This window comes from Neomonachus schauinslandi, chromosome 8, assembly GCF_002201575.2.
Source record: "Neomonachus schauinslandi chromosome 8, ASM220157v2, whole genome shotgun sequence".
Taxonomy (NCBI): domain Eukaryota; kingdom Metazoa; phylum Chordata; class Mammalia; order Carnivora; family Phocidae; genus Neomonachus; species Neomonachus schauinslandi.
This window is the reverse complement of record NC_058410.1, coordinates 31142886-31214974: the sequence shown is the minus strand read 5'-3', so window position 1 is coordinate 31214974 and position 72089 is coordinate 31142886.

The window sequence follows — 72089 nt, the reverse complement described above, 5'->3', positions numbered from 1 at the left end:
GCCCTGTACTACCTGTAGGGTAGTATGGCGTTCTGCTTAGCACTGGACTACTTTACAATAGGTATCTAGATTCTTCTTCTATAAAATGAGAGGAAGATGGGACTCAGCCTACAAAAGTAAGAGGCTGTAAGAACAACATCTCAAAAGTATTCTCAGCTCTCACAGGAAGGCAATACATGAATACAATTTATTTATTTTTTTTTATTTTTAAATTTAGTCCCCACTGATGACTAAAAATATTTAATGTGGTTGACTGTAAAATACATAAGGGCAATGAAACAGAAAATCATTAATACCAGAATAAGAAGACCCGATCAATTGGGGAGAGAAGAGCAGGAGGTTTTTGTTTGCTTCCTGTTCGTTTATTTTTCAAAGAACTGAAAATCAAACACTGAATTATTACCCCAAGGAATTTTTACGTTCCTGACAAATTTGGCTTCATGGTAGGAGAGGACTATTCAGTGGAATCACCATGGGATGTGCAAAGCTCTTACTTGGAGGCTGCTGAGCCTGGCAAGTAATGATGATCAGCAGCAGTTACCCTCTGACAGCTATTCTGTGGCTTAAGGAAGACGGCTTGTGGTCAGAGTCCAATCCCTGCTGGACAGGTATCCACATCATAAGAAACCACCACTAAATTTGGCACTAAGGCAAACTATTACTGGCAGCGGAGAGAGAAGGCCTGAATCAGCATTCAGCCCGAGAGCCCTGACCATCTAACCTGGTCACTCCAGGCCAGGCCTGAGAGAGGCCGCTCTGCAGGGTAACACGGGAACATGGAAAGGATCATGGCCTGATAGCATTTTCTTTCTTTTTTTCTTTTTTTTTGGCCTGATAGCATTTGACAGTCTATGGACACAATGATCCTTCTGACTTCCAGGCTTTTCCATCTGGCACATTTTTATGCCCTTAATTTCATAAAGAAAAGGAAATCCCCCCTCCCCTTATACTGAGTATGATCTTTCATCAGCCACTGAAAAACTATAAGCCGATAGTCCAGGCACTATTTTTACTATGTAGCAGTGTATCTAAGCGCTCGAAGCTGTTTTAGACACAGTCACTGTGCTGAGAAAGCTCACATTTTTACAGAATGGTAAAGCGATGTTAAGGAAAGGCGAAGAAACCCATGCCCAAACGTCATTCAGCAGTGAAAGCCGGCCTTTCAGCGAGCTGGCCGGGTTCTGGGGAGTTTACTACTACCCACCTCAAGGCAACAGAGGACCCATGGTGGTTCTATCCAGACGGTGGAGTTCTCCAGGCCTTATTTTCCCGAAATTTGAAGTCCTAGTAGGCCCCGGTATCTACTGCAAAGAAGCATAAATGGCTTTTTTTCCAGTAGGTGCTCACTTTGTTTCCTACACTTTTCCATATCTGGTTATTTTTATCCAACACACAGTAAAATGCATCCTTGAATGGAGAGAGCATACTAATGGATCAAAGGTGTTCCAAGGGCATTGCCACCAATATGTCAACAGTAGAATTTCCCTGGCCCATGGGGCCCAACAGTCATTAAACAGGGTAGCAGTCTGGGGCGCCAATGAACTCCCCAGTGTTATAGTTAACATTGACCCCAGTAGGGTGGGTGCACCTCCTGCTGGTCAGTAAATGAGGTAAATTTAATGGCAGCCTTTGAGGTGAAGCCATGTTTTATTCCTTGGCCGAGGCTGAAACCCGTGGCTGGCGGTAAGGAGCAGAGGGTGATATTTAGGAGTGTGGGGAGACAGGCAAAATGCTCGTAGAGAGCTTGGAAAGTGCTTATAAACATGGCTGAGAAGAGACAAGACATTGGAAACAAAAGCAGATTTTCCAAACCAAATCTCTGAGATGCAATTATTATTATTATTATTATTTTTTTTTTCTGGAGACAAGCTCTGGTTGAACTGTGTGGTACAACCGCTAGCAGCCTTTTGCCAGAAGGAGTCAAGTAAACATGGCAAAGAAATGTTTTTCTCCTTTAGGGAATATTGACTTTTCTCTTTCCTGTGGCTGTTTTTTTTCTCCCCCCTTACCCTACCTGGAAACAGTTATAGCTGCTATAATCATATCAAACTAAATACACGGAGATGAATTAGCCTTGAAAGTACTCAGCATTAACACATAGTAGAATCAATGTAGTCAACCTAATTTAGAATAATTAAACTTTTGTGAGAGTTCCCATTTTCCTTTACCCTGTGTTTGCTTAATTTCTTTGGACAGTCATAACTTTTGGCACTTCAATTTAAAATGTTGTACTTGCTTTTTACACTAAATCAAAGACAATTTTTTTACTAAGTTTCAAAGTGAAAGGAACAGAATATAATTGTAAGCAAAAAGAGTGGGGCTGACGTGATCAGGGGAATATGATGTAATTGCTAGCTTAAATGGAGATTATCATGATTGAGGGTAGAATTTGATTTCTAAAGACTCACAATTCTTATATTTAGCTGTCATTCAATAGCAAAAAAATCATTTTCTTTATTTTTTCACAATAACTGACTTTTGACTTTCAGAGTTTTTCCTCTGTAAATGATTTTCAAATGGAGGGAAGGCCCAGTAAACTTTCAGTGCTTTCTTATTATCTCAATATATATTTGGGAAACATCAGGATATAGGTTAATCTAATATTTCTGGTAATTTAAATTGGTCATGTGCTAAGGAAACACTTCTACTAAAGACCTGAATACTTCCTATATGATCAGTCTTATTTCCTCACGAAAATGAAAGTAGAAGTCCTATTTTGTAAATCCTTTAACTTGAAGTGGGCTGAGCACTTATATAGTGTTTATATCAATAAACCATCTGATTAATGCAGCTTTTTTTTTTTTTTTAATCAGCACGCTCAGCTAAGCCTCTAAAAAGCAGTGGGTTAAAAACTGTAACGTCACAACAATGAGTGTTGGCTTGCTTTTTTCCCTGGTGAACAGCAGTCTGGGCCCTGCAGGCCAGTTCCCAGAGTAAGCTTGCTTATCTTCAAGGGCCACATGGTGAAGGCGCATGTAACAGCTGTAGACACCACCAGGGGGTGCCAAAGGACAGCACCTGTTTGCATAATAGGCTGAAGGGCACTGCAAAAAGAGTGGAAGAAAATCACCCCCAAGTGAGAAAACTTGTAGTTGGAGCCCCCTTGGGCCGCGGTGGAGTAACTTCTTATGATAATGGGTTTGTGCACATTGTCTTCAATCACTAGAAATGGACAGGGCCATTGCAATCATCAGGTAAACCTCCTTACTTTATAACTGAATCTACTGAGATCTATAGAGAGCTAAAGGACTTGTCCAAAACTCTGACTGTGGGCTGTGGCAGAACAGGGGCTAGAGTGGAGGTCTCCAGATTTTTCCTTCACAGCTTCTCCTGCTCCACCATGCCATCTCCTCGTAGTGAAAATACCACAAAGGAAGTTCACACATTGCATTTGACCTGGCCCCATTGTCCTGTTCAACACTGGTGAATGGAAAAACATATCTGCCCTTGAACTTCCAGGTTCTAATGAATAGATATTGAGAATTTTCTCTCTGTACCCCTTCCTCAGAGATTCCTGTGGAAGAGAACAGGATTCACTTGGAGGACTTTGTGTACTATTTAGGGAAACCACATTCCTATTGGAGTGTGTTCTAAGTCTTCCCTCGCTTTTTATCTCTACTTTTCCAGTGAGCACCAGCTGCAGGATCTTTCTTATTTCTATAGTCAGGACCCTGTTGGCCTCTTGTCAAAACTAACAAAATCTCTCAAGCCAAAAAATACATTAGGAGCTTATATTTTAAAATATATTAAAATGTCTCTGTGTTATGATGCATGCTAAAATCCCATTTTCAACTGATCCAGGTCCTAAGTCTTCAGGTAAAAACCTGTGTTCTTGCTTTGTAAGAGACCCTCTGATTTCTTCATAAACAACTGAGGTTAGGCCTATATTGTGGATGTAGGAGAAGCCCACTGCACAACATAAATTAGAACTAGAATGATAACTGAAACCTTTTAGAGCACCTATCGATTTTAATATGTCCGGTCCATAGAGGCGACTTCAGTGAGTCTACTTCCTCCTAATTTGACAGCTGCTTTGCTATGGCCAGAGCTTGGACTAATGAAGTTACAGCTGTCAGGGTTAATCAACAGATCCAAATACGAACAAGGCATTGGGTAGCTGGTTTCAGTTAATTTGTGCAAATGTACAGATTGGGTGGGCAATATTTACACTGGTGACTCAAAACAAACTTTCAGGAATTGAGCCAAGTATGATCTCACTAGTTCTCAGCTCTACCCTGGGGAGATAAGACACAAATTACAGAAACAGGAGATGGAATACAAAAGAGTTCATAGCTCCAAACTACCCATGAAAAGCCCATTTATATCCAGCATACTTTCCTCTTCAGCGAGTATCTGATCCAATTTCCAATATTCGAGTCTGGTCATCCCTGAAAAAGTTCTCAAACCGTCCTGATGATTCAGCTTGGGATTTGTGCATCTTTTACCCTTGCCATGGGACTTTATGTAAGAGCTACCCATCCCCCGATCTGTGCGCTTGTGAGAGCATCCAAAGTGAGCGCCACAATTGCTGCACACCCATTTTGTTATGAAAACATCATTCTATTAATATAAATACAGACTGCATCTGCCAGGGCTAACCAGAACAGGTGCAAAGTCTTTAGATGCTTGCTTGTACTGAGAAATGAAAAGAGCGGACAAGCAGTTTTCTGTGGTGGTGCTGCTGGTGTATTTGTAACACTCATCTCTGCTGCATTCCTTGATGTTCATGGAAGGTAGCCCGGGGAAACTCAATCCCACTGGCTTGTAGGGGAGAGAGGGAGGAAGGAGGAAGAGAAAGGCAGCGACGACATGGTCTCTAGGATTCTGTTTATGCAAATACTCTCCTGTTGATCTGGGGCTCGCCTGGGTTACGTAGAGAGTGCATTCTGTCGGATCTCCTGCGGCGAGTTACGGGATGCTGCCAACCTAAGTATTCCGCTGGTTCTGAATTTCGAAAACAGCTTACAGGCTCCTGATGTGTCTGTTCTTCCTCTTTCTTTTTTTTATCTTATCCATGTGACTGCCACTGTGTTGCCCATGGTTTCAAATTCACTTTGTAGTTTTCCAGGCAAGAGAAAGTCATTGCCTGAAAGGCACATCTGGGTTCCTGTCCCTATCAAGAGAGTTATCTCAAGATTTCAGTTTGCTTCACGGAGTGAAGGCAGGAAGCATGTGTGCCGTTTGTGGCTCGGTGTTAATAAATAAACAAGAAATACCCTGTGTGATCACTGTGGATCTTAAGTGTGGGATTTTACACTTTGGGGGAGCTCATGCTCAGGAGTGAGTTCCTAAGGATAGGAGTGTGTCACACACACACGCATACATATACGAGCGTATATCTGTGGTAGTTTGGGATGGACTGTGGTCATCCCAATGTGGCAGTCTCTCCCATAGTGGTAGGTAGAATTCTAAAATGGCTCCCAGGATTCCTGTCTGCGGTGGCACACATCCCGTAGGATCTGTCCCTGAGTGTGGGTAAGACCTGTGGATGTGATGGTATATGGTCCCTGAGATTACCTTGTGTTATGTATGGCAGAGGGGGAGGCATTTTGAAGATGTAATCAAGGTCCCTCATCAGCTGACCTTGAGTTAATTAAAAGAGAGATTATTCTGAGTGGTCTGAGTGAATTAGGCACACCCCTTGAAAGAAAACCTAAAGCCTTCCCTGAGGTCAGAGAGATTCTCTGCTGGCTTTGAAATCAGCTGCCATGCTGTGAGAGGGCCCATGGGAAGGCTGCTTGGCAAGAACTACAGGGCCCTCCTGGGGCTGAGACAGACCTCCAGCTGACAGCTGGAAAGAAAGCAGGGACCCAGTCCTACAGCAGCAAGGGACTGAATTGAATCACAACCATGGGAGTTTAGAAGAGAACCCTGAGCCCTCGATGGGCCCACAGCCCTGTTTGACAACTTGACTTCAGTCTGTTGAGACCTTGAGCAGGGAGCCCAGTTAGGCTGTGAAATGATAAAGGAGTGCCTTTTTGTGCTACTAAATTTGTGGTCATTTGTTACTAAGTTTGTGGTCATTTGTTACACAGCCATAGAAAACTAATACACCTATGTTCTGTACAAATTGTATCTAGATTTTGAACATCAACAGAACTGGCCTTGCCAAGAAAGAGAAGAGTGTACCCACACTGTGGATGCCACAAATTACCTGTTATAAGGAACTTCAAATTATAAATGGTGGCAGTGGTTGTTACATTCTTCTCCTCAAACATCTCATTTTCTTCTCTGCCTTAGGGTTAGTAGCTACTCTTTCATTTCTCAAAAGGGATTGGAGTTTGTTTGAATCCTGATTTAAGGCTTCAAAGCACAGCATCATAATCAAGACGCATTGTATTTTTGTTATGGGATTTATTAATTATTCATGAGGTTCCTAGCTTTTTCTCTGTGCTAACTTCTTTGTCACCAGCCTAACGTTTTGGCTTTATAAAGAACAACCCAGATGGAAAGGGAGAGGAAGAGATGCCAGGGTTGGGGCTTTGTTTGGGGGAATTTGTCAGGCAGGGACTATCCTGACCATGGAAGTAGAGATCCCATATCCCTGGTGCGAGTGCTATTGTCCCACATGTAGGTGGTGTTAATAAATCTTTCAGAAATAAACTACATTAAACATAGACGTAGGTGCTAGCACAACTGGGATTTTAAAGAGTCATTCTTTGCTCTACAAATTCCCTCAATGGTATTAAAAATTGAAAATAGAGCTACCGTACGACCCAGCAATTGCACTACTGGGTATTTACCCCAAAGGTACAAATGTAGTGATCCGAAGGGGTACGTGCACCCCAATGTTTATAGCAGCAATGTCCACAATAGCCAAACTATGGAAAGAGCCAAGATGTCCATCGACAGATGAATGGATAAAGACGATGTGGTATATATATACAAAGGAATATTATGCAGCCATCAAAAAAACCAAAATCTTGCAATTTGCAAGGACGTGGATGGAACTAGAGGGTATTATGCTAAGCAAAATAAGTCAATCAGAGAAAGACACGTATCATATGATCTCACTGATATGAGGAATTCTTAATCTCAGGAAACAAACTGAGGGTCGCTGGAGTGGTGGGGGGTGGGAGGGATGGGGTGGCTGGGTGACAGACATTGGGGAGGGTATGTGCTATGGTGAGCGCTGTGAATTGTGTAAGACTGTTGAATCACAGACCTGTGCTTCTGAAACAAATAATACATTATATGTTAAAAAAATAAAAAGAAGATAGTAGGAAGGGAAAAATGAAGGGGGGGAGATCAGAGGGGGAGACGAACCATGAGAGACTATGACTCTGAGAAACAAACTGAGGGTTCTAGAGGGGAAGGGGGTGGGGGGATGGATTAGCCTGGTGGTGGGTATTAAAGAGGGCATGTTCTGCATGGAGCACTGAGTGTTATATGCAAACAATGAATCATGGAATACTACATCAAAAACTAATGATGTAATATATGGTGATTAACACAACATAATAAAATAAAATAAAAAAAAAGAAAGAAATGACTGAGGGGTTTTTTTGGGAAATGACTTTTGTAAGCTGGACTCTATTCTTTGAACTGTGTAACACTCAAAGTCTGGACCACAGGGGAGCAAAGACTTGTAAACATAAATTGGACACAAAATCTTGAGTGTTTATGATGGTTCCAGCACTGAGTCTTTATGGCCACTGTGATGTATGAGATGCGGGTCCTGCTATAGGGCTCCTGATATCATGGGAGGTCACACCAGGAGATCCGTCTTCACCTGTTCATAAAGTCAGAAGGAGAAGGGTCAACTCAGATGCACCCACAGGCTTCTGTAGAGACTCCTTGAGCCATGGCATGGACAGGATGCTCACGCATGCTCAACTTGTATTGCTGAGCAGAAGTGAAATGATGTTTTCAGCCTTGATTTCATCTCACAACTTGTAAGTTCAGTTTAATTGCTACTATTCTGAATCATATAGAGGAATGTAAAGCTTTAAAGAAAAAGGATAAGACATGGTTTATATTTGAAGTGATTTTGTTTTTTTAATGAAGCACCAACATACAAAGCCTGGGTAACGATACATGAAAAGGGAAAGCTGTTTGTTCTTTTTAGAATAAGCATTAGCAAACTACAGCCTATGGGCCAAACCTAGCCAGTCCCTTGTTTTTGAAAATAAAGTCTTATTGCAACACAGCCATGTTCATTTGGTAACATTGTGCTTATGGTTGTCTTCATGCTACAATGGGAGAGGTGAGTAGTTGAAACAGAGACTGTCTAGAAAAGATTAAAATATTTCTACCTCTTCCTTCATGGAAATGTTTGCTCACCCCTATTTTAGAAAACCTTCCCTTAAATATTGTTATCATGGAAAGCCATGGAAAGTATCTCTGCAGCAGTAAAGTTTGGTCATTTGGAAAGATTTAGGGGAAGAACACATTTATATGGATCAATTTGGAAATTGTCCAGCTCTGAAAACAATAATTAGTGGTAACTGTGCTTTTATCCAAACTAAGTGTTTTGCAAGTGTTACCCTATTTCATCCCATAATAACTCTATCAGGTACTATTATTCCTATTTTACAGATTAAAACAAAACAAAACAAAACCCCAAGCTATGTTGGGACAAGGAACTGGCAAAAGATGACGGCTCCCTGTTGCATCTGGGATTCAAACTCATGTATCCATGTCTATCTGAATCCAGAGCCTGGGATCTTAATATCACACTATGATAATGTGTCAAAATGGTAAATACTGGTACCCTCTACACAAGGCAACCCTCCCCCCACAAAGAAGAAAAACTTTCTATTTTGGGGTCAAATGCATATTTTGGGATTGAAAACATGTAGTATAAAAAATGGTGTAGCATAAAAAGAATAGATTTATTTCACTCATTAAAGATGAACTTACCAATATAATAATCTTGTACTATGTTTTGCCTGAAACTTTTTATTTTTATTTCTTGTCTTTGAGGAACAAGAGCCATCATTGATCCAACAAACATTTCCTGAGTATTGACTTTGGCAAGGTGCCCCACAGCCACGGAAGACCACCCTTTCCTCTGGATGGAGGGAAGTTAATCACTTAAACTTTCCTTTTCACCCTCAGGACAGGGGGAAGGTGACAGTTGCCAAACTGACCCATTTCTTTTTTTTTTTTTTAAAGATTTTATTTATTTATTTGAGAGAGAGAATGAGAGAAAGCACATGAGAGGGGGGAGGGTCAGAGGGAGAAGCAGACCCCCCGCCGAGCAGGGAGCCCGATGCGGGACTCGATCCCGGGACTCCAGGATCATGACCTGAGCTGAAGGCAGTCGCCTAACCAACTGAGCCACCCAGGCGCCCCCAAACTGACCCATTTCTTAAGTAAGAGCTCCCAGATACAAAGAGGTAGATTTCCAAGGCTACTTTAATAAGATTCACGTGGCAAGGAACCTCCAGCCTAACCTAAGATGTCAATGAGAAGCCCTCGGTAAATGCTAGTAATTGAGATTGAATATGATTGGTTTGCCTGTGAATAAAACAAGGCTTTCATTTACTAAGGTTTGGAAAAAGTCTCCGAAGGCCATGAAGACTGTGGATTAGGGAACATCAATTATAAATCTTTTTTTTTTTTTCATTAAAAGTTTGCAATCGCTCCCTGAAAATATGTTCAGAGCAGTCGTTCTCCACCGCGGGTGATTGTGCCTCTCAGGGAATATTGAAACCGTCTGCGGCCATTGTCACAGTGCTAGGGGATGGTGCTATGGGCATCTAGTGAGTAGAGGCCAGGGATGTTGCTCAACATCCTACAATGTGCATACGACAGCCCACACTGAACAATTATCTGACCCCAAATGGTAACAGTGCAGAGGTTGAGAAACTCTGGCTTAGAGGTTTTATTAGTGTCAGAGGGTAGTGGAACACTTACGCAGTGTAGACGGTTACAGAGGTGGGAGGAGATACCAAGTCTAACTTGCTCAAGAAGAAATTGTGTTACAGCAGAGTCTCGCTAACCTATCCTTCTAAAACTGCTACTGACTTATTTGCAGGCATAGGATGATTTTTCAGGGCAATGATTACTTTTTAATACCCTGGAATGTATCATTCACATTGCTAGCAGCTTCCCAGGGCTGCCGTAACGAAGTATTACAGACGGAGGGGCTTGCGCCGCAGAAACGTACTGTCTCACAGTTCTGGAAGCTGGAAGTCCAAGCCCCTGGTGTCAGCAGGGTTGATTCTTGCTAAGGGCTGTGAGGGAGAGCTGCTCCATGCCTCTCTCCTAGCTTCTGGTGGTCTGCTGGCAATCTTTGGCTTCTGCTGTTCACCCCAATTTTGTCTTCCTTCTCCCAGTGTGTGTCCAATTTCCCCTTTTTATAAGGCACCAGTCATGTTGGGTTAGAGCCCATCCTAAGCACCTCATTTTAATTTGATTACTTCTATAACATCTCTACCTCCAAATAAAGTCACATTCCAAGGCACAGGGGGTTAGGATTCTGACATATCTTTTTAGGAAGTGGAGGGGAGGGGGTACATAATTCCACCCATCCAGCACCACACGCCAATACTATTTTAGAAATAACCAGTTCAGTAGTTATGTATTTACACAATTTACTAGGTGCCCACTTCTCTCTCTCTTTTTTTTTTTTAACGATTTTATTTATTTATTTGACAGAGAGAGACATAGCGAGAGAGGGAACACAAGCAGGGGGAGTGGGAGAGGGAGAAGCAGGCTTCCCGCCGAGCAGGGAGCCCGATGTAGGGCTGGATCCCAGGACTCTGGGATCATGACCTGAGCCAAAGGCAGACGCTTAATGATTGAGCCACCCAGGTGCCCCCCACCCCCACTTCTCTTTTGAGACTCTACAAAGGCAGGTATTTTGGAGATACTCAGTGGGAAAGATCTAAATGAACTTTCCATTGATAAAATTAATATGAAAAGGATTTGGCTTTCAGTTCATTCACGGTAGCTTTCTCTGCCACAATAAGTCATCTTAAAAACGTCTTGCGAACCCTCAGCAATGTGGAGCACATAAGCAAAAGGGAAGATAAGTTTGCTTGCAGAAAGCTACATTTGTCCTGACGCGGAATATGAGCAACTTAATTTGTGCTGAAAGGGAGACTGAACTGGGCAGACTTGGTTCCATGACCGCCTGTGCGCTTTTCTAAACGGTCTCCCTGCAGCTTGTGGTCACCTTTGGTGGTCAGGGGGTCGTTTAAACAAAAGGCCCCAATGTGCTCGCTGCAATCCTGCCACCCTAAAGTGACCAGCCAAAATTACCTGTGACCTTTCCCAGGAGTCTGAGCAGAAAACCCTTCTCGAAAGAGGGAGCGATAAAGAAATTTGGACTTCATTCTTTCACGGTTTTGCTCATAGGAATGTTTATTGGCGAGACACTAAGAATAAACCCAGTTATTGAAGAGGGAGCTGGGAAGTTGACAAGCATGGCTAAACCCAGCAGAGAAATTTGATGAGGAAATTAGATGCTGTGTAGATGGTGTGTAGTGATTAGTCTTCTGAAAGCCAGGATTATTATATAAGTAAGTGGGGGAAGGGCAGCTTATTGTGTCCGACAGATTCCATTTATACAGGTATCCTTCCAGCTAATTAGACCCAGAATGCTGCACTTGTTTATAAATTTCTAGCAAACTCTTTTCCGTGGAGTACTTTAATGAGATGAAACACCAAAGCTGAAGCATTTTCCCTTCAAAACTGGGTCTCAGTGAAAGGAAATAAGGTTAAAAAAAAGGAACAGCTAAAACCTTTTCCTGTAACAGGTTTTTTAGACTTTATATCTTCACGAATATGTGGATGTGTGTGCACCTACAGCAATGAAGAAAACTGGCTGTATGAGGGAGAGCCCTACAGTCACATAAAGGAGAGGAAAAGAGATGCATAAAAACCCTCTTAAAATGAGCATTTACAAATCTTAGTCAGTGACTTGTATCCCAGCCGGCCAAAACACCTCCTCTTTGCAACCTCCAATTCCCAAATAATCATTCATTCTGAAAGGCTTTTCTCTGATTGCTTTTGTTCAATTGATCAAAGGAGAATAATACATAGTGGGCTTACCGAGCACGGCACCTGGCATATAATAAGTGCTCAAGAAAGTGGATGATTTCCCACCGCATTTTAATTCCTGTCTTCACCCTGGCTAACACTCCCATAGTCACACACTGAAGGCAAAGATGCCATGTGTTGGTGAAAAATGGTAAAAAGCAAGAATCTTGGCTGTGCACGTGGTGTGACACTCCTCAGGCGCTTTGCTTAGTGGCCTTTGCATTGTCGCCTGCCACCAGATAAATCGGCTTGTTTAAACCTCGGCAAGCACATTTTATATGTGGATTTCTTTGACAGCCATCATGATCCTTTGGTGGGAAAAACTCAACCTTAGCATCCCCCAAATTCAAGTGAATTCCAAACGTGGTCCACGTTTCTGATGGTACGGACCAGTTTTGCTGCCTGAAGTTATAAGACGAATCGGCAAAGGATTTGCTTGCCCAGCATCAAGCACAAACTGGCAAAGCTATGTCTTGGGGAATCTCTTAAAAGCATGTCAGCCTTGAGTTTTTTTAAAATCGTGCACTTCATCTGGCCTTGTAGTCATTGCTTTAAGTGAACTCTTTGCTTTTGCAGGTTGTTGGTCGTTTAAACGATACATCTACCAGGTTACTCAAAAGAGGAGGGGTATAGATTAGTAATGAACTGATTTCTGGAGCTTAATTAGCTAACAGGACAATTCATGATGAATCAATTCTTGTCATAAACAAGACTTCTTCAAGTTCCTCTGGGTTGCAATTACACACACTGGCGTGGATACCTTCATGGTAATAGATAGATGATGATGTCATCAACATTATAAGTGGATGAATTCATTTTCCTCCTCTATTTTAAGTACAACTCCATATTGTGCACATATATACATTGATGCATTGAGAAATGGAGCATAAACAAACAAAAACCCCAATAAATTATTTGCTATTGGTAATGTGTTATTTAAATGAAGTTGGCTTTTTAAAAGATAGACTATACCGATGGATACTCCACGTATTTTATAAATCCATGCCACTTGCAAGAATATTAACACTCAGATTGCACACATTGCAAAGAACTTCAAAGTTCTGTAGGTATCTTTACTCATTTATTCCTTACAACAGTTAAACGGGCAAGAAGTATTTTTAGTCCCATTTTATGGATTAGAAAACTGAAGCCCAGAGAGCATAAGTAATTTCCCCAAGATCACACAGCTGGTAAATGAGCTCAGATTCAAACCCAGGCAGTTTAGCTCCAGACTGCATGCTCTTAAACACCATATCACCTCTTAATGGGAAAAAGAGAGAGAGAGAGTTCACGGTGGAAGGAAGTTCTCAAAAAAGGAACCATCTCAAGTTAACTATGTAAGCTTTCACTTTAAACAACTAGAAAAAGAAGAGTATAATAAACTTAAGAAGAAGAAAATAATTAAAAGATCAGAAAGCAATGAAATTGGAAACAGAAAACAATAAAGAAAATCAGTAGACTAGCTTAGACACAAAAATAGACAAAAGAGAGTTGGGGTCTATTTTTGCCTTGCATTGCAATAATTGATTTGAGTTTTTGATTCATAAGTTAGAAAATTTATTTTTAGGATCTTAATATAAATTAGCCCTTGTACTGAATCATCATATCTAGTTACTGTTTTTATAAACTACTTAGTAGTTTATATTATAAGGTTGAGAGTGTTTCTTTTGTAGCCCATCAATTTCACACTTAAATATAAAGCATGTGTTTTGAATATGTATTAATGTTCTGTGCACACCCATTCTCATTTCACAGTGGTTTCACGTATTGTGGAATTAATTGTTTTAGGCATAAAAATCATCAGCTTTTTCTGAAGTGAACATCTTGCTTCACAAAAGATACGGAAGAAGTACAGTGCCATTAAATTAGTCACGAATGCTTGCTCTGTTTTTCTTGCAAACTCTGCCAAACCAAAAGTGTTTCAGGGGTTTATTTTACCTTGCAATGGAAGGACCGATTCCTTGGAGGGAAATTATATTTTGCACATTACAGTTAAAAATTATGTTTATTTATTTATTTATTTTTTGCAGCGGAGGTATTGTGACAAAACCATTTTCTCTTTGCAGTCACTATTTGCCAAGATAGCCTTGAAAAGTTTGCTCATTTTCCTTTCTGAGGACTCCGTTATTTCAAGTATGTTTTTTCTCTCTACTTTTTGCCAGCTGTGCAAATTTTATAAAACAGCTTCAATATGAATCTTTTATGACTGTTCTTCAGTCATCTGAGTTATACTAAGCACGAAAGGCATAAGAGATACCCACTTTGGATACTGGCTAAGACAGAGAGCAGCATGCAATGCACACAAAGGAAACTCAATCCTCTAACAGCTAATTAAAAAAGCATTACTTTCCACCAGGGCTGACCTCCAGCCATATAAAGGATAAAGATGGCTGTCTGTCAATCATGTTTACCTAACAAATTCTGGCACGGGATCATGATGAATGGACAGATCTAAAAAGGGACGATATTGCTCAGAACTCCTAGGTACTCTTAATACCACCTTTAAAGAGGCAGAAGACCTCATCAGTAATTTGAAACCCCTGCCTCAGTGCTAGGGATACACCAGGGCTAAATTTGCCAAGGACGTCAGATACTAGATACAAGAAGGCAAGAGAAACATATTTTCACATCTGCAAAGATTTTGATGTAAGTGTATTTAAGATATCATTACAAGTTCATGTACCCTAATGTGTTTTTTTTTTTTTAACTTTTTAAAAATTGCTTGAGGATATACCAGAGACCCAACAGTAGACTGTGTTTGTTCTTCTCTGTAATTATCCCCAAATCAACTAGCAGGAAGGAATCCTTGAAGTCATTTAGTTCATCCCCCTGTTTCCAGGTAGGCCAGCAAGAGCCTTTTCTTCTTCAGTCATAAAAATACTAGGTGAGTCAACAATTTACTTTCCTATGATACTACAGAGACTGAAGATTTTTACAGCCAAGAAACTTCTCCTAAGTCTAAACTAAATCCTACCATTTTCAAAGCAGCATTTCATTCTGCCCTTCACTAGAAAAAAAAAAATCTTTGCCATCAGCCATAAGCTATCTCTTCACAACTTTTCACTATGGGGACTACTTTGACGAGAACCCTGATAGGAAAAAGTTCACTCAAAGTTCATACAAGGGAACAGTAGCCAGTCTAGATCCTCTCTATCCAGCAAAGATATGATTATCTCTGCAGGCTCTCTCTCTCTCTCTTTCTGTCTTTCTTGTCTTCTTTTTAGTTGAGGTATAATTGAAATGTAACATTATGTTAGTTTCACCTGTACAACATAATAATTCGATATATTGTATATATTGTGAAATGGTCACTGTAATAAGTCTAGTTAACATCTATCACTGTACGTAGTTCCAATTTTTTTTTTTTTTAAAGATTTTATTTATTTATTTGACAGAGACAGAGACAGTGAGTGAGGGAACACAAGCAGGGGGAGTGGGAGAGGGAGAAGCAGGCTTCCCACTGAGCAGGGAGCCCGATGCGGGGCTCGATCCCAGGACCCTGGGATCATGACCTGAGCTGAAGGCAGACGCTTAACGACTGAGCCACCCAGGCGCCCCCGTAGTTCCAATTTTTTTCTTGTGATGAGATCTTTTAAGATCTACTCTCTTAGCAACTTCCAAATACGCAATACAGTATAATTAACTTTAGTTACCATGCTCTACATTAGATCCCCAGGACTTTTTTATTTTATAACTGGAAGTTTGTATCTTTTGACTCTCTTCACATATTTCACCCACTCCCCAACCCCCAACCAATCTCTTTTCTGTTTCTGTGAATTTGTTGTTGTTGTTTTAGATTCCACATATAAGTGAGATCATATAGTATTTGTCTTTCTCTGAGTTATTTCACTTAGCATAATGCCCTGAAGTTCTATCCATATTGTTGCAAATGGCAGTATTTTTTTCTTCTTCTAACTGAATGATATTACATTGTATAGATATACCATATTTTCTTGATCTATTCATCCATTGATGGACTCTTAGGTTATTTCAATACCTTGGCTATTGTCAATAATGTTGCAATTCCATAGGACTTCTGACCTGTATTTTTCAACAGTCTTCAATATGTCCAGCCTGTCCTTATCATTCTTTTTTTTTTTAAAGATTTTATTTATTTATTTGACAGAGAGAGAGAGAGAGAACAAGTAGGCAGAGAGGCAGGCAGAGGCAGAGGGAGAAGCAGGCTCCCCGCTGAGCAGGGAGCCCGATGTGGGGCTTGATCCCAGGACCCTGGGATCATGACCTGAGCTGAAGGCAGCAGCTTAACCGACTGAGCCACCCAGGTGTCCCTGTCCTTATCATTCTTGCTGAGCTTATCTTATTCGCTTCAATACTTATTTTGGATCACAACAAAGAAAAATTGATTTTTTGTATTTATTGTAATAATGAAAATAACAGTAATACTACTAATAAAGCACAGTGTCTGGAAAACAGAAAATATAAATTTACTATTTGGATGGTTTATACCTACATTTTTGAGCTTCAGCTTTGTCCAGGGATGGCATGGTGGCAAAGAATAATCTGACCAAGTATGTTGGTAGTACATTCTCAGGATTCTTATTTCTTGGGGTTCTATTTATGATTTTTGAACTCACTTTAATTTAGTTTGCTAACTCAGGCTGAGACTATGATGTATCATATGTCTTTTGATATTACCTTATTTTGCATTTTGCCCCAATTAAATATTATAATTTTTAAAAAATTTTTTGGCCATGTTTCTTCTCCAAAACACATATCCATTCACCACATTTTTTTTGGTATGCACATACAGCTTTTGTAATACATTTACAATTGTTTTCTAATTATTTCATGAAAATTAGTCTTATCTATTCAAAGTCAAGAGGTAGTAGAGAGTAGTGGCTCTGGTTTACTCATTCCCTAGGGCAAGTTATAGAACTTCTCGTGCCTCAGTTTACTGTTATTATGCCTGTTAAAACCAAGCATCATAATAATACTTTCTTATAGGATTATTATGAAGATTACAGGGATTGATGCAGTGCTTAGGACAATTTCTAATATATAATAAGAACTGTATATATAGTTATTATCAAGAGCCAACCATCCATCTAATGTTGTAATGATATCATCGGTAAGTCCAAGCAATTGATAAAAATACAAAATTCTCTGAAGACGGTTTCGGGGTTTTTGCTCAGTTGCATTTGTAACATATGTTTCTCTTTTTCTCCCCTACTGGCTGATATTCTAGCATAAGCAGTTTTCCCTGGTCAGGCACATTCTCAGGTATATGGTACTTCATAATTTGTGTAACTACCTTATCCCAGTTATTTTTTTTTTAAGATTTTATTTATTTATTTGAGAGAGAGAGAATGAGAGAGAGCACATGAGAGGGGGGAGGGTCAGAGGGAGAGCAGACTCCCTGCTGAGCAGGGAGCCTGATGCGGGACTCGATCCCGGGACTCCAGGATCACGACCTGAGCCGAAGGCAGTTGCTTAACCAACTGAGCCACCCAGGCGCCCCATTATCCCAGTTATTTCAATGCATTTGTATGACATACTTAGATAATTGTTTTCAAAGTCAACTTATCAACTTATACCAGCATTCTTTTGATTTGTTAGATGTGCAAATCTATGAAAAACATTATCAAGCCAATTTGGTTTATTGGTCTCATTCATCACATTCAAATTTTTCATAATCCAATGGTTTTGATCTTTATAAATAGATATTTGGGTGATAAGTTTTAATTTATTTCCAACATTTTGTGTATAATTTTGATGGCCATAACCTGTTCCATGTCATTCTCCTTTAACTGGAGAATGAATAGGGTCAAACTTTGGTCTTTTCCTCAATTGCTAATAAGACATTAAGTTGTAATTATCTACATATTTTGATGAGATTATAGCTCCTTTTTTATTTTACATGTCCAAATCTTATTATTTTATTGTGCAAGGAAATCTCAAACACACACACACACACACAAGATGACACTGACTTCATATCACTAAATTGAAGTCCCCAATTTCCTCATATCATTTCCTTGCTATTCCTAAGGAAGGGAAGAGAATTTAGATAATTTATGACATGTTAAAGATGCCTAGTTGAAATATATCTGTAACTTGTAATGTTTAACAGTGGTGAGAAAGTTTAATTTGCCCTCTCTTTTACCCGTATTATTAAAAAAAAGAATATTTGAGTAGAGAGAAAGTGAGACATATTATGTGGCTCCTTTTTATTTGCTTTCCATGAATTTTACCCTAAAACTCCTGTAAATGCCTGTCCTCATAATGGCTTTTGGCGCTGTTATTTTTGGATAACCTAATAACAACCTAATAAAGAATGCAATACAAGAAATAAGTGTCAGAGTTTTGGGCCCTGCAGACAAATTTCTGTAATCAATCATGAGATTTACAACAGATACTAAAAAGAGAAGCAATTTTACAGAGAAAGGATTTAGGATGGCATAATGTCATCATAGGAAAAAACTCTAAATGGTATTTAGTTCCAGCCTACTCCACAAAAGCAACTGATATTTCATAAGTCATCTACATTATCATATTATGCCAAAGGGTCATAAAAATTGGGGCATTAATGAATGTAATTTAAAATATTTGACCTCAAAATAAAGTCACTTCCTTGAGACTGATAAGAAGTATAGCTGTCTCCCACACAAAATTTCATGATGGAACTTATTTAATTTCAGAATTACCATGGTAGAAGAAATTTCGAAGTGTACAATTAGTGACTCATAGACTAAAAAATCCAGGGAGATACTTTCTATACCACGCTGCTCCTGCACGATATGACCATCCAACACAATTTCGGAGGGGTTGGGGAAAGAATGGACCAGTTGTCCAGCCTCAGCTTTCAGGGAGGGGAAATATAGTATGGTAGAAAGTAAGCTGGATATTAGACAACCCATGAATTGGCCATATAGACATTTATAATACCTTATATGAAAAATGTTAAATGAATATTTTAGTTGAGGCATCAAGACAATCAATGCCACAATTCAGAGAGACCTGTGAGAGCAGGAAGCTGTGCTTTCCCTTTTTAGTTTTCATGGAAAATTCCAAATATTTACAGAGGTTGATAGAATAGTATAATGAATCCTTAGTATCTATGCCTTGGCTTCAACACACGGCCAACACATACCGCTTTGTTTCATCTTTATCCTTACTCCCTCTACTAATACATTATTTTGAAACAAATTCCAGACATCATAGCACTCAATGTGATATATAATATCTTAATGTGATATAAATAAAAATCTTAATGTATATCCTTAACAGATAAAGATTACTCAGTGTTTAATATATCCACAATACCACTATCTTTCTGAAAAATTTAACTATATTTCCTTAATATCACCAAAATCCAGCCAGTGTTTACATTTCTTTGTTTCACATTTTTTTATAGATAGTATGTTTGAATTAGGGTCCAGACAAAGGTCACGAATCATATTTGATTGATATATCTCTCCAGTCTCTCTTTTTATTTCCTTCTCTTATAATTATTTGTTGAAAAACTGGGTTAGTTGTCTTGAAGTTTCCCAGCTTCTGGATTTTGCTAGTTTCATCCTTCTTTAATTAAAGTTCTGTTCTCCTTATAAACTGACAACAAAGTTTAAAGCCCTGAATAACGCATTTTTAAAGAAGATGGCAAAACTAATCTTATTAACCCTTCACTCATAAAGAGGGTGGAAAGAGTAAGGGTTAGAAATGGGAACATGTTTGAAGAGAAGAGTTAGTCTGTTATGAGTCCTTTTTACCTCAGATCAAGAGAAAAGGGCTTTAATGAAACCACTCTGAGAACTTAATATAAGCCCCTGCATTTAGTCAGTGTTTGGATGCTGCCTAAAAACCTGAAAGCTTGATGTGGAGCCAAGGAGAGCTGACTGGGTTGAGAATTGCATTCTTGAAGTTTGTCAAACTACAGGATGTGTGAGATCATCTTATGAGATGATAGTGTGAAAGAGTGGCTTGGGATTAGTTTAGATTCTAACAATAAAGCTACTCGGGAGAAGGCACTGGTACCTCTGGGAAGAAGAAGGAGCAAGAGATTGGCCAGAATACAGATGGATTTGCCTTAGGTAAAGGAACTTGAAGAAAAGATCTGAAGCCATTGATGTCCTGTAGTTTTTAGGGGATAGTTCTCCCAAGGACCCATAAAACCTCCTAGAAGTTTGAGTCAGATCCTGCCTTCTGTCTATTTCACTTTCCAGTTGAGAGGAGCAGTTTGATTGGAGAACCTGAGCTGACGCCTTGTGATTGCAGCACATTGGAAGAAAGACCGAACTTAGAAGAAATAGACATGATTATTTCTTAAATGCTTTCAATACAATCCAAAATCATGATGATAGCTGATGTTTGTTCTTTGGCTCACCCCACGCTGATTCTGGAACGTAAGCTCCAGTATGGATGGTAACTCTTACATATGTCAGCTGCAGCTATTACAACTGTGCCTGGCATGAACAATTGCTCAAGAAATATTTGTTAACTAGCTTACTACAACTTTAACCTATATGTCTGAATTAAGTCTTAAATATTGGTATCACAGACCTGTACCTCTGAAACAAATAATACATTCTATGTTTAAAAAAAAAAAAGAAGAAGATAGCAGGAGGGGAAGAATGAAGGGGGGGAAATCGGAGGGGGAGACGAACCATGAGAGACTATGGACTCTGAGAAACATACTGAGGGTTCTAGAGGGGAGGGGGTGGGGGATGGTTTAGCCTGGTGATGGGTACTAAGGAGGGCACATACTGCATGGAGCACTGGGTGTTATACGCGAACAGTGAATCATGGAACACTACATCAAAAACTAATGATGTAATGTACGGTGATTAACATAACATAATAAAAACAAAAAGCAAAAAAAAATATTGGTATCACTTAAGCAGTGTTTTGCAGAAGTTATTTAATGGCTATCAAATTGCTCTCTTTTGCATTCTTTGCAAGAAAAAAATATTGTTTCTTTTTTTAAAAAGATTTTATTTATTTATCTGAGAGACAGAGCACAGAGGGAGAGTGAGAGAGAGAAGCAGACCCCCAACTGAGCAGGGAGCCCTACGTGGGGCTTGATTCCAAGATGCTGAGATCAGGGCCTGAGCCAAAGACAGATGCTTAACCAACTGAGCCATCCAGGCACCCCAAGAACATTAAGTTTCTTAAGTGACTTTTTCTTTTATTTAATCTTATCTACTCTAAGACATAAATTTTAGAATTTCAGAGATTTAAAAGAACAATTCAACCCTCTTATTTTACAAATGAAATAACTCAGAGAGGGTAAGTATCTTATCCAAAGGCACAGAAAAATCTATCACGATATGGTTTTTACATCAAATGAGTTATTTGCTATTTCCTCCATTTATGTTAATTTTTTTCTATTAATTAGGTTGTAAGATTATTGTCTTTGCACTAATTTATGCTTCTACATAAATCTCCCCAGCATGTATCCTGGTGCTGGCATACATGTAGCTTTTAAAAAAATACAAATTACTTAATTGAGTTATTGGAGTATCAGAAATCACTCAAAATAATATCAAGAAAAATTACATTACAAAATATGTGATTTATTCAAGTACATTCTTTCAACATTTAAATATTATTACAATGATAATTATGTTAAGTGAAATAGCATTTTATAGTCAGAACTGTCTTAACATAAGTGTAGAAAGACAAGGTATTCAAGAAACATTTACCCAAAGTTTTGTTTGCTGTTTGAGCTATGGTTTTCCTATTTTAAGAAATAAGGGAAAATAAAGGAAATAAAGAACAACTAATTTGAAAACATATTTTTATTAAAAGGAGTGTAAAACAGCAAATGGTCTAAATTCTTTTCACTAAGGATGAATTTAATTTAGTGGAGAGAGGATATGGCTCAGAGTTAACTTGTAGACATAGTCTATCATGAACTAACTGTGTAATGTGGGTTTAATGCAACTTTATGTGCTTTTATTTTCTCACCCCTATTATTTCTATGCAGAGCTCAGTGGGTAAAATATAATAATAACAGCACTTTTGAAATGATAAAAGTCGATTGATATAGAAGATTCTATGTGACCATGTGCTTAGCAGCAGAAAAGAAAAAGTCATGCTTCTGCAACTATCATCTATTTAGAATCATAGATCACAGAGGGAATGGGACATTAAAGGTCCCTCTCTATACTGAAATGTCTTTTGCAGCATATTTCCTGAAGTTGAAATGTATACCACTGGTGGAACATGAGGTGACCTTAGACAGTACATGAATGAATGTTTTTAAGTTATTTAAATGCTTATTTAAAATGCTTAAAGTATTTTAGAAAAAGAATAAAATTCCAAGATAGTAAGCCTTCACTATGACAGATATTATTGCCTTTTCTTTCAACAAAATTACTTAGGAAAAAAAGTTATCATTTTAATGTAAAAAATTAAAACATGGTCCATAAATATGGTGAATTAATGATATAAGTTTTTAAATGACTAAAGCTTGGGAAATGCTTTCCCACAACCATCTATGTAGAAGAGTGGTCACTTGGCCTTTGTTTGACAAACCCAGAAAAGGAAAATTCACTGCTGGATCAGAAAGTTTATTCTATCTTTGGAAAATTTTGAACATCTCAAAATCTTGCTCTTATCTGTGCAAAATCCATTACATTGTAGTATCAAATATTTGATGTCAGTTCTGAAAATTGAGGACACCGAGAATAAGTCTTATTCCTTTTCTTCCCCATAGTCCGTGGTCCTCTACCAAACTGCCCACCTAAAATGTCCATAACTGAAGAGGGCAGCAGAATTGGGCTTTAATAATACAGATTGGTGAAACTAACATTGTTCCAGTTTCCTCACCCTTTCCAATATTTTGATTCTGGCCAATTTTATATGAACTAATAATTTACTTTTCAATTTTAAAAATTTTATAAAAATTGGGAGAAATTTGTTCATATGCTTTGAATTTTATCACACTTAGATAATAGTGAATCTGTTAGCATTTCTGGGGGAGAAAGGGCCATTCCAAATTTTGAAATGATATTTCTGTGAGATATTTTCAGCTCTTTAAAATTACAGTTTTCTATTTACTGAAGGCAGGCAAACTTGAGTATTCCGGCCTCTCATTGTCTTCTAAACTTAGTTTACATAGAGCTTTTATTTTCAAGCTAAAGCTGCTATCATTTCTTTGAGAGATGTCACTTATTTAAGGGGAAAAAAAGTTGTTTTAACTTGTACATCAGCATATTTTATTCCAAATCGCTTCCTTGGACTGAGACTTTTGAAATTTCATGAATGCAAGAGCTTCTCACTTTTGTCCATGTGTGCAAAGGAACTAGAAAAGAAGAATAATGTAAAGGAACAAAGCTAAGCCAGGACATCAGACTCCTAAGAAAAATTGCTTTCTGTCTATTTCAGTGTCCAACTAAGAGGAGCAGCTTGACTGGAGGAACAGAGTTAATGCCCTATGACTAGAGCCCATGGAATGACGTAAGTTGCAAGAAATGGAATTAAGTGACTTACTTATTAAGTAATTCACCCAAACTCACAACATCATTATAGTTCTACCAATCCTGTGCAATCCTGATGGGAGGTGAGCTGAATGTCTTCCCAAAGCAAGCTCACAGGCCATGAGGGACCTCAAAAGCCATGGCTTGTGAGTTTTTCCAGTGGAAGTGAGTTTTGCCTCTGGGAATATTATTTTAAAAAGAAAATATTACTGCCCTGATTGGGGTTTTTACTAAACTTATGACCACTAGAGCAAGGAAGTCTGTAATGTTACCCTCATAACTGGAGTGAACTTCTGCGTGCCAGCATGCCAGAAACAGAGTCTGGTTGGGATGGAAGATGAATCGAGGTTAAAAAGGGATAATGGAGAAAGGGGGGCTGAGAAACTGATTTGGCTAAAGAGACTGGATCTCCAAAATGAGTAGCAAGTGCTTAACCAGTGTACAAAAAGAGGAGTAAACTTGACCTTGATTGTGGCAAATGCTAAATATTATAGGTTGTTTAATTTAATGGATGAGGCAGATCAAGGGAATGGGTGATATATTAAAGTGAATCTGAGAATGATCAACCTATTTATAGTGAATCCTCACATACACCTGTCAGTGTATGTTTTCATGACCTCCATCGTATCCGCCTTCTCTTCCTCCTACACTGTTTGGCTCAATCCATTCCAGACTCACTGTCTTTAGTGTTCCTTGAACATGTCAAGTATGCTCCCAACTTAGGTTCTTGCACATATTATCATTTTTGTGATGCTTTTCTTGAACCATTCTACTTTAAACTCATGTTCTCCTTTTTTTCAGTGCACACTGTTTCTCTTCCTTGCTTTATTTTTCTCCACAACACTTACCACATCCTGATCTGATATGCATTTTGCTCAATATATTTATTATATTGATATTCACACTAAAATATAATCCTTCCATGAGGGCAAGTATTTTTGTTTGTTTTATTCACTGCTATAGTTCCAGAACCCAGAAAAGTACCTGGAACATAGTAAGAGCTCAAATATTTGTTGAATTTTCATTTGAATAGTCATTGTTACCTATATTTCTTTGTCTTTAGATCATTTCTCCCCCTCTTAGCTTTCTGTTACCTTAAAACTGAGGTTAATCCATAACTATAGTTTGTTCATGGAGTCTATTCTTTCTCTAAACTTTCTCTAGGCTTCCTTTTAGATTTGCTTCTGTTTCCTACAACCTGAATCCCTTCATATTTCATAACTCTAATTATTGAAACAGACTATTCAAAATTAATTCCTATTGGGCCTCCTTTTTTTTTTTTTTTTTTTTGGTACCTGGCAACTGGTCACCCTGTGAATCAACTTTCTTGGATCCCACATTAAGATCCTTCAGCTGTAGCTCAAGATTCAAACCATGGTTACCCAGGGCTATCTGCCCTCTTCCCTTGGGTGAGGCAGATACCTAATCTATAGAGGTGTTAAAATTACTGGTTTTGTAAGATGTAAATGTGATCTGAGTTGGATATCAAATGTTTTCAAAATGTGTTCAGTTTAATTACCCTTTCTCAATCTACTTCTGATTAATTCTCTGTCTTTTTAAATGTCCCTTATCTCATGTAAATGTCTAGCTACCCTTGCTAGAGATCTCAGTCCTTATAAATGATTACCATCTCTTGTCAATTTTATTTCTTTTTTTTTTAAGATTTTATTTATTTGACAGAGAGAGAGAGCACGAAACAGGGAACAGAAGCCGGGGGAGTGAGAGAGGGAGAAGCAGGCTTCCCGCGGAGCAGGGAGCCCGATGTGGGGCTCGATCCCAGGACCCTGGGATCATGACCTGAGCTGAAGGCAGACGCTTAACGACTGAGCCACCCAAAGGCCCCGTCAATTTTATTTCTGAAAAATCTTGAATATGTGTTTCTCTGAATTCCCACATATGTTTCCTTAGTTAGATTTCTCTAGACCTAACTTCTCATTTCAATAAATATTACACATTTCTACCAGAATGTCTTTTAAAAATACTGATGCAAACAGGTCATTTTTCTCTTCAGAATCCTTCCATGACCCTAGGTAATTCAGTAAGATAAGAAATAGAAATAAAATGTTAGAATATTTTTAAAAAGAAGCAAAAGGTAGATCACACGATTGTGTAAATAGAATCCAATAAAATAGATTCTGTTAGATTATCTGCAAATTATCTAATAGAATCAATAAGTAAATTTAACAAAGTTGTTAGATACAAGGTAAACATACAAAAATCAATTATTTTAATCTCCTAGCAACAAACAATGGAAAAATTACAAAATAAAACAATTCCATTAATATTAACATCAAAAATTAAATGTTTAAGAGTTCAGTTAATAAAAGATGGGAAATTAAATGTTTAAGTATTTAGTTAATAAAAGATGGATAAGATTTCTACACTAAAAATTATAAAACATATTAGTGGATGTTAAACAAATATTTATTAAATCAACACCAAATACTTGTGTCTAGAAAATATTCTCCGGTCACTTCTGGAGATGTTATATATACTTAGACCAAAGTAGAAATGCAAAAAGTGTTATCAGCTTACTTGGAAATACAAATGTACTTTGCTCATCCTTAGCAAAATAGATTCTTATACTCCTGTGGGGATTGTAAATGATTTTAAAAATATCTTGGTGACAGTCCACACATTAAATTTTCTTTTATTTTGTCTCCATGAGTATTAAATGCATAGAGAAATAAAACTAAGGGTTTTGCACATCTCTATACATTTCAATACATGTGTTTGTCGTGAAAGAAACATGCAACAGATTCAAAGAATTGTTTCTATTTCTGGTAACATGCTTGCTTCATCAATAGCTGTGACTTTAGTATTTGAATAAATGCATTTTGGTCAAATGACAAAATTATCAAATTTAAAATACAATTTTTAAAGGGTGTATGAAACAAGATTTATTTGTTTGTATTTCCTTGAATGGGGACTTGTCAAGCACTTTGTTGGGTTCAATATTGCTGAACATTTGCCCTTGATTGTGACTGTCCTCTACGAATGTAGGAGAGCAGCCAGTTTAAACACATGATTCTCAGGGTTCATTTAGGGTTTTGATGGCAGGGTGCAAAAATACATATATTTGTTGTAACACCTTAATTGGCATTTTTCTAGATGTTTTATGACTATGTGAAATTATAGCTGGATATTAAATTGTTCGTACATTTCCTACTTTGAAGAAACTAATTAGGTCTAAATGACTAATTCTCAGTTGCAGAGTCATGAACACAAAATATGATTCATGGAAGTAGGCATGACTTCACATCCAGGACATGGTAACGCTTTATTTGTGTGCATTTAAGGAAGACAGGAGCAGAAGTTCATTTGCTGCACCTGTTACAAAAAGTTGTGAAGGCAAGTAATAGTCTGGAATCGTCCGTACATCATGCCCAGTGGCACTTCAAGAATGATCGCATATGCCAGCCACATGTTGGCAACTCTGCTTCTTCAGTCTTACCATGAGTCACACATAGTGAGTACAGAGCAGGAAGAAACTGAAGGAAGGGACTCAAAACCTCCATTGGAATCAGGGTTCAAAAAGGAAGCTGTTGAGGTGGGGGTACAGAACATATTTTCTTCTCAGTTTTATAACAAATAATAGGTTTGTATTTTTTGATTTAAGAATATTTATAAAGTGCATACATTATTGTCATTGGTTATGCTTCTGATCAGGGGTCCCTGCATCCCACATTTTTTTTAAACATTGGCATTTTCTAAGAAATTCAACATCTAGGGTTTGAAACAAATCTTTGGTTCCCAGTGTTTTGTAATTTTCATTAGCTTTTCTCATTAAGAAAGGAAACCGAGCAGACAAGCATTGCTTACTGAAACTGCTATACAGGTCGTAGTGTTCCTCAGCTGAGATCCATATACTTAGTGCACACTTAAGGAACTATAGAGGTTACAGATGATATGTCATTCCAGGATGCAAGCCGCAGTGGACATAGGCTTTTGCTTTATTTTATTTCACTGCTCAACATTCATTTTCCTTTAAATAATTTCTTTTTATTTTATGTTTTTAATTGAGATGCCATTGGCGTAGAACATTGAATTAATTTTAGGTGTACAGCATGATGATTTGGTATGTGCATGTGTTGCAAAATGATCACCATACTAGGTTTAGTTAACATCCATCATCACACATAGTTATGATTTTTTTCTTATGATGAGCACTTTTAAGATCTATCATAACTTTCAAAATACAACACAGTATTGTTAAATGTAGTCACCACGCTGCACAGTACATCTCCATGACTTATTTATCATATTTCTGGAATTTTGTATCTTTCGACCGTTTGCATCTATTTCCTTTCCTTTCCTTTTCTTCTTTTAAATAGAGAAAGGGCTTTTAAAAGACCTGATGTCTTCTGGTCAAAGACAAATCCAAACCCAATGGATGCTCTGTTTTGAAATTTTAATCTTGAGTAGAAGAACCAAAAGACCACAATGGTTAGTTTTTTTTTTTTTCTTCCCCGTTGGTGAGGTCCTCACTGTCCTTGCCCGGCTATAAGACTACTGTGGTGATTCCTGCTTCCTAGCTTTGAGGTCTTCCTTCGTATGCCAAAACCTTATTCTTTTATCCTCTTTATCCTCTGATAAACTTTGAATCCTAATTTCCCTCTTGATGCCTTCCAATAAATTCTATGTCTGTAGCTTTCAGTGAAAGCTATTTAACTGACATATTACTCATAATTTCATTTTTACAATTTCATGCAGAATGCAAATAATCATAATGCAAGTGGCATTATGACTAAAAAGCAAATCACTCATAAACATTTTACATTTATTGTTGATAACAAAAGGTAATTATCGCACAATTATTGAAACAAACATATGTCAGAACACTGGCTGGAAAATGCTGATATTTAGCCGTAGAAGCTATTGGTAATGGCAACCTGTTCCTTGTTAACTCTGAGTAGAGATGGTCTCTGGGATGCTTTATAGGTCTGGGGCTCCAGGAATTTGATGACAGCATAATCATACCGTTTGTGTGAACCTGCTGGAGTTGGCGGAAATTCTACTGAGGGGAGTTTTTGTCTCAGCTGAAGTGGGAATGAAGGGTGTGTGTGGGAAAGGGGGGAGGAAGAACTCAGAGGGCATGATTGGAGGAGGTAGAAACAGAAAAAACAGCTTTATCATGTGACTTGGGGACTTCTCCCTTGTGGTGTAAGTCACATTTCTGGGTTTTCCAACATTGCCATTGTATATAGAGGTCATTTGCAATTACTTTAAAAATTATAGCCTCTATATAAGAGGACTGCCTCACTGACCGAGCCTGCTGAGATAGCATCCATCCATATACAAATGGCTGCACTGTTATGCACATTGCTGATTGGACCAAGTGATAGGCAGCTAACACTGGGGCAGCCAATCCAGTGGCCTACAGAGCTGGTCTGGTATGTCTGCCCAAACAAGGAATAATGATCATTAGCAAGGACAAGCCCTCCTTTCTCTTGGGGGTATAAATAAGGAAATTTATGAAAAGAGAAAGAGAATGGTAAAGAGAATGTATTTCTTTTTTTTTTTTTTTAAGATTTTATTTATTTATTTGACAGAGACAGAGACAGCGAGAGCAGGAACACAAGCAGGGGGAGTGGGAGAGGGAGAAGCAAGCTTCCCGCTGAGCCGGGAGCCTGATGTGGGACTCGATCCCAGGACCCTGGGATCATGACGTGAGCCGAAGGCAGTGGCTTAACCAGCTGAGCCACCCAGGCGCCCAAGAGAATGTATTTCTTAGCAGGGCCATGAAAAGTCAAAGTTCTGAATAAGATGAAGTTAGAAATGAGCAGAAACCATAAAGTAAAAAAAAGAAAATAGGTGAAGTAAACCAACACACTTCCATTTCTGGTAACATAGTGGATTAGAGAACCTGAAAAAGCTTCTGTACCCACCTGGAAATGCAGTATACAATACAACAAATATCCATTTAAAGGCCTAACTGAGCTTTCAAACATATGTTCATATGTGTGTGTATAAATATATATATATACACATGCATATGTAAAAGCAATTTCTGGAAGCTAGAACCCAAGAGGAAAATGAAAACCAGAGCAGTTAAGAGGGAGTTTATGTAGGAGTTGCCTGGGGTATTTGCCAAGCTTAGTGGCCAAAGATTTTGCTTTATGTCCTTGGAAATAGAATATTAAGCTTCGAGGTACTCTGAGATAGAAGTTCTAAGTGTTTTGCCTAAAGCCAGGACTGCAATTTTAATGAAATGGTAGATCAGAAACAAACTGCCTGCAGTACAGGGAGGTGACAAGGGAGTTTGCCTGTCTTGTCCTGGAGTCACTATGTGATGTCTCCTTGATTATTTATTATTCTGCTCTGATTTTGAGATTTGGGATTTGAATTTATCCTTCCTATAGGGTCTGGAAGCCCCAAGCTGTGAAACTATTTTTTTAAAGTAGCAATATCCACTTTCTATATTAATTTATGACAATTTTATAATTTAATAATAATGTAAACATAACACAACTCTGGAGAAAAACATGATCGTAATGTTTTCTGAAGATGAGATTATAATCTGCATTATAAACTCACTCAAAGAAACAATCCACCACAGGGGAAAATGGGCAGATTGCAATAAGCATCAAGATTAGGCCAATAAGAAATTCAGATAATAAAATGTTTAAACAAAGACTCTATGGGTTTTTAAATAAATACCAAAAGATAAGGAGAAAATATAAAAATGGAGACATGAATCAGACTCTATCCAAAAAAAACTAGGCATTTTGCAGATATATCAGGAGTTGTGAAACGGTTTTGTTGTTAAGCAATGGTCTAGAAGTAGCCACACAGAAGGGGAAGAGGAGAATGCAAACGATGCTTTTGTTACATTTTTATAGTCATAGTGCAGGAAAATGAACACCCATCACGTTGAAAGCATCAGAGCCAGAGCAAAATTTTAGTGTCATGTGAGTGTATTTTGAAGAATGCAATGCAGAATTTATTTTATTGGGAAAATGTTTCAAAAGGCACATTGAAAAGAATGAAGATGAAGATTAATAGAAGGGAAAATAGCTGGGAATGTAAGTCTACGATCCTATGCAAATAATGGCACTTGAAAGTATTTTATTGGCTAGAGAAATCCATATTTTTATGATGGCTCAGAACAGCTAGTTGAGAGAATGACTGCACTGGTTGCCCATGTTTACATCTGAAGTCTCAAGTAGTGTCTAAGGATGTTCTTCCTATGATGAGATCTTTTCTGTTTAAGCAAGGTCATAGTGTTTTGAAAAGAAATTTCCTCATGAGGAGCTGTGAAAATGTGTAAAAACAATGATACAATGCTGGGACCTCTAGTAAACACTTTTCATGCAGTACCTCATTTAGTCCTCACTTCAAGCCCCGAATATAGGTAGTACTACTACTATTCACCTACAAGTAAACAGAGGCTAAGATATTTTAAGTAATTTGACTAATATTATACCCATAAGTTAGGGATATTACATTTGTGCTGTTTGAAAATACGAAAGGGAATTAGCTGGTCAGAGAAGTAAAGGAAGAGTAATCTACTTCATGTATACCATATGTATGAAAGCACAGAGTAAAAAAAATATTGTGTGTTTATAAACTGATAGGGCCAGAGAAAAGGATCTGTCCGGGAAAGTTATGGAAGGTAAAGAAACTTAGTCAGGAATCAAAGCATGGCAAGATTCATGTGCTGAGCTGAATTTTCTACTAAAAATCAATAAAGCTCTCTATAGAGAAAAGGCCTATAACTTGATTTTCATTTTAAGGAGATGAGTCTTTGAATAACATGGTGATAGGACCGTTAGGGATTGGATAAGAAGCCAAGACACCAGCCAGGGTTGCAAAAATCTAGGAGAATTACTTCACTTAGTAGAATCTATGCTATCCAGTAATCAGTTGAGTGTATGTGTGTGTGTGTGTGTGTGTGTGTGTTTGTGTGTTGCATGCTGTTGAGAGCTGGGGAAAGGGACTAAGCAGTGACTAAGAAGAGTGGACAGTGATTCCACACAATGAGGCAGGGAATGAAAATTCAGGTTTGATCTAATTGACTTTGTGTTTTCCTTTGGGATATTAAAGTGTTGTAGATGTGAATTCTAAGGCCTCAAACTTAGTTGTGTGTGACAACAACAAAAAGTAACCCTATTTCCTACAACATATTTTATTAGTTATTGCAGAGTAATAAATTACCCCCAAACTGAGCTGATTGAGGTTTATTCCATTAGACAAAAGCCCTATTGTATTGACTGACCAGTGTTCTGAGGTCATGCCTTAGCTCTCTATGAAGTCTCAGGACATTTTATGGTCACACCCTCACCTTCATCTTTAAACCATGTTTTTCTGGTAGTATCCTGGATTTGATCTTTACCCAGAAGCCACTTCTTAGTGTTAGCCATTTGTAGAGGTTGGGAATATTCAACTTGAACAACTCCTGGCTCCTTTTTGTTAACAGTCCTTCCTTTAGCTTATTTCTCTCTTCTCCCACTGTAATATAAGGATCAAAAAGAAATAAGGCATCACCTTCAGCACACTGCCTGGAAATCTCCTTAGTTACTTGAGAGGCTAGTTGACTAGAGGAATTTGCATTCTGTTAGTGGCCCAGAATGGCCAGTTGTCATTTGCACTTGAAATGACATGCTTGCATCTGGGGTTCCAAGTGATGTACCTAATTAATTGGTATATTTTCTACTTTCCACATTACCACAGGTGGCAGTGTTGCTAAACTTTCTGCCAGTATGTAAGTATCTCCTTTCCTCCAGTTTCCAATAACATTCTCCCTACTTTTCTTTAAGCCTTCACTGGCAGTTCTCAAAGGCCATTAGGATTCTGCTAACAATACCTTCAAAGCCCTTTAGATTTTCCGTAATACTCTTCTTAGAGTTCTTCCAGCTCTGCCCACTGCCCAGTTATAAAATTTTTTCTCCCTTTTAGGTTTTTCTTATGTCAGCACCCCATGCCCAGTTACTGAAATCTGTAGTCATTACTTGATATGAAATAAATTACCCCAAACTTGGCAATTTAAAACAATAAACATTTATTATTCAGAGTTTCTGTGTGTCAAGAAAAACAGAGTGCAAGAAAGTAGCTTTGCTGGGTTACCCGGGTCTCTTATGAGTCAAGATTTCAGATAGCCAGGGCTATAAGTTGTCTGAATGATAGATGGAGATTAAAGGATTTGATTCCAAGATGGTTGACTTGCATGGCTGGCAAAGTGATGCCAGCTGTTGTCACATGGACTTCTCTGCAGGACTTGAGTATTCTCACAACATAGCACCTGACTTTCCCAGAATGAGTGGTCTAAGAGAGTAAAGTAGATGTTGTAATGTCTTTTATGACCTAGGCTTGGAAGTCATACTCTGCCATTTCCACCATATGCTTCTGGTTATACAGGTCAGCCCTATTCAGTGTCGAGAAGTACCATGCAAGGACACAAACACTCGTAGTGGGAATTGTTGGGGTCTACCTTGGAGGCTATTACAATAATTTAAACTCATTGTGTCCTCCCATTTTCCTGGTCATTGTCAACTCAAGGTTTTTCTTTCTCTTTCTCTTTGTGAAATTGCCAGTATTTAAACATTTTAGACCAACTATCCATCCAAATTCCAGGGTCGTCACATCTATAAAGTCCCCCTTGTTGGGAAAGGGTGATCTGGTTTTCATCTGTTACCATCTACTGATAAATATATATTTGTCTCTTATGCTTAATCATTGTGATTCCTCAACACTGACATCGGCCAAGGGATTCCCAGACCCACCAGACGATGGGCTTTGTTGGAGTATTGCTGAGTCTTCCTGATCTTGGGCTCAGACTTCTTTAAACTCTCTTGCTGTCTCTGAGCTATTTCCACATTCTTGCAAAAGACACAGAAATCTTTCAAGTTCAAGGATGCAAAGAACTCAGCAGGGCTCTTTCACCCTAGACACATCGGATGCAGGGGAAACAATATGAGGCTGAACACCTATCCTACTGTATTAGCCAAGGTACTGGCAGGAAATAGCTGGTACACTAAAAATACTATTTGAAGACACTAATACAGGTAGTATTTATAAATTCTTGGACAGGTTTGGGGAGAGCTACAAGAAATATGTAGGAACCCAAGGCCTAAGAACAGTGGCAGTGGAAGCTATTGTTACCCTGGATCTAAGAGGCAAAGAGAGAGAACAATTGTGGGAGCCTGGAAAAGGTCTCATGACAACATCATATCTGTGTTCCTCATATAGGAAGGCAGTCAATCCACAATGACAGGGAAGAGAGGGAGCCTGGGGAATAAGTACCCTATGTCACTCTCTTCTTTCTCTTCTGTTAATTCCGCCATTAATTTAAACCAATCAGGAGCCAAAAGGCAAGGAGATACATGGATTCTATCCATTCTGCTCAGAGACAGCCTCCTGAAACGTAGAGTCAGGTGGAGAAGGGCAGAAAGTAGATCTGGAGAAGCAAACACACAATATTCAGATTACATCCAAGAAATCAGACAAGTGCTCTATACCTGTGGTTTCAAAGTGTATTCCCTAACCAGAAGCATAGTTCTGGAAGATACTGATAAAAGTAAAAATTAAACTCCTCCTTTTCCCATCTTCAAGGAAACCAGAAGAGAGTCACTTCCTTAAATGCAGTCCACAAAAAATATCTGCTCAAGACAATGATTCTGAAATGAATCAAGGAAAGACATCCAAAGGCTTTTACCCACATCTCCCCAGACCTCAAAGAAGGCATGGGTTTCCATGAGAGTGGAAACTCTGACTGGTGCAGGCTTAATGGATTATTCTTTAATTGGAACTGGGAGAACAGGAGTGAGGGAGGATGACAGAAAACAAGGTTGGAAGAACCATTCCTGTAGCTGAGAGTGACCTCAATTCATTTACCTACAGGATAGAGATAATGAGTGTCCATGAGAATGTCCACCTTACAGTGGCATTGTGAGCGTTTGATAGGTTAGTACATGTAAAGTGCTCAACTTAAGGAACTCCAGTAGGAACTCCGTTATTAACCATAACCACGGTTCATGGTGATTAAGAATAAGGATGCTGGAACTAGGTAGCACAGGTTCAAATTCCAGGTCTGCTACTTTTTAGGGGTGTGAACTCAGGGAAGTCACCTAATCTTTGCATGGGAGTTTCTTCAGTGGTGATTACAAAAGCATCTACCTTATGGGACTATGAGGAAGGTTAGAAGATTTAGGAGAGTAGTTTATGCATTAGGTATTTTTATTTATTAAAATCGAATAATGTTTCTGATATTCACAATTGTAAAGGATGTGATGGCTGTCCTTGTCGCTAAATCCTCAGGCCCATGGATAGAAGTAGAACTATCCATTTAAAGATATATGTGACTTAAAGGTTTTTATTCATGTTACTAAAATATTCTGATAAGAATTAACTCTCTTCAACAATGTGCAGGTGCTCATTTCCTTGTATTCTCACTTTGGCCAAGTTGTAATTTTTAAAAATTCACCAATTCATATGGAAAATGTGAATCCATGTCAAAAACTCACCCTCCACTCCATTGGTTTACTAATTTCTAAAGGTCTCACATAAACAAAATCTTAAGTAATTGAAAACTCTTTTTAGATTCTTGCATTCTCAGCTCCCTAAACCTTTTGAATTCAAATAATTCCCAAGGGTGCTATTTTTAAAGTGATGTCATTTATCCAAGATATCTTGAAGATTTGGGAAACATATGTCTGTTCAGGCAGAAGCCAATATATACTTATTTCTCATAATTGCCAGGTAATGAAGAAAAGTTGAATTTTCTAGAAGTCATGACTCAAATCTGTAAGCCTTGATTTGGTTTTTGTTATTTTATTTTTAAATGTTTTATTTATTTATTTTTTGCCCACCTGCCACCCTGGAGTTCAAAGAAACAATATAGCACTCTTTTTCCTTTAAAGAAAGTGTTCGAAAAAGTACAAAAGTCTCCAGTAGTTTGGTTCTATTCAGTTTAGATAAGCAGCCAAAAAATTCAGAAGCCCAATCCAAAATTATTCTGTTTTAGTTGCCATAAAATCAGATTAAATATCGCATAAGAATAGGCTTTCTTGGAAGATTTCTGGTTCAGGACTTCCCGGCTTTGGCATGAAACAAGAACACCACAATATAGCAAGATTGGAATGTAAGCCGTACCTAGAAGTCTAAACTTGAAATACTATTTGCATCTTCTATCTGAATAACTCAAGGGGATTTATTTTTGTCTATCTCTATAGAGTGTCAGATTTAAGTTATATTTTGTTAGCTAATGATTTTTAACTTAATAGTAACAAACAGTATTTAATGGCTTAAATATACTCTTACTCGCAGTTTGTCAAAATGCCGTTTTTCAAGAAACAATCGTTTGTCTGTAAGTAGAATACATACCCCTTAACCGCCTGATTATTACATTTCTTTTTCATGCTTCTGTGTGGTATAATTTTTGCACTTTAAATAGTACACTATTAAGCCATGTGGAGGATATTTTTGACTGTATCATACCTATGGGTATTTGGTTTTTAAACATTACATGGTCTCTTAAATGGTCTGCTATTGCAAAAACAAATTTAGAATAAAATTACTCTCTTAACCATATCCCTGAAATGGTTTGAATTCTAGCTGTGGATAAATCTCAGTCCTTTTAGAGGTTACCTCTCCCCCTTAGGCCATCTGCCGTAAGTAGATGGGCTCATGCAGGCCTGCTGACAGCTCCGGCGTTCACTTACAAGGTTTGGAATTAAGGATTTTTTTCATGAAGGATATTTGCTGAGCGTTTTCCCAATGCCTCCAAGTGCTATAAAGCCTATGTAGTTTGAAGCTGGTGTTTATAAATTTTAGTCCGTAGTGGATATTTTTATTCCTTTTTTTCCCTCTATACTTCAAATCAATTATATTCTAATTACTTGATTTAGATTTTTTTTTTTCCTAAGTGAAATAAACTAGTCTGCAAAGGCTGTATATTGCATGATTCCACCATATGACATTCTGGAAAGGCAACACTATAGACGGTGGAATGATCGGTGGTTGCCAGGACTTCAGGGGGAAGAGATGAAGGTGAAGCAAAGGGAATTTTTAAGGCAGTAAAACTATTCTGAATGATACTGTCACGGTAGACACATGACATTGTGTATCTGACAAAACCCATAGAGTTTTACAGCACAAAGAGTGAACCTTAATGTATGCAAATTTTAAAAAAATTATTAAGGAGGTTGGGGATCTCAGGAAGGAATACAGATTGTAATAAGAGAATATACATGGGAGGGTATGTGCTATGGTGAGTGCTGTGAGTTGTGTAGGACTGTTGAATCACAGACCTGTACCTCTGAAACAAATAATACATTATATGTTAAAAAAAAAAAGAAGATAGTAGGAAGGGAAAAATGAAGGGGGGGAAATCAGAGGGGGAGACGAACCATGAGAGACTATGGACTCTCAGAAACAAACTGAGGGTTCTAGAGGGGAGGGGGTGGGGGGATGGGTTAGCCTGGTGATGGGTATTAAAGAGGGCACGTTCTGCATGGAGCACTGGGTGTTATACGCAAACAATGAATCATGGCACACTACATCAAAAACTAATGATGTAATGTATGGTGATTACCATAACATAATAAAATAAAATTAAAAAAAGAGAATATACATGTATTACAAATATATGAAACAACCTCACTGAAGAGGATGGGGGTAAAAAATGCTGACCTAAATAACTTTGGAAATGAGCAGAGTCTGTAAGACTGAAGATAAAAAGAACTGCACGAAAGCATTATCCTCTAGTTGATAAAGTCATTTCTCACGAGGGCACAGGTAAATAATTCTGTTACTGACATATGTACACTGGAATTGAAAAATTAAGTAAATAGATGGTAGATGGTGGGAGTCAAACTTGTCACTGTTGTACTGGAATCTACAGACAAGCAAGAGGAAGAGGCTAGAGTGGTTCATGTGGTAATAGCTTAGAATTGGAGACAATTAGTAAAAACTCATATTTAGCTTCATATGGATATGAATGGTTGCACATAGAAATATTTATAGGTATTTGTATATACATGGGTTAGTGTATATATTCATATTTATTTGCTCTGTCAGCTCAGGAGACCTAGAAGCAAAATCCCAGTAGTGAAGAGCAGACCTAGTGCCCAGATGTTGGTTTCTAATACCATTCTTCCAATAGAAAGAACTGGGACTCCTTGGTGAAATGATTGACTCTGGGGCTGGGGAAGGAAATATACAAGACAAGATCAACCTGGAACATCTTGTGGTGCCAAACAGTAAAGAACTACTCAAAACAAACAAACAAACAAACAAAAAACAAAATAAAACACAACTGTTAAAAGTATGTCCAAGAAGTATAGGAGCCAACTGAAAGAGCTCCCAATGTCCAAAATTGGGACAATTGGAGTAATAAAATAAATGAAGTAGTATTAGTTATAACACAGAGTATACAATAAACACCTGTGAACCCATAATTATAGAAATAAATAATTGAATAAATTAATAAATGTGGGAGAAGAGACAAATCTCCTGTTGGAAGAATTCCAAATAATTTATGTAGGTGCCCTGACCTCAAGGTGGGGGGGGAAATAAATCTACACTTCTTAAGTGCAGTCTATGCATATTGACTTCCTTCCGAAGAGTACAGTGTGAACGAGGGGATGGAGAGAACTTTATACAGTGGAGAACTTTACAGTGGAGAAACCTGGCTACTTCAACCAGGTGATCAAGGTCAACATCAATTGTCATAAATCAATTTAATAGTATTTACCGTTGACATGATGTGTTGAAAATAACACTTAACCTTTGCGATCTTACTCTTCCAAACCCCAGTCTTCTCATGAGAAAAAAAATCAAATGATTTACAGTAGAGGGGCATCCTACAACTACATGACCAGCACTCTTCAAAACTGTCAAAGTCATAAAAAAAAAAAAGAAAGTCTGAGAAATTGTCAGAAATAAGGAGACATGGCAATTAAATGTAATATGACATCTGGATGGGACCCAGGAACACAAAAAGGACATTAGATAAAACTAAAGAAATTTGAATAAACTATGTATTTCTTTAATAATAATGTATCAATATTGGTTCATTAATTGTGGTAAACATGCCATACTAATGTATGCAAAGGGAAACTGGGGGCAGGATTGTTGGAACTGTGTACCATATCCACAATCTAAAACTACTGGAAAATTGAAAACTACTAGAACTAAAATTACTCTACATCTGGAAACCTAAAACTACTCTAAAAAATGAAGTCTATTTAAAGAAAATTACACAAATAACACACACTTGTATTGAGAAAACACATTAAAGCAATTGAGAAGTATGGAAAGTGTAAAATGAAAACTCCTTACTGTTCTTCCAGTTTTAATTACTAGTGGTAACCAAGTTGCTAATTTGGTTAATATATATTTTTCTAAAATTTTCTGGGCATATATAAATGTGCATGTATTTGCTTTTCTCATAGAAATGGGATCATATTAAGACATATTTTGTAATTTTCTGCTCTTTTTCAACAATATAATATGGACATTATTCTATAAATATTTCAACACCTACTTTACTCTTTTAATGACAGCACAATATCCTATGTTATGAATATACCATGTATATATTATGTCTAATTTTTGGTGATAAAACTAACAATATAGTGTACATCTTAAGGAAACATCTGCCATGTTAGTCTGTTTAAGAGAATAGTTTAAAGAATTTTAAAAATCTCTCATTTCTTCGCACGATGATTTTGGGATTTTGTGTCTTGATTAGGGAGATCATAGAAATAATTTTACTGTATTATATTCCATTATTTATTACTTTTAATATTTAGGTTTGGATATTTAATCCATCTGGAAAATATTCTTTGCAATTTCTTTTTCTCCTAAATGGAGAGTTGTTTTAATAACATCATTTATTGAATAGTCCATTTTCTTCTGGAATTTGAAATGTTACCCTTTTAATATACTAACCTCTCATATAAGCATAGAATTAACTACCATCATCATTTTATTCTATTATTTGTCTATTTCTGTATCACCAGTTTTAATTAATGTGGCCTTATAGTGTGTTTTGATAGCTGGTAAGATGATTTCCTCTTTATTATGCCTTTTATAAAATTTCTTCCTTTACATGTGTAATTTAAGGATTAATTCTTTTTTTTTTTTAAGGATTTTATTTATTTGACAGGGAGAGAGAGAGCACAAGTAGGCAGACAGGCAGGCAGAGGGAGAGGGAGAAGCAGACTCCCCACTGAGCAAGGAGCCCGATGCGGGGCTCCATCCCAGAACCCTGGGTCATGACCTGAGCCAAAGGCAGACGCTTAACCGACTGAGCCACCCAGGCGCCCCAAGGATTAATTCTTTAAAAAAACATTTTCCATGCTTTCTCCTCCTCATCTTCCTCCTATTCCTGATCCCCCATCTTTTCTTCCTTCTCCTTCATTTTTGTTGTTAAATTTGGCCTGGAAGTTTTTGTTGGGTTGTTTGCTTTGTTTTTAAATTTTTGTGGCTGGCACTTTGAACAGGATCTTTTTGTAAACACTTTATTTTTGAACTGACTGTTGCTAAGAAACATTTACAAAAGCTATTTACTTAATACCAATAATTTAGCTGATTACCTTACTGAAAGCTGTCTTATTAGTTCTAGTTTTGCTATCATTACTCTTGGTTTTCTTATTTGGAAAATGATAGCCAATTCAAATAAAGAAGGTAATTAACTCCATCACAGAGTTCATCTTATGGTAAGAAACACATGACTAAGAAGGGTACTACCCCAACATCTATCTGGAAAATGTTAATTTGATCCATTAATTGATTTATTTTACTGACACATATTACATTAAAACAATAGTGTTTATTTATAATTATGATTAATTTTTTTTGAATGTGGCATGAAGCTAGTTCCTAGGCATATGGATGACTGTTTTATATGGAAACTACATTCTGATTAAATGTATTTACAAATGTTGGGCCAGAATTATGTAAATGATTTTAAGCTTGTACCATTCTGTCCTGAGACAAGAGTCTGATTGTTACACAAAAGCATGATTAAATCAAACTAATACATTAACTTGATCAGAGCATAAACACATTAACAAATAAAATCTCATTTAATCCTCATAATGACCTTTTTAGTTTGATATTATTATTCTCTATTCTTCATAATTGCTTAACAACCAAGTTAAGACAAAGTCAAAATTAAACATCTTTTGGTAGACATGTAACTTTAATTCATATAAATCTGGAATGATTTTTTGCTTTGAGTAAGTCTTTAAAGCAAGGAATCTACTTAAATACTTCAAAGCCAAATTGCCTTTGTCTTTCCTCTCCCAACCATGAGAAATGGGATTTTTCAGTGGGAGGAGGGTAGCATAAAGACCTAAGAGAAAGGGAATTGAAGGCTTGGCAAAAAGTAAACAGTTGAAAAAGGACAAAATAGGAAGATGGTTGTGTGAAATGGGGATTTGGGAGCTGCTCAGGAAGCAAGTGTTGGTAAGATATGATAGGTTGGTGTCAATAAGCAGGTATTGATGGGTGAAAGTATACGCATAGGCGATTGGGTAATGGTGGGTAGCATTTGATTCAGAGAGGTGGTGAGTTAAATTTACAGCTAAATGATGCTGAAAGCCAGACAAAACTGCAGTTTGAAAAACTATATCACTGCCCATATTGATCAAGTAACATAGAATTTCGCAGGCCTCCCCTCCAAATGATACTGCAATATTTCAAATAGAAACATTGCCTTGTATATACCAATATTAATCCTCTCCTATCTTCCAATTGTCCTAAAATATATTTTTGTGGAGTCCTCTGAATAATGTAGTAAGAGATTTCTTTATGTTGATATTTATATTAAAAAACAATGTGCCTATAATCTGAAGACAGACGCTACTGATATTAGTTGGTATGTATTCAACTGTATCTGGGAATAGGCACGCTGGATAAAACATGGTTGTTTTAACAATTTTCTATTAACTACATGACTGTTAAGGCACTTTGGTTTTAACAAGTAAGCCAAGAAGGGTGTCAAGATTTGGAAGAGAACTTTATCCAGAAACCTCACTTTTGAAAACGGAGGAGAAAAACGTATAATAGGAATAGAAAGACTTTGTAGTGAAAATCACTTGAATCATTAGAAAGTACAGTGGGAAGCAGTAAGCGGGGCCATGGCTGAAATTGGGCATCTAGTTTCTCAATCTCAAGGAACATTTACCAAGGGCTGCTGGGTGCAAAAACCTGCCTTAGATATTGTCAAAATCATGTAATTCTAAGTAGAGATTAATTGTCATCTAGTGGTTTTTTGTGTGTGTCTATATATGTGTTCATCTGTGTGTGCGTGTGTGTGCGCGTATGTGTGTCTCCATGGGAAAGCTGACCTATAGAGAGAAGTGTCACATTAGTGTTCTTTTTTTTTTTTTATTTTTTTTTAGCACTTTGTTATTGGGAACACATACAAAGATTAGCACTTAAGGGTGGGGAGGTCTGTCGTTGTCAGGCACTGCTTGGTTAAAAGTAGACCAAAGGAGGGCGCCTGGGTGGCTCAGATCGTTAAGCGTCTGCCTTCGGCTCAGGTCATGATCCCAGGGTCCTGGGATCGAGTCCCGCATCAGGCTCCCGGCTCAGTGGGGAGCCTGCCTCTCCCTCTGACCCTCTCCCCTCTCATGCTGTTTCTCTCTCGCTCGCTCTCTAAAAAATAAATAAAATCTTTAAAAAAAAAAAAAAAGTAGACCAAAGGAGTCAGACTTGGAAGGACTAATACCCAGAACCAAAACTGTTGTGGGGATTGGTCAGATGGTGAAGAGACAGAACCAATCCTGTATTCCAAGCGACCGTCCAGTCCAGCAGAGTGGAAACAATAGTAGTTCTGACATCAACAGGTTCAGACAAGTCAGCATCCAGGTGTCCCACTTGGAAGGAGAGTCAGAGGCAGTCATCCTCAGAATTAGTGTCAGCAGTTATGGGACTTTAGTTATGAAAAGAGGCTCAGGGTCAGACCTCCTTTTCAAAGGAGGCACAAGAAACAGCCAAATTCGAATCTTAGAACGAGGGCCAATGCACCAGACTAAACTAGTGACATGAGGTCGAGTCCCTAAAAAATAGCTTCTTTCTGACTAAATACTCAAGGCCAGAACTGCCCTTAGAGGTTTGATGTGGTCTAAGCATATAGAATGAAGATTCAGGTGAGTGGAGGGAGGGAAGGGTCAGATCCAGGCAGGGAAAATATTGAGTTTAAGGTATGATATATTTTCCATATCAATATATGATAAGTGGCAAATACCATTTTGAGATGTGTTTAGGAACATATTTGGCAATAAAAGTTTGGCAGGTTGGCAACAAATTTATGCTGTCTTTATCAGATGAATTGGGGAGATTTGCATCTTTTTTTGTAGTCTGGGATAGCTTAGCAAAAACGGATTTTTTAAAATGTGGCCTTTTATTGTGACAGACTATCTTTCTTAATTGTTTTGTGTTTATTGCATTTATCCCTCATTTCTTAGCAATTTGAAGAGCTTTATAGAATCTACTTTCTTATGCAGGAGGCATAAATTAGAAAGTTGGAAATTGGAAAAACAATGCTGAAGACTCACAAGAAGGGAGTGATGAAGTCAAGGCCAGAACAGTGTCTTGAGGGCTGTTCTATAAATACTTTGGGGCTTTTCAAAGAGACATTGCTTTAAGGGCAAATATCCTGTCTTTTATTTTGATTTTGACCTAAGCTCTCTTTATCTAAATTACATGATAAATATAATTTATTTATATTTATGTAAATAATAGGATGTGCTTTTCAGTAACAAAATATTTTCAATCCTAGAAAAACAAGGCTCTGGTAACCACAGCAACCTTAGCAAAAAGTGCAGTGTAGAGCCACTAAGAGAAGGTGTGAGGTTCCACAGCTTTTAAATGATTTGTGAGTCATGTCTCCTTCTTATAATGGATGGCTTTGGTCAACTATATACGTGTAAAAATAGGAAAATGACAGTAAGTTTTGCTTTTACTGAAGTTTTCGTAACAACGGTCTCTTTCTATTTCCTACACACACGCGCACACACACACACACACACACAGAAATTTTCCCATGTTCAGAATTTAAAAGAAATATGTATATAGATGTATACTAACATATAACATTTCCTTTTAAATGCAATTTACTATATGTAAAATTCTTCAGGGCCTGTTTTGTGCTATAGTCATTTTTATCCACTTAATAATGATCTCTACATAGGATCCTAGATTGAACATAAGAAAAATATAGTTAGTGTTTACTCTGGTTCAATCTAGATAGGAAAATCTAACCTTAACCTTATTTAAAGGGAGAGTTTGAATTTTTTAACCAAATCTCGTGGCACACACTGTATTAAACTTTGTTTAATTTTTGTTGATAAAAATTTAAAGCACACTTTAAACAAACTGAGGATATTCTAAATATAAATAATGAATTGATGGCAAAAGTAGAGATGGATTTAAAATTACTTCTGTGTTTCTAATTTGTATGTTACCCATATTATGAAATTTCCTGCGTGGGAAAAGGCATGAAGTTATGGTCTTGGGGGCATGGGTGCAAGCTGGATCTGCTATAGCATAGCCAACTCAGGCCCACAATGAAACAAATCTTTTGTTTTTTGCTTTGAGGCAGTTTCAACTTAGAAAGGAGTTGTATATATAGTTTACTTTGCCTTTGTATTGCTCATATTGTCAAATTTGGGTTATGATTTCTTTGAGGAAGCCAGAAAAGTGAAATATATAACTTAAGTGCATTTTCTGAACAAGATGTATAAACAGATTTTTGCATATGTATTTTTTACTTTACTTAAGAAACAAAAGGCTGAATCCACTTAACAATATAGATGTCTAAAAACAAAACAAAACAAAACAAAACAATATAGATGTCTATTCCAATTCTTTGACTTTAAATTCCACAGTTTGGGAATTGCACACTTCTTTTCTTTTTTTTTTTTTTAAAGATTTTATTTATTTATTTGAGAGAGAGAATGAGATAGAGAGAGCATGAGAGTGGGGAGGGTCAGGGGGAGAAGCAGACTCCCTGCTGAGCAGGGAGCCCGATGTGGGACTCGATCCCAGGACTCCAGGATCATGACCTGAGCCGAAGGCAGTCGCTTAACCAACTGAGCCACCCAGGTGCCCGCACGCTTATTTTCTAAGTACACATATTTTATTCATAATACTTCCAAGCAAACCATTTTTAACCAGTCAGAAAATATTTTTAAATGGCTATAGTTTTTGGCTTTGAGGAACATTTTACATTTGAGCATTTGCCTCTAATGGTGAGCCTTTGAATGTATTATTCAGATTAATATACACCATGTGCTAAAATGTGGTCCTTTACGTTTTGGAGCTAGGTATAAGCTCAATTTGAATTCCACTAAAAGTCTGTACAATATAAATATTTACTCTAGATATCTTCTGTATTTGGCATAATTGAAAAACAGCTATAAAACGATTGAAACAGAAATGCTGTTCTTTACTGTAGTGGAAATTGTTTGTTGGTTTCTCAGCATCCATTGTCCCATTTCTCCTTCCTTAGAACGTCCTGATTTTCAGCTATGTGTACACCTTTCTTCTGGGCAGTGCAATAAGTTAGAAGAAAGTTCATGTCTCATCTAAGATAATCCCATTATCCTTGCCACAGTAACAGGTTTAGGAACCCAGGGCTAAACCAACAAGGCCATAGCAATTATTTCACATGTGACATGTTAGCAGTCTGGGCACCCAAGACACGAAGGAATATTGCTGAGCTCTCCTGGGAAAAAAGTCTCTTCTATGTTGTGGTGTAAAAATTAGAGGCCTAGAGCTGCCCTATGGCCATATGGTTCCCAATTGGAGGATGCATTCCAGCTGGGGAGGGTGCACAGCTAAAGGCACAGCAGAGAAATGGAGACAGAGTCTGGATTAGTCAATTCTATCACTTGCTCTGCCTATGAAGTTCATTATGTAAATTTCCTCATGGCTTAAGTCAGTTTGCCTTTTCTCATCAAAAACACACTAAATTTATATATTTAAAGATGCAGCAATCATACAGTTTGGATTTTCAGCATAGTTATACTCCCAAGAAATTTAATTATTTTTAAGGAAGGCAATTCGTTCAGTGTTAAATTAAATATGATTTATTTTTAAACATTTTAAATTTTTATGAGGATAGATTGATAAATCATAAGACTCATTTGTCAGACCATCTATTCTGGTTTGGGATTTGAAAAGTATGGCTTCCAATTTTGGAGCTAATCTTATTGGTATGATATTCTCAAATTTTGGCAAGGTACTTGAAGCACATCTTCAGCAAATCATTATAATATTTTCCCATCTGTTAATGGGATATGGTTTCATTGTTTCAGTCCATCCTGAAATTGTTACATATATATCCTGTTCTCACCATTCTTCCACTCAGAGTTTCAGTGGCTACGATTTAATAGTGAACAATGGTACAGTATTCGGTTATTATTATTGGTCTTCAGAAGCGTAGCCAGTCTGTGCCAGCATGGTGCTAGCCATCGGTCTTAGCCACACTGCAGACACAGCCCCTGCCCTCTGAGGCTTATTGACTTGTGGTTTAGGCAGAAAACGAGATGAGCAATTAATTCAAAGTGATAAGAAAGCTATGGGGCTAAGTATGGAATCTTATGAAAATACATGGTGGGTGGCATATAATCCAGACTTGGGTATTTAGAGAAGGAGACACAGAAAAAAGTGGTATCTAACCTGAGACTGACAGGCCAAGTAGAAAATAGCCATTAACCATGTGAAGTTCCCAAGGAAGAAGGAAGGTGTGGCAGTGCGGTTCTTGGTGGAGGAATAGTACACAGGCGCAGAGAGAGGAGAGAACATGGTGCATCTTGGGCAACTAATTCAAAATGCTGGAGCATAGAGCATCTTCATGTCATCTGAGGCCTGAGTAGGAAGGGTCTTACTAATGAATTTGAAGTTTATTCTGAGAACACTGGAAACTCTGGAAGGAAGAAACTTTAAACAGGATGGTAAGAGGATATCCTTGCCTTTCAGCACGATCACTAAAGAGGGATCAAGATTAGAGTCAGGGAGACCAGCAAGAAAACGTTTGCAGTAATTTGAGCAAGAAATGATGGTGGCTTGAGTTCTTTCAGGAAAAACAATGAGCAGGATTTAGTGATTAATTGGGTGTTGTGAAAGGTTGGGGTGTTAATTTAACACATTATTTAATAGGTGTCGGATCCCACAGACTTTCTTCCATGGAATTATTTTTGACTCAAACAGAAGTTTTATTCATAAAGTCATCAAGATGTCTATAGTCCAGGAAAGGGAGCCTGCATAGAGCTGCCCTACCAATACAATAAAGCTGACTCCATCTTTAGAGTAATTGAAAACACAGCCTTGGGTTTGAGCAAAAGCAGTTTGGGCAGAGGACATGCATGAAAGTGTAAGATTCTCATTCTCAGGGGGTTCTAATGATCACAATCTCACCAGTGCTCTTGAGCACTAAGGATAGAAGTGACAGTTGGCACAAATCCATGATGGATTAGTAGCTATGCATGCGGTTTTGAACTTCAGAATAGCAGTGAGGTCATCACTGTTAGGAAATTTTAAAGTAGTAGAAAATGAGAAAACATACATTTCAACTTATAATTAAAGGCATTGAATTAAGGGTGTTTGGGGGTACTTGTAATTTGAAGAAACTGTTAAGAGAAAAGGGAAAACTAGAGACAGAAGGTACAAACTCAAAAGCAGTTTGCTAAAATGAACGAAGAATCAACAAAGGAAAAGGGAGAGGTCAACATATTCTTATACTGAATTTCAGTTGCTTTTGTGTAACAATGTATCTTTTGCGGTAGTTTGTTTTTTTTCCTCACTATGTATTCTCTAAGTATGAAAAGAGAAGGAAGAGAAAAAAATATTCTCCTTCAAGAAAACATTTCTGGTCACAACATAATGCTACTCAATCTCTTTATGAACTGCTAAAAACAAAAGCAAAACAAAACAAAACAAGTGTGTGAACTTCTGTTACATACACATGGTACAGCCCTTTTCCTTCAAGATGAAATATTCCACACTTGATGCATCATTTTCTACTATTTACAGTCTGAAGAGAAAAATAACAAAAGGTGATCCTTACAAAAATTTGACTCTCAGGCTAAAATGTATCTTATTTACTTTGGGTTGGTTTAGTTTTTAACATTTTTATTGTGAAATATAAACACACATACAGAAAAGAGATATAGAACAAAATTGTTAAGTTCTGTGACCTATTACAAAGTGTACATCCTGTAATCATGATCTAGGAATAAATAAAAAGTTGCCAAGACCCAAAAGTACTCCTTGTGTACCCCAGTATCTCTTACTTCCTCTTTCTCCAAATTTCCACTACCATAATTTTTTTCCACTTCCTTAATTTTTATGATAATCACATTCATGCCTATCTCTATAGTTACATCACATACATATGAATCACTTAATACCATAATGTAGTGTCCGATTTTTTTTTGAAATTTAGAAGAAAGGAATCATATGGTAGGCATTCTTTTAGTCCGCAGTCTTTCATTCCACATTATATTTGAAGCTTTATCCACAGTGTTGTTGGCAGTTGTGTATTCATGCAATTCATAAGAATTGAATGGATGTACCAGAACTTGTTGATCTATTCCACTTTTGATGGACTTTTGGGTTGCTACCAGTTTGGGGTTATTATTAGCAACAACACTACTATAACATTCCTAAGCATGTCTCTTGGTGCACATGTGCTCATTTCCATTGGATATCTACATAGGGGTGGAATTATTGAGTCAACAGATTATATGTAAATTGAACTTCAGTAATTAATACCAGTAAGTTTTCCAAGAGGTTACCAATTTATACTCCAATCATCAGATTATGAGAGTCCCCTTTGCTCCACCTCCTCACCAACACTTGTGATGGCCAGTTGTTTCCGTTTTAACAGTTCAGGTGGTTGTGTGGGGTTTATTCATTTTGGTTTTATTTGCATTTTCCAGATCACTAATGCAATTGAGTCCTTTATCATATGTTTATTAATCTCTTTGGATTTTCTCTTCTTTGAAGTGCCTATGCAAATCTCTTGCCCATTTTTCTATTGGGATTTCTTTTTCTTATTGATCTTTAGGCATCTTCTTTTAGATTCAGTATGTGAACCTTCTGTCAGGTACACGTATTGCATATACTATCACTCAGTATGTGACTCACTTCTTTACTCTCTTCATCGTGTCTTTTGTTTAAGTTTTTATTTACTAGTGTCTTTTGATAAATGGAGTTGTTGATTTTAATGTAGTCCATTTTGTCAATCTTTTCCTTTATGGTTAGCGCCATTTTCCGCCTTCTGAAAAGTTTTTCCTTACTCTAAGGTCATGAAGATATTCTCTTCAAGTATCTTCTGGAGTGTTTATTATTATTTGCTTTTCACATTTAGATCTAAATCTACTTGGAATTTATTTTTTGTGTATATATGAAGTAAAGGATAACTTCCATTTTAAAAACTATTGATATCCAATTATCCCAGTACATTTTACTCCCACTGCTCTATAGAGCTAACTTTTTAATAACTCAATAGTCTATATATGCATAGGTCTGTTTATGTGATTCCCATTCTAATTCATTGCTCTAATGTATCCTTGCACCAATAACTCACTGTTTTAATTACACATTATCATTGTTATATATAGTCAATATTCATTGAGATTTACCCACATATTTGTCCTTTCTATTGCTTTCTCTTTCTTCCTGCATCCCAAACTTTCATCTGAATTTATTTTCCTGCTGCCTGATGATTATCTGTCAGTACAGGTCCTCAGGAGAGGAATTCTCTCAATTTCTGTTTGTCTGAAAAATATTTACTTTTCCTTCATCCTTGAAGAATACTTTTGTTGGGTATAAAATTTTAACTTAGTGGTTATTATTTTTAGGCCCATAAATATATTACATGATTCCATCGTTTTTACTTTTCATCTGTTGAGAAGATGGCTCTCTGTCCAATTGTTGTCCTTTGATGACTGTCCTATTTCTCTTGTTTTTTTGAGGGCAGTTGGGATTCAATGGGTTTGCTATGATATACCTATGTATGGAATGTTTTAATGCTGCTTAGAGCTTTTAGGGATTCTTAAATCTGTAGTTCAATACTTTTCATCAACAACTATCTCTTCAAATATTTTTTCTGTCTACATTGTCTCTTTCTTCTATGTCTGATGTTTCAAATACTTCCATATTAGAATTCCCACTGCATCTTCTAAATCTTATATCCACTTCTCTGTATTTTTCTTCTTTTGCTCTCTGCTTTCTTCCAGATATTTTTTTCTTTTTTTTGTAGCTACTAATTCTGTCTTTGCTGGGTCAAATCTGCTGTAATACCTAAACATTGATTTCTTAATCTTGGTAAATGTGATTTAAATTGCAGAATTTCCATTTAGTCTTTTCTTTATAACTTTCAGTTCTAATTCTCAATCTTGTCTGTTATTTCTTTGATCATAGAATGCAGAGTTATTTTACCATTATATCTCCATATACTACCAATATTTGGAGACCTTCCAGATCTGTTTCTTGCTTTTATTTCTGCTGATTTCCTTGAATGTGTTATTTTCTCCTAATGTGACTTATTTTTCATTGTTTACCAGAAATTGTGCAAAATTGAATAAAGAAACATCTTGAGGCTTATGGTGGTGTTATCTTCCTCCAGAGAGGATCTACATTTGCTTTTACCAGGTGCCTGGGCAGTACTGACCAACCTGGGATTAACTCAGTCCAATTTTAAGGATTTCATGGCCTACAGCTGTATTTCAGGCACTGTGGAGGTCTTTTTGCTTCTTGTTCACCCTTAAGGTATGGACAAGCAAAAGCAAGGATAATCACCAGGACTCCACTCCTTTGACAGGTTCTGACCACAATCCTTGATCCTTGCTCCTGCTAGTTTGCTGAAAGCGTAGCTTAGCCTCACAACTGCCCCATCTAGAATCAGAAATGTTCCCAGAGGAAAAATGGCCTCAAATCTCAGGCTCACCTTCCCAGGCTCCTATATTTTCTTACATTCTGTCCCAATAATTCTTTACTATCTTGGCAGCTTTCCCTTTCCTGAAATACACAGTTTGTCCAGTTTGCTCATTTCCTTTATGTAGGAGGTTGATTGAAGCAGAGTAATTTTTTTAAAGCATGAACTTATTGCCTCACCTTTTTAAGAAAAATAAATATATTGAAAGGTAGAATTATCAGCACTTCATAACTTAACTCAAAGCTGGGGAAGTGTTGTGGATAACATTTTTGGGGAAGTATGAAATATGCAGTTTTTAAAAATTCTGATCCGATTATATTATTCGCTGTATTCTTTTCTTTGCTTTATTAAGGCTACTAACAAAATATAACTGGAAATCCTACAAGGGAAGTCATTGCTAGATGAGTGAATAAGAGCTTGGAAAGTATGCTTTCAACTGACACCAGAGGGAAAGAAAATGCTGGATTGTAGCTAACGTGCCTTTAGGATCTTAAATGTAGCCAGAATTTTAAATGCACAATTTGGTTCATAGTGAAAGGAAACATAAAAAGTATCATGATAGATTGTGTTTTTCTGACTACAAATTCTAAGGCTTTATTTGTTATGGGTTATACATAATAGAAGAGAAGCAGACAGTATATCATATTTTTAAAACTAGAGCAAAGCAGGAAAATGATAGTGGTCTAATGATGTTGTTCAATACGTGATTTAAAATTGAGATGAGCTATACTTGCATTTAAATAGCAAAATGGCTTTCACTTTTCTATCTGGCTATAGGCCAGAATAGCAAAGTGAAAACAGAATTGTAAACTATTTTAGAATTTGCTAACTAAATTCTTAATTGCTTCACATTAGCCCTGTAGTCAGCTTACTCTCTGTTCTTACCTTGTGATATACTTTAATTAGATCAAGGCACAGGTTATGATGACTACGCTCATTTTCTTTTTGCTTTTAGAATAAAAAAAACAGCAGAGAAAGAACTACGGTTTCAAGTGAAGAGTTAGAAAGCCACTGGCTGGCAATCTTTCATACTTCTTTATCTTGGAGCATTTGCAAGATCCTTTAAACATTCTATACTGAAGAGACTATGGTGGAAAAGAGCAATGCAGAGCTGGCAGCAAGGTAAGATATTGCTATAGCTTGAGAACAGCCAACCTTCCACTGCCAGGCTCTGTCCAAAATTATGTACCCAAGGTTTTGGCTTCAGTCAGTCTGGCTGACCAGACACTGTGAAGGGCTCTCCGAGGGAAAAAAATTGAGATCTACATAAAACATATTTTAATTGGACTTCCGGACTTGCAGGAAATACAGAAAAACCTGCCACCTGGAAACAAAAACACAAAAATATGTGCTGAAAAAGGCATCATTAAACAAACTTAAAAGTAACTTTGCCTTAAATATACATGCCTGTATTAGGGCTATAGCTGGGAAACTGTCTTTGGCCAAGGGCGAAATGGGAGAAATAAATCAAAGACTCTAGGATTAATCCAGGAACTTTCCAAGGGGGATAAAATTGCCCAAGGTCAGTAGTACCTTCCTGCTTCTAATAGAAACAAACATAGTTCTTCTCCAAAGGTAAGCATCTTCAATTTTTTATGGGTAAAGGTAAGCCAAATAGAGATCAGAATCAAAGATCACTAATCATATAAGAAAATTAACCACTGAGTGAATTTTAGTGGAAATTACAAGCAACTTATGATATTGTAATCATCAAATAATAACTACTAAAATAACTAAGTAGATATCTTTACATTAAAAAAATGAATTATGACTAAATTTAGCAAAACTCTCATGTGGTGGCTTGTGCACCCCATTATGTTCTTTCAACCCTACCTCTTCTTTAGGCACTGAAGAAGCCTTGGGACTTCTATGCCACCACACAGTGGAAAAGCACTTGGCACTCACTATCTGAAGGAATTCATGCCATGGTAACCTTGGAAATAATTTAAATGCAGTCAAATTTGTTAATCTTTTTTCATAGTTTTTTTTCTGTCTTATTTCATAAAAGTGTTCCATATCTAAAGTTTGTAATGATCGCTCTCTTTTTTTTTAAAAGATTTTATTTATCCATTTGAGAGAGAGAGAGAGAGAGAGAGAGAGAAAGCATGAGCTGGGGGCAGGGCAGAGAGAGAGGGAGAGGGAAAAGCAAACTCCCCACTGAGCAGGGAGCCAGAGGTGGGGCTAGACCCCAGGACCCTAAGATCATGATCTAAGCCAAAGGCAGACCGGTAGCTGACTGAACCACCCAGGCACCCCTGTAATGATCTCTTCTTATACTGTCTTTTAAAATTTAAAGTTTTGTCTTCTTTTTTTAAATATATTTTTTTAAGATTTTATTTATTCATTTGAGACAGAGATACAGAGAGAGAGAGAGAGAGACAGCATGAGCAGGGAGAGAGGCAGAGGGTGAGGAAGAAGCAGGCTCCTCGCTGAGCCGGGAGCCCGATGCGGGGCTCGATGTGGGGCTCGATCCCAGGACCCTGGGATCATGACCTGAGCCGAAGGCAGACGCTTAACCATCTGAGCCACCCAGGCGCCCCAAAGTTTTGTCTTCTACATTTCAGTCTAATCTACTGGAATTATCATTTTGTGAGGAGATATAATTGAAAGATTTAATTTTTTTTTAAGTATGGATGATGAATTGTCCTAGTTTTTAGTATGAGTCTTAATCTGAGCTCCTCATTCTATTCAATGGATAGATTTATCTATCTCTGTTCTAATACTATAGTGTGTTAATTAATTTAGCTTTATAATAGATCTTGATATCTGGTAGGAATATTTCTTCTCCCATTATTTTTGATCATTTTCTTTAATGTTTTCATTCCTCTTGGATTTTTGCTCTTCTATACAAATTTTAGAATTATTTGTCAAATTACTGAAATAACTATTTAGCATTTTTAAATTGAATTTAGAATTTTGTTGGAGATAATTTATATCCTTATGATTTTGAGTCTTCCTACCCTTGAATGTGAGATATATTTTTAAATATTTAAATCTTCTTTAGTATCTTTCAAAAAGCTTCAACATTTTCTCCACACTTGTCCTGTGCATCTTTTGTTAGATTTGTGTCTTTGTACCTTTTCCTTTTTGTTTCAACTATAAATGGTATCCTTCATACATTATTTTTTATAATAATATTTTATAACAAATAATAATGCAATTCTCTTTGTACACTGATCTTTTATTTAGTTACCTTGCTACAGTTTCTTACTATTCTAATATTTTTATCTATATATTCTTTGTTTTCTAGGTAGGCAATTATGCCATATGCAAATAATGAAAATATTTTTTTTCTTTCAGATACTTAGAATGTTGTGCTTGGCTACATGACTTGGTTTAGCTATTGGGAGGTTATTGAACATGATGGCAGCAGAAACTTAAAATATGGATGCACAATTGGACTGGTCTTCTGAACTCCTATCTTTAGCCTCAAGAAGACCATGCCTTGAATAACCATTGTTCCAAGGAAGATGAAAGACATGAGTTGCAGATCTGGAGTCAATCCACAGCTTGGAGCAGGCCTAGCCAAGCCCAGACTCTATCAGCCAAACCTCAGCAAAGTGAGAAATAGATGTTTATTGTGGCACATCACTGAAATTATGTGGTTGTTGTGGCAATAGCAGACTGATACAACATTGAACCTCTAGTCATGGGAGAGTGCTACTTTGTCAATAAATGTTTCTGACTACCTTACAATCTACTGCCCTTTATATTCTACCACTTCTTGTCCTATACCCTTAAAGACCACCCTCATACATAGTTTCCTGGTTCTTGCTTTTATATTTTTGCCAGATTTAGCAACTTTTTGATGTGCAAGTTATCTTCTCCCAAAGCAAGGAGGACCCCATTTGGGCTCTGCTGAGACTTGACACTATTGTTTGGCCTGTAGACAATACAGGATGAAAAGTAGATCTTGACGAAGATAAAGCATCATCTTGCAAGGCAACTGCCTCAGGTAAGGCCTTTACAGGAAAGGGAAGGCTGCTGTCTTCTTGCAAGGGGGAAGGAACTTCTGCCAATCAGTGGATTCAGTGAACCCTAGGTGTTCAAGATTCTCAGGCTCATCTACTCAAATGTCCCCATCATAGGTCTCTGAGTCCCACTCTTCCTGTTCCTGACTTCGACAGAGAAGAACTGTCAAGTCTGTGAATTAAGTCTGCTCTGTAGTTTTGCCACCCTTATCATTAAAGCTCAAGAAGTGTCTAAGTGCTTACTATGAATCAAACCCTGATTAACTTTCTTACATGCTTTCACTTAATCCTTTCCATATGTCTGTGGTCTGGATTACTATTATCCTCATTTTTAAAATGAGAAAAATAACGTTTACAGAGATGAAGTAACTTGTATAACAATTTGAATAATCAGGTCTGTTTGACTTCAAAGCCCACACAATGATATGTGGTATGCCAATGAAAATGAATGGAGCCCAGAAATAGTTTCTTATTTTACAAAGATAAAGATTATTAAAAACCAAAAATAATTTAAATAGGTTTTTAAAAAAACTAAAGATGTTTGGAGAAAAAAATACCACCATTATAAACTGACAAAGTTAAAATGAGACAGGAGAGACATAACAAGTTGACGGGGATAGTCATTCACATAGTGGGAAAGAAATCAAGATTACTGAACAGCTATTAAATTCCAGAAATTATTCTAGGTGCTTTCATATGCATCTGCTTATTTAATCTTACCAATATTCCATTGTTTTAGGCATTTCCCAGAGCTAGTAAGTGAGGGAGTCATAATTTGGGCTTAGCTCTGACTTTGTGCCTAGGTCCTCTCTATTAGACCCATGTTAATCAAAATGTGGACCATAGGCCAGCAGCATCAGCATCACCTGAGAGGTTGTTACAGATGCAGTGTTTCAGGTGCAACCCAGACATTCTCAATCAGAATCTGCATTTTAACAAGCTTTTTAGGTGAGTCTTATGCACATTAAAGTTTGAGAAGCACTGCATCATTGCATATAATCTTCTCAGCATGTGTGTACTGGTAGGACTTAGAAAAGTTTAACAATGGACCCTCAGGAAATTGGTCTTAAAAGAAGCTTGATAAATAGCAATAGCTGAACTCTCTCAGCGGTCTTAAAACATGATCCAAACAGGGCTTAGTTTTATGGAAGTTCTAACTAATTTTGTGTCTAGCTCTCTCCTTCATCCATGCCAGAAAGTCTCAAGTTATTTGAATAAGTTATAGTGAAGGATATTTATTAAGGAGCCTCTGTATGCTGAACACAGTTCTAGGCAAGACTAAAAAGTCAGACATGTTTCATATCCTTAAAGAGCTTTTAATATAAATGGGAAAGAGGGGCACCTAGGTGGCTCAGTCGATTGAGCAGCCAACTCTTGATTTTAGCTCAGGTCCTGATCTCAGGGTCCTGAGTTCAAGCCCCATGTTAGGCTCCATGAAAAAAATCAATCATCTATCTATCTATCTATCTATCTATCTATCTATCTATCTATCATCTCTCTATCAAAGAAAACTCAGATGAAACCAAAAGAAAAGAACATGGAAAAAATAACAACAACGAAAAGCACATAAAAAAGTTTCTAGAATAAAGTAGGCATATAACAGAGGTATGTGTTTTATGGGAGTTGCTAGAGGTGTCAGTGACCAGAGCCACAAAGTTTAGATCATAAGGCTTTCTGCAAAGGAGATTCTAGTCAATGTTTTGAGGGAAGAAGAACTGTGGTTCATAAGGCAGCAAGTACTGAGGCATCTCATTAGGTGGAAATGACAAAAATAACTGCTTGGAGATGGGGCCAAGAAAACCATGATTCATATGTAGAGGTGAAGATATTTGTCTAGTGAACAAAAAGCAAGTTGAGCTAAGGGTCCATGTTTGACTAAGTATGTCAAGCATAGGAAAAGAAAGTAAGGAATAGTAGAGAAGGGAAGGAAAGGAAGAAAGAAAGAATATTGAATGAGATGTATTAGTCCATCAGAGAAATAGAACCAATAAGATGAAGAGAGACAGAGATAGAGAGAGAGAGACGGAAAGAGAAGAGATTTATTGTAAAGAACTGCCTTATACAATTATGGGGTTGGTCAATCCAAAATTTGTAAAGCAAGCCGGAAGACTAGAAATTCTGGCAAGAGTTGATGTAGTCTCTTGGTACAAAGGCAGTCTGGAGGCAGAATTGCTTCATCTAGGACTTCAGTCTCTTTTCTTAAGGCTTTCAACTGACTGCGTGGAGCTCACTCACATTATGCAGCATCAGTGCTTTACTCAAAGTCTACTGATTTAAATGTTAATTACATATAACAAATATCTTCATAGCAACATCTAGACTGGTGTTTGACCAAACAACCAAGCACCACAACTTAACCAAGTTGACACATCAAATAACCATCATAGCATATGTAAAGGCACAAAAATTGCTTAAGGTGTCCTTCTAGGGCTGGTGGAATAGGGTGATTGTAGCCAATGTTGCTGCAAACATCTTTGGTGTAAGGTATGCCCAGTGAGTCTGAATGAAATTAAACTATTGTTATAATTAGAAAATGTGTTTTAACTGTATTTTGATTATTAGTAGATTTTCAGTGTCAGTATCACCGACGTTGACATGACATCCCCCATGTTATTCAGCAAAATTAGGGTTCTTTATTCAGTTCTGGACATCATGATTTGAACAAAGTAGAGCTCATCCAGAATAGGATGTCCAGAATAGTTTACTCTTGAAATAAGAAATTTAGGAAGATTGAATGGTTGATTGTTAAAATGACACAAGAGGAAGTTAAACATTCTGTGTTGCTCCAGAGTTCTGCTTAGGACCCATGGGTAGGAAGTACATCATGTAAGTAGAAGTTCCTGGCAAACAGAAATTCATAGAGTGAAGCCAACTATCCTGAAAGGCCTTCCTGGAAGCAGTGACCTGACTCTTGCTTACGCTCCCTCAGAGGTACCATGAGGTAGGATTTCAGGTTGCCTATTCTGCCTCTAAGATGCTGGGATTTGAAAGCTGTTATTTTGCTTAGTCATTCTGCTGCCAGTTGCTTGGCTAAATAAATATTTGGACATGGACAATGTAAAAAGGAACCAGAAGATGTTGGGTACAGTTATCTGCTCTTTTGATTTCCATGTTTGCTTTTAGTTCTGCAGCTAAAAAAGTGAGTGGAGTGGTGGGTCATTTTTATTTCCTTTATGCTTTTCTGTATTTTCCAAATTTTCTACAATGAACGTGTATTAATGTTATTTTTAACAAAGCAAAGAGAGTAGGTACAAGGCTACAGTCTACTTTATGTTGACCACAAATGAGCCTGTGTATAGAAGCCTTTCCGGCCCTTAGAATAGTGCAGGGGTCTGTGAGACTGCAGCTGGGAGACAAGAGGAGCCAGAACTTGGCATAACCTCTTATTTTTTAAAAAAAGTCTCATCGTGGTTTTGACCGGTATTTTTTAGCATACAGCTATTCCAGACCCCCTATTTTTGAGCAGATTCATAATACCAAAATGAACATGTGATTTTGCTTTCCTTTCTGAAGTTGGCAGTGCCCCAAACTCAATGTCTCAGGGAGGGTGTGTCAAGGAGGTAAAACCTCAAGGGTGGTAGAGATTCTGCTCAATGCTTCCTTTCCTGTGATATGATGGGAGGTCAAGTCAGCAGGGAGGGTGAGGCCATGCAGGCTGCAGTGGGGTACAGTTGGGATATGGAGGTTAGCTGAGTGGAAAGCTTCTAGGGAAAGGCAGAGTGCGTGTTCATTTCTGGTTGGAGAGATCACCAGCCAGCTATGGAAACCCACTGCAAGGAAGCGAGGCTACACTGAGACCAAGGCCTTTGTATCTCCCTCTACTGCAGGTGAGCTTTACAAACTCCTCCCCTAAGGATGGCCAACACAGGTCACTGTGACCTGTTGTTTTCTTTTGGAAAGACACCTTGCTGGAGTTACAGTGACATGAGAACTTGAGCACTAGTGTCTGGTAGATTTTACTGCTAACTACGTGTTCATAAATCCCAAAAAAGACTTCCAACAACAGATTGCATTAGGACCTGAGAGAGCTTTTGGCACTAGAAGACTGAAACTCTTCTTAAGAACAACAAAGTTTCACTCTTATAAAATCTCCCCAATTGGTCAACTAAAATGTGGCTGTGACTTTTCAAGCTCCCTGACTCAGCATCAAATGGAACTAATAAATTGGCCAGTAATCTCAATCTTGTTCTCTTGATCCACCAGAAAAAGCCAAGCTAACGTTTATTTCATTTATCATTTATATAGTATATGAAGAAGCATGAATTTAAACTTTGAAAAATTCATTCAAGACTTTTCTTCATTAAGATGATGAGGCATTAAAAGAATAAATCAGATTAGAAAATTCCACCACATTGCCAAGATCAGAGCTGAAGAGAGCAATTTCTGTCCTTTCTCTGGTGTAAGGATGGGCTGATTGTTTTCATGCTAAGGCTGAGATCTGTATGCCAACCAGAGGATGAAATTTAAGGGGGGGGGTGAAGTTAGAGAAAGAAGATGAAGTAATTGTAACTCTCTCTCTGTCTTATTTCTGATGTGGCTTAGGGCTAAAACCTGTGATTGCCCACCTTTGCCAAGATACTGCTTTTGCTGCTTAGTTTACTACTGATGGTTCTGATAATATGGATCTCTCCATACAGACAAAATTGTGAGTGTTAAATTTGTTAATATATGTACAACATGGCCTAACATATAATAAAAGTTCAATAAAGTTTTAGTCATATCATTGCCCCCATCCAATGAGCAGTGCCTCTCCAGTCTTTCCTCACATTTGTGTATGGTGGGGTTATGCTTATTGCCCTGGATTTTTACATTTCAATCTAGAGGAAAAGGGACAAGGAGAGGAAAGGAGGAGAAAAGAAAGGAAGGTAAGGATTAGCCCAAAATGTAGGATTTTCTTTGTAGAGTGTGATTACTGCTTGTAAAATGCATTTTTGATTGATATACAATGAAAACCATTTCAGGAGATTCAGGAATTTTAGAGCTGCTACAGAAGCACCAAAAAACATCCTTAAGGATGGCAGCAAGTACATTCTGTTTCTGTATGAATGCAAATTCCCATGAAAACCTAATAAAAGCGGTGATAGAAAAGAAAGGGAGACTCTCCAATATTTTTCCAATCTGCTGTCTGGTTTGCTTTTGACATAGGGCCTGATACTCCGTGAGTCTACAGGGATGTGCACATTGTCTATTTGAATGACTATTTCGATGTACCCAGTCCACTGATATTAAATATGTATTATTATTTCCCCCGCCTTCAACGTGGTAATCAAAAAATCAGTAATGATTTTCTGACTTATTTTAAAATATCAGTAATAATTTTTGACTTATTTAAAAGAGTAAAGAGTACAGGAAGTATGTATCTGAAATACTTTTATACATAGTTTCATTATATTAAGTTCTTTCTTTGTAAAGGGAACTATATTCAAAGAACTAATACAAATGCAGGGATTAAGTTGTTCTACGTATTTCAGAAATAGTTATTTACCTGAAATTCCACTTATGAATATTTAGAATTTTATTACAAAATGCATCAAGTATTTTTAAAAAAGGAGACTTCTCTTTTTCTTTGAATTTCTTATTTATTTTTGAATTACTCAAGTACTCAATTCTTATATTATCAAGTGAAAATAACAAAGGAAAAGGCAACCCCTTCTTTCTCCCTTGTATCTCTTTCATCCCCTCCCCCCACAACCTTGCAGCTCATTTATCCAATAGTAAAAGACTGGTGTATACTTCTCCCTATTCTTCCTGCACATGCACATCTGTACTATATGTACATAAAATCTAGTGATATTACTGAAATAGAATCACACATATTACTTTAAACTTACCTTTTTTTATCTGACTATATAAGGTGAAGTATTTTCTGACTTAGTAGTGTGGGTGAAACAATTGCCAAAATTTCAAAAATTTCAGGGCTCAAACCACATTAATTAGTAGCTTTCTACATTTCTAACTAACGTACATATTTGTAGACTAATGACTCTGCTCATTTCTGTGAGCAACAAAGAACTACAAGGTCTCTACCCTAAAGCATTTTACAAGCTCAAAGTAGAGAGAAGACTAAAATAAATAAAACAGTTAAGTAACAAACTGGATGGTAGGACAAAAGGGAGCTATCAGGAAGTCTGGGGAAGACAGAACATTTAGCGCAGAATTAGGATTGTGTTTTTAGGGGCACCTGGGTGGCTCAGTTGGTTAAGTGTCCCTTCGGCTCAGGTCATGATCCCAGGGTCCTGGAATCAAGCCCCGCATTGGGCTCCCTCCTCCATGGGGAGGCTGCTTCTCCCTCTCCCTCTGCCTGCAGCTCCCCCTGCTTGTGCTCTCTCTTTCTCGGTCAAATAAATAAATAAAATTAAAAAAAAAAAAGAATTGTGCTTTCAGCAAAAAGTCACTCAAAAAGATCTGGAAATGTTTCCAATTGATGAATTTGCTGTGGCAGACACTGCTGGTCGGTTAACACAATAGCTATTTCTAGCACCCCCATTCTCTTACTGTCGCCCTTGAAGATGGGGAGAGGTATCATCATCATCTGAAAACTGGAAATCTACTGCAGGCTCTAGGAAAGCTTTCCCTGTCTTCATCCAAGGGACAGATGTAGTTGCTTCTCTTTCTCTCCCTTACTTCTTGCCTGGATGATGGATGTGATTCCTGGAGCTGCGGGAGCCATCCTATGACCATGAAGTGACAAGGATGAGGACAAAAGTCCAGTGCACTAAGAATGATGATATGGAAAGGTAGAAAGCATGAGTTTTTCAATGAATTATAGCATCACTGAGCAGCTAAAACTGCCTGCAACCACTCACTGCTGGACTTCCTATTATGTGGGGGAGAGAAAACTATTTAAAACAAATAGTGTTGTCACTGTTGGCGAACATTTCTTTTACTTATAATCAAAAGCATTCTTAATTGCTACGCCAGTATAAATGAACAAAAAAATATATATAAGAATAGTCTTTAGAGTGTCATTAGAAGCAACTTAAATGTATATAAACAGGAGCCTGGTTAAATCATTTCTTATCCATTCATATGATGGGCTACAGTATGGCTCTGAGAAAGAATGATAAAAACCTATATATTACGATGAACAATCACCAAGGCACAGTAATTGGAAAAAGCAAGAGCAGAGTAATATATACATTTCAGTCCCTCAAAATGAAGATGGCAAATGTTGATGAAAACAAAAGATTGACATTAAAAAGATACTATTCAAAATTTAAAAGACTAAGTAAGTATAAATAAAATTTAAATGATTAAAATTTTGTTTTTTGGTAAAAGTTCATAGCATTTATACTTCTAAAATTACTAAAGCTTGAAACTGCACCAAATCTTTTCAGACAATGCATAATATACTTTACTATATTAAGAAACAAAAGGATGATAGATGGATAGATGAAAGATAGATAGATAGATAGATGATAGATACACATACATGCATACATACAAAAACATACATAAATCCTCCTATATGTATTGGCTTACATATATGTATGATACCTTGCATATAGTGACAATCTAGACGGGCCATCCCAATGGACAGTCAGAGGTGGAAGCAGGCCAGATAGTGGGACTGAGGTAAAGGGGATGGGTAAACTTTTCATATATACCCCATTTCAGTGTTTGAATTTTGTTTTATTTTGCATTTTAAATACCATGGGACTGCTATGGTATTTTTTAAGTGAATAATGTGAAAAGATAAATAAAATGCTGTGTGAAGAAATAGTTTGAGAAGAACTTTCTTGTGCAGGACAAAGGCGATCTAACATAGTTTCACGCATCACCAGCATGTTGAAAATGCAAAGTACCCGCTTGTGAGATGGGAATGACAAAGAGCTACACCCAATACCCCCCAGCTAAAAATGTCGTCTTTGGAGCAAGGGATCTGCAGAGTTCCATTCCTGGAAATGAAGGAGAGACAGAAGTCCAGTGATCATCTCAGAGGGGTGTAAGAATTCTGGGATATTTGTAACTTTCTGTGTTTGCTATTTCTGTATTCTCTGCTGTCTCCCTAGTCAAGGGCAACAAACCAGGTGACTGAGAAAAGATTTTGTCCCTCTGGGGCAATATGGAGGAAGAAGGCCTGGAGGACCTTGCTAGTTCTGCAGGACATCTTGGGTGAGGGTGTTGATGCTGGGGAATATGTAAGGAGACAATGGGTTGAAGTAGAAGAAAGGAGAGCAAGTTGGGGTCCTGTGGCTTGCTAAAAGGAGGAAAAGGCTGCCCTGGGATAGAGAAGGGGTCCTTGGGTTTAATCATCTTATGTTTGCCCCCTGTCCATGAGGCCAGCGTGATAAATCTTTAAGTTTTAGACTTGTCAGACTTCTGCTCTTTGGCCTCCTTTGTGGGTAAGAACTACCACAACCTCAGCTGCTTTCTGCAGCCAGCACTCTACTCAGTACCCCTGTTCTGGTCAAGGTCTTCCTCCCCATGAAGCATTATAGACTAACCAGAGGGCCCCCGGGGCTCTCCAGACCACACTTGGGAGAAACTCTGGCTCACATGATGCATGAGTAGGAACTAAAACACAGTATATCAAGTAGCTGTCCTCACTTATCATATCCAAATGGTGACAGCTGCAAGGAAAAACTACAGAAATCTCAGTAACACAATATACTTGCCTCAAATATTACATCATCTTTCAGTAAAGGCAGCCCCATTTTTATGATGTATGGGATGTATCTTAGTTAAGTGAGTTCTTTGCCCCTGGGTTTTGAGCTGTGGTATGCCATGGTTGAAAAATGAAAGTGTAACAGGCATTTCCCTGCACCCAAAAATGTGTAACACATTTTCTCATATTTTGTGGGGGCAATTTCTGTACAATTTTCTTTCCTGTTGGTCAAGAGAAAAGGCATTTCTGTAAAAACGATGAAATTGCTCGGTAAAGTTATCCTAGGCCTTGTTGTAGATAATAATCTGGTTTTTAGGGAATCTGAAGCTCCCAACGTTTTTGTTTTATAGCATCTGATTTTGACTAGAACATGAGTGGAATGATTTGTTAAATTGGTCTTTTTTTTCATCAGTAGCGTCAAGGAAACATTAAATATTCTAGGGAAATGTATCAGATTTCCACACCGCAACACACAAATACACAGATTAATTTCCAAGACTGTAGTTTATTTCTGATGATGTACATGTGTGTATTTGGAGGAGAAAGTATACATGAATATATATGAATGTGTGTGTTTGGAGGAGAAAGTATATGAAAAGTATGTAAGAAGAGAATTTTTCCTGTGCTGGTAGTTAAACAACATAAATATCTGAGATCTTGTTAATAGACTGCTATGGACTGAATTGTGTCTCCCCAAAATTCATATGCGAAAGTCCTAATCCCCAGTGTGACTATATTTGGAGATAAGGAGTTAGGTGGTAATTAGTGTTAAATTAGGTCATAAGGGTGTGGTCCTGATATGATAGGACAAGTGTCCTCATAAGAAAAGACACCGAGACCTCATGCTTTTCTCCCCCCTCTTTCTCCCTCTTTCCATCCGAGCACAGAACAAAGGCCATGTGAGCACACAGCTGTGTACAAACCAGGAAGAGAGCTCTTCCTGGAAACTGACCCTTCTGGACCTTAATCTGAGACTTCTAGCTTCCAGAACTGTGAGAAAGTACATTTCTGTTGTTTAAGCCACCTGGTCTGTGGTATTTTGTTATGGCAGCCTAATTAGACTAATACACAGGTCAAATAATAGTCTGCAAAATAACAGAATCCTGTATAAGATCTAACTTTAGAGGCATCTCAAAATCTTGTGCAATTTAAGCATTTTGACAACACAAAATATTACCACTTAATTTTTATTTTAAAATTTGCTTCGTAAAAGTTGAAAGCGTTTAAATGTAGCACCCTCTAGATAATCCTCACTCACGAACTAGTAAATTCACTACGTAATTTACCACATCTCTTAGCCTCTTTTTAGGAAAGGCATTCTTGGAGAACTATCATAGAGAGCTGCAAATGTCCGAGGTGAATTTCATGTGGAATACTTGGCAGCAATGTTTTGGCAGGATCTCCATGGGGTGACCAAACTAAAGAGCTAACACCTCATTCTCTCCATCTTTGAGTATTGACTGTAAGAAGATGAGCCACTGAGAGCTCCGAGAACAGATGCCATAATTTCAAACTCTTGACTGAATGCTTCATTTCTCTGAGCTTTAATGATGCTTTTCAGTCTTAGTGCAATTGGTTTAGTTCTATTAGCTCTTTTCCCCTCCACATTTCTTAAATGTAGTAAGATGTGTCTATATCTCCATCCAGCTCAATTTCTACTTCTGGCCCTACACCTGCATCACATGAGGCCGTTCCTGGAACCCATTTTCCTGGGAGATTCTGGTGTGTAGCTTTTAGGCGTGCCACAACCCCGCTCCTGCCTCATGCCTCACTTGATCTGTTGTCTATTTGATCTACAGGAAATTGAAATCTTCAAAATAAAATATAAGTTGGTAACTTGCCACATATTCTGCAAAGTGTGACAAAAGAGGGAGAAATCAGAGGAATAAAGAAGCTTGACTCATACTGTCTCAGAAAATTCTTTTACAGCTGAGCAGCCCTCAGTGGGATAGCTGTCTGACTCTGAAAGCCCACGTACGTCTTAAACATTAGCTCCATTTTCCAGGGGAGGTTTACGTCAATGCATTGCTGATTTGAAAATGCATCAATATCTCTAGACTCATGTTGGAAGCAGCAAAGATCTGGAATCCTTCTTTCTTCTTTGAGGGAAGGGGAGGACTCCTTGTGGGCTGGCTGTGACCAATCAAGTTTTGCTTGATGCCAAAAAATTAAACACAGTAAGGCCAGACCCTGTCAGCAATGAGTTGATTGCTTTAAATAAGGGAGATTTCCTGAATGTTTAGATTGAAACTTCGACTTTGATTAAAGCAAAGAGAGGTACCAGGATGGCTTCCTAACTATTTAGTTCCTAAAATTCCTGTGAGGTCTGGAGATGACAAATTCAATTCTGATGTGCTGTGTTTTACACTCTGCAGGCTGTAGTAAAAGGGAAAACTAATCAAGCTTGGGTTTCCCATGGGCTGAGTTTTAAGATGTTTTCCTATTTAAAGCCATGGAAATATGTTAAAACCCACATAGGCAGGATGAAGTTTATACAAGGCAAAATCTATGTGACCATGTTTTTGCACAGTGTGCATATTTTGACTTTTCATTATTTTTGTATTGCTTAATCTTTCGTTCTGTTTAAAATTATATTCTTACTGCATTTTTATTATAAAGATGGGAAAGAATGGTTTAAATACATATATACAAAAATACATAATACATATTGCGAAACGATTTTGTTGTCAAGTAGAACACATTTGCTTGAATTTAAAATTTGTATTAAAAAGAAAAAAATAGAAAGCTGATGAACGACTGACCTGTATATAAATATATGGCTACATATCGAGGCATGCCAAGATAAAAATTTCAAATTTGTTTTTAGAGCCAGTGCCCTTATCGTGTAATTAAAATATTAATTACTATGTAAAAATCATCAAATGAAAAGAAACAGAAAGGAGGATCAATGAATCCATATGTCATTCAAACAAAGTAGTCATTTCATACATAAACAAAGGATTGAATTGTACATAAAGCATTGTTTGCAAACAGATCATAATTAATAGTAATGCTTTCCATTAGAAGATGAAGCAAGGAACTTCCATTAGTGTCTCTGCTCCCTTTTAAGCTGGGTATTAGGCCAGATTCTCACTAAGTCTTCGTTTTGTTTTTTTTTTTTTTTAAGATTTTATTTATTTATGTGAGAGAGAGAGAGTGAAAGAGAGCATGAGAGGGGAGAGGGTCAGAGGGAGAAGAAGACTCCCTGCCGAGCAAGGAGCCCAATGTGGCACTCGATCCCAGGGCTCTGGGATCATGACCTGAGCCGAAGGCAGATGCTTAACCGACTGAGCCACCCAGGACCACCTCACTGTCTTCTTATGTCTATGAAGTTATAGGCAAAACCATAAAGAAGTTAAAAATGTTATAGGTGTATATATGTAGATACACTCTGCCTATCTCCACCTGTCTGTCTGTCTATCTATCTAAGTTTCTGGAGGATAGTTGTTTTTAGAATATTAGAAGAATGACTACCCACATTGAAATTTTATGGCATGGGAGAATGGAAATTTCTTCATAAATATACACAGTTATTAAACTTAATCCTTGACTCTGTGTTCAAACTTAACATACAAGTAAATACAATAAAAAAAAAATAATTGTCTTGTCAGTCCTCAGAATATGATACACTTAATTTTATGCTTTGGCAAGGAGAATAGTACTCAACTTCTGGAGATACAGTAATTCTTTCAGACCATATAGCACAATAGTTTACTCTTGTTTACCGAAATGGTGAAGGCAAATATATGTTCACTAATAGCACCCATGGATTCACTATCATGTCTATGTTAGATTACCAAATGGACTTATTAGACAATGAACAACAATTTATACATTTTAATAGTCAATCCTGGGGTTTTTCTTTTTTGTATGTTAGCTTTGGAAGAGGCAAGACAGAGCCAAAACTGAATTAACTTGGACGCTTAACGGAAGCGGCAGAATCAAACAATTGTTAGCCTTTGTATAGACAAAGCTAATTAAATGAAAACTTGACATGGGTTTCTTTTCCATGGTTAGACCCCCCGAAAATGCAAAACTCCTTTGCTCAGCTTCGCAAGTGACTAATCTTTTAAAATTTTTACCATGATTTACAGAACATAAGAAGTCTTGAAGCTGATTTATTCTTATTTTCAAATTTTATACATGAGGAAATTGAGACCCAGAGACTTGAAATGCATTTTCTAGTCCTGCAGCTAATCAGCGGGAGGCCAAGTTCTGGGCTTTCTGCATTGATGTCCCTCACCGTTCACCACCTCCCTTGCAATGATTGTTTAGCATTTGTCATTAAAACCAGGGAGCACAAGATAAGACAGCACCTTAACACATGAACATCATGATGGAAAATTCAAAATTCTTTTGGAAGAGGTTTTATTTTTCATAAAAAAGTCTTTATCAACAGTTTACATAAAGGGTGGATGCACAGTTACTACGGGGTTGCCTGTATAATCACTTTACATTTTTCTTAAAAATATAAGAGTTCTTAAACAAACAAAAATAAAAGTTCAGTAATAGAAAAATATCATTTTGACAAACTTTTCCACTATAGTTAAGTATAAACTTGGCTCTTGTGGTCTTTGAGGAATTCATATTTGTGTTAGAAGGGAAGTTAAGGACGTATTTATGTGAATTCCAAATTAGCTGTTTCAGAAACAAATGAACTCTATCTTTTCGAAATGAGAATGTTTGAACACACGATTATAGATCTGGTTGGTTTTGATCTTTGGAAGTCCGTGGGGAATTGCATTGCATGTTCTGCTCCTGCCAAACTACATCAGGAACTGTTGTTACTGCTGATGAGCAGTTTGACTTTAGAACCATAATATAAATGGTAGTTTAAAGGTCCTTATTTTCTTTATGGCCATGTTCATTTGGATTGATTGGAGTGACAGCACTTCACCCAGAGAACTGGTTGGTGGAACTTTTGGGTTTTGTGTAATGGCAAATATTATCTAGAGTTGAAAATACTTCAATGACAAAATCATATCAGATTTTTAGGGAACTGGTAAATATGGTTGAACATTAATTACTTGTCAAGTTTAACTGAAGTTTGTGCTCAGATCATAATATATTTCAGGCTTTAAACTGGATTATTTTATCTCTCGTCTCAAAAAGTGTTGTTTTTACTATTTGAAGCTTATTTAAATGGTATAAAATTTTTCATTTCCAATTGATTCTTCAAACCAGAAGGTCAGCACTAAGAGTCTTGTATAGTTTGATCGGAGCATCTCTTGCTGTGTTAAGAATTCTGTAGATCGATGCTGCCCAGTAAACAGCCACTAGCCAGGTATGGCTAGTGAATACTTGAAAGATGGCCGTCCAAATTGAGTTATACTGTAAATGAGAAATACACACTGGATTTCAAAGACTTAGTAGGAAGGAGGAACACAAAATATCTCATTAATTTTTTAATTGATTACATTATTATTTTAAAAAATATTTTATTTATTTATTTGACAGAGAGAGACACAGCGAGAGAGGGAACAGAAGCAGGGGGGGGTGGGAGAGGGAGAAGCAGACTTCCTGTGGAGCAGGGAGCCTGATGTGGGGCTCGATCCCAGGACCACGAGATCATGACCTGAGCCGAAGGCAGACGCTTAACGCCTGAGCCCACCCAGGTGCCCTAATTGATTACATTTTAAAAAAAGATTTTATTTATTTATTTGAGAGAGTGAGAGAGAGCAAGAGAGAGCATGAGCTGGGGGAGAGGCAGATGGAGGGGGAGAGGCAGACTCCTCGCTGAGCAGGGATCCGGATGAGGGGCTGGATCCCAGGACCCTGGGATCATGACCCAAGATGAAGGCAGACACTTAACCCGACTGAGCCATCCAGGCGCCCTTGTTGATTACATTTTGAAATAATTTCAAAATATTGTGTTAAATAAAATATAGTGTTAAATGAAGCTCTTGTTTCTCTTAACTTTTTTGTAATGTGACTACTAGAAAATTAAAAATTATATGTGTAGTTCACATGGTATTTCTTCTAGAGGACAGTGGCACCTAGAAAATATAAAATTACATATGTGACTTGCTTTATATTATTAGATAGTGCTGCCATGTGTAATCCATACATAGAATCTTTGTCACTTCTCCCTTAGCATGTTCTTAGAAAAATCAACTTGGAGGTTGATCATCTAAACTCCATCCTGGAGTATGCATAGGCATTACATAGAAGTCACTGGGTACCATACTTGAGAGTTGAGTTTTCTTTTCTTAATAGGTCTGTTATTAAGAGAAGAATCATTGAGTTAATTCAGAAGCCAACATCAGTAGTTGTTTAGTTAGCCTTACCTTTCCCTAAATTTTTCTTATTCAATCCATGAGAATTTATTTTTGGTCAAATTAGATAAGTTTTTCTCTCCACTTTTTCCCCTGAGAACAGAACTACCTTAACAGACCACTGTAGGTCATAATAGATTCTCCTATCCTTGCCAAAATTAGAATAATTATTGCCTCACTTAAAATGGCTGATAGGAAGTGTAAGAGTTATTTAGCTGCAATCTAACTGTTCCACAGAGTGTCCTCACCCCCTTTAATTTCACAAGATGGAGAAGCAGAATCATCATATGCCAGTATCTTCTTAGTGGGAAACACAAACAAACCAAGGTAAAACTAAGAACCACATTACAAAAATTATCCCCTCTTTGTCCATCCCTTTGAACTTGCTGATCCTGAAAGATGACTATGAATGAGATGTAAGATCTTATGGAGTATCTTGTCCATCGTTATCTTTTCACTAATCCTAACACCATGCCAAATATACAGTGGGTGTTAAGGAAATTTTTGTTGAATGGAACTTAATCATTCAGAAATACAAATTATTTTAAGAAAAGGATGTTTATGGAGATTATTTGTAATAGAGTAAAGAAAAGGAAGTAAGAGAGAATAGGCACCAAAATGTGAACTTACTCCTGAAGTGTCTTTCTTTAAACTTGTATGGATAAAATGTGTTTAATTTAACTAACTTTAGTTTGGGCAGAAGAAAGAGGTTTTTATGCTCTTTAGAAGCTTGGATTTCTGCTTACCAGAATGCCAGAGCTTCTGTCAGTCAATAGCACATGCAAAATTTATCCAATATATTATTTGACATAGAGGTTACTCTGTCATTACTAACTAACTTGAGTCTGCCAGAGAATTTTTTTTGGAAGTGTGTGCCTGCCAAAAAAGAAGTGTCTCTTGATTGATTGCCACAGCTGACCTAAAAGCTCAAGGATCACTGTGTAATAACCCCATTATCATATATTAACCACAAAACCCAAGTCCGAATCGCAGTAAGGGTCTTGTTCAAACCCACAAAACTTCGGAAAGCCAGAGCCTGGGAGGATTTTCATCCTTTCTGCAACCCACGACATCCCACAGCCACTGTGTGAGATTGGGTGTCTGACTTGCAATCCCTGAGAACAGATACACTGAAAAACCTTTTGAATTAAAGGTTGTTCCATAATCCCAATATTTCCTTCTTTTCCTCTGGTTTCTCCTTTTTAAAAAATCCATTTTATCTTAAGAATGTGAGGCATAATCATAATATTTTAAGCCATAAAATGATTATACATATAGATTACTGGGAATGTAAGCCAGACCAACAATATTTCATGAAGGCGGTTTATATAATTTCATTTCCTCTTTTATTTTGGTAACTGCCAGTTGAAAAGGGGGGAGGGAAGAGTGGGAGTGAAAATCTCCATGTTTTTGAAGTACACAAGAGTCTATAAGATTGACTGTAATGGCATCTCAAGCCGATATGGTCTGCCATGTATTATTCTAATTTTCTTTGTGTTTTAAACTACAAGCTGCACTGAAAGCACCTAGGGAGACTCAGAAGAGTTTAAATCAGTAGGACCTCAGATCTGGTCCTTGTATGTTTGGGAGAGAAGGGTCTGGTGACTGGGTCCTTAGTCAATATGGGCATTGATGGGTTTGAGATATTAATATATTTATATTTTTTATAATATAATAAATATTATATGGTATAATTTATATTTACTAAATGCATTCTATAAATTATTATATTGTATTAATTAAATAACTATAACATATAATAATTATATTTTATATTATACATATATCCGATGCCTAAGCTGACTTCTGAGTCTATGTTCTATTTAAGAATAAAGTGCAAGGAGTATATATTAGTGATGGCCTGATAACTGTCAGGTAGAAAGCTAGATGCACAATTGTATTTAGGGCAGATGAATAAATCACCGAAGCCTACAAACACTGTTTTTCTCTCATCCGTCTGTCATTAAGAGTGTGGTGTTTTGTTTTGTTTTGTGTTGTCACTTGGTAGAAAAATCATCTTTCTGGAAGTGAAGACAAAGGCAAGGTCAGTAGCCCTCAGTGAGAAAAGCCAGTTACAGTATGAGAGAATGTCAGCAGTACTCGAAAAGGCTCTCCAATTTGGCCAAATTCTTTCCTTATCTGCTGACTAGTGATTGAAACTTTACCACTACTACTTCATTTCTGTGGATAAGGGTTTTTCTTTCTTTTTTAAATAAATATTTTCTTTATTTACTTGAGAGAGAGAGCGAGTGAGGGGGAGGAGCAGAGGGAGAAGCAGACTCCCCACTGAGCAGGGAGCCTGACATGGGGCTCGATCCCAGGACCCTGAGATCATGACCTGAGCCGAAATCAAGAGTCAGAGCTTAACTGACTGAGCCACCCAGGCGCCCCAAGGCTTTTCTTTCTTTTGAATGATCAATACCGTCCTCACCTCCATCATGGGGAGTAAGGTGAGAATGAGGGGAAACCTCCTTACTTACGTTTTCCTTAGGTTTGAGTCCTGAGAGAAGGTATTCATGATGTAGAGTGGATGAGAGAAAAATGTCACAGCCTGGAAAGGCATGAGAGACAGAGTCATGAGGGAGAGACTGGCTACAGACTTCGTGAAGCTGAGTAAGGTCGATCTGAAGGAGGGGTATCTACCAAAACCTCTTTCATAGTCAGGGTGATGGGTTAACCACAACCATGAAATCTGATCCTTACGGAGATAAAGTGAGTACGTTATTCTTGCAACGGCATCACATTTTAAGAAGTCACAAAGAGATCCAAGTTCAAGCCTGAGAAAGAGAGGGAGAAAGACAGGGAGGGAGGGAGGGAGAGAGAGAAAGAGAGAGAGAACCACATAACCACAGCCTGGATCAATTTGAGAGCGGCAGAATTAAATGATGAAAATCTACAGAGAGAATTCTG